At 55.9% G+C, this 69,525-nt stretch overlaps 3 protein-coding genes across 6 annotated transcripts; 2 read left to right on the forward strand and 1 right to left on the reverse strand.

Moving 5' to 3' along the window:
* Positions 1–1,532: 1,532 nt before the first annotated feature.
* LOC127037748 (B-cell receptor CD22-like) lies at positions 1,533–13,316 on the reverse strand. Of its 4 annotated transcripts, none has more exons than XM_050929769.1 (9): positions 13,213–13,316; positions 8,329–8,397; positions 7,469–7,810; positions 6,340–6,606; positions 5,727–6,002; positions 5,081–5,341; positions 3,303–3,449; positions 2,805–2,854; positions 1,533–2,201 (listed from the first exon to the last, which is right to left on the reverse strand). In XM_050929769.1, the coding sequence occupies exons 2-9, from the start codon at positions 8,366–8,368 to the stop codon at positions 2,118–2,120; spliced, it is 1,467 nt and encodes a 488-aa protein (XP_050785726.1). In that variant the 5' UTR covers positions 8,369–8,397; positions 13,213–13,316; the 3' UTR covers positions 1,533–2,117. The 4 variants fall into 4 exon arrangements, with proteins under 4 accessions (XP_050785726.1, XP_050785725.1, XP_050785729.1 ...); XM_050929768.1 differs by having other exon boundaries at positions 8,329–8,698; XM_050929772.1 differs by lacking the exon at positions 7,469–7,810.
* Positions 13,317–25,220: 11,904 nt separating this feature from the next.
* Positions 25,221–57,522, forward strand: HPN (hepsin). The gene is made up of 15 exons (XM_050930960.1): positions 25,221–25,255; positions 27,258–27,312; positions 28,595–28,712; positions 28,922–29,053; positions 43,665–43,766; positions 44,071–44,112; positions 45,450–45,579; positions 46,080–46,202; positions 47,339–47,379; positions 50,162–50,327; positions 50,631–50,821; positions 52,032–52,127; positions 56,662–56,804; positions 56,891–57,055; positions 57,324–57,522. The coding sequence occupies exons 1-15, from the start codon at positions 25,221–25,223 to the stop codon at positions 57,360–57,362; spliced, it is 1,578 nt and encodes a 525-aa protein (XP_050786917.1). The 3' UTR covers positions 57,363–57,522.
* Positions 57,523–66,142: 8,620 nt separating this feature from the next.
* Positions 66,143–68,523, forward strand: LOC127038454 (sulfotransferase 2B1-like). Its single transcript, XM_050931075.1, has 6 exons — positions 66,143–66,278; positions 66,875–67,083; positions 67,346–67,472; positions 67,787–67,881; positions 68,048–68,228; positions 68,414–68,523. The coding sequence occupies exons 1-6, from the start codon at positions 66,143–66,145 to the stop codon at positions 68,521–68,523; spliced, it is 858 nt and encodes a 285-aa protein (XP_050787032.1).
* Positions 68,524–69,525: the final 1,002 nt, after the last annotated feature.

Genomic DNA, 69,525 nt, shown 5'->3' on the forward strand with positions numbered 1-69,525 from the left:
TTACAGAGGTGCTTCTTTTACTTTTTTCTTTATAATAAAGTTCTGCTTTTAAGAACTTGATTGGTTTTTAGTGTCCTAAAAACCTAAGGGCTGGTCTGTGCCCACTTTGTTAACCTATTTGTTTGGTATATTATTCTCAAGCCTCCTCAGGAAAGGGGGTGAAGGGGCTTGGTGGGATTTTGGGGGAACAGGAACTCCAGGTGGTTCTTTCCCTTGAATCTTTGTCTAACTCACTTGGTGGTGGCAGCAGTACCCATCCAAAGACAAGGAAGGATTTGTGCCTTGGGGACGTTTTTAACCTAAGCTGGTAGAAATAAGCTTAGGGGGTCTTTCATGCAGGTCCCCACATCTGTACCCCAGAGTTCAGAGTGGGGAAGGAATCTTGACAAGAGTAAAACAAATTTATTTTGGGTTTGGATCCCATTGGGAGGTGGTGTCTGGGTGCTGGAGATAGGTAACTTGCTAAGCAGTTTTTAAAGTCTGCAGCTTTGGGGGTGTGGACCCAGACCTGGGTCTGTGTTGCCGCAGGCTTGCGTGTCTGGCTCAACAAGGCAGGATTCTGGAGTCCCAAGCTGGCAGTGAAAAACAGGCTCAGAGGTAATTCCAGCACATCAAGTGACAGTCCCAAGGGGGTCATCACAGCCCCTTCCTCCGATGCCCTTGCCCCGCCCCTTCCCCTGAGGCCACGCCCATGCACCACCCCTTTCTCTGAGGCTCCACCCTTGCCTCAGCCCTTCCCCTGAGTTCCCACCATTGTTTGCCTTCTCCTGCCTACCCTGCACCACCCCTTCCCCAGGCCCTGCCCCTGCCCTGCCTCTTCCCCCCAGACCCCGCCCTCATGCCACCCATTCACCCTGAGTCCCCGCCCTCACACTGCTTCTTTCGCCCAAGATCCCGCCCTCCCTCTTGCTCCTCTCTGCCCCTCCCCCATCGCTCCCCGTTACGGGAGGTATAAAGTGAGGGGATCCTGGCCCCCTGTCCGGCACCCCTGATGGGGGGTGACAAGCTACTTTCGATGTAAATTAGAGCCTGGTACATGAATGAGTGGGATTGTATTCTGTGATTGGCTGAATGGGGGGGTGCCAGCCTCTTCCCACAGGGGGTGGGGTGGGTAAGGGGGGCTAGACAGAAAATTGTGGGGTGCTCCTCCCCCCTCGCTACACAGCCCTGCCCCTCTCTGTGGCCCTGCCTTCTCCTCTCCGTCGCCCCAGACTCTGCCCCCTAGGGAGGCGGGAAGCCGGAGCTGGGTAGGGACCAGCTGCCAAGGCCTCCCCTAGCAAGCGTATATTGGCTTCTTTGTGTATTCAATTGCCTATTCATTTCTTTAAGTAGCACCTTCCTTCTTTGGGGGAATTGGCCAGGAGGAGCTTCTGCTGCTGCTTTTTTTTTTTTTTTTAATTCTCCCAGTTGAGGCATCTGCCAAAAAAAAAACTTTGAAAGGCTGCTTGCTGCGTCATTTTTTCCTTTAGCTTTCGAGCCTCGGAGTCCCCTGCCCTCGGCAAACCTTCCCTGTCCAGCAGCAGTCACCCAAGTTCATGGTTTTGGAAAACCACTTTATTATCCAATAACAAGAAACAAAACAAAGGCAATTCCCTGACGAAAACTGTGTTAAAGCTGAGAAAGGGGCTGGAACTGAAAGAAAACAGCAGTGGGGTCAGTAACGACACCCTGCCCGTGTCTGGTGCTTTCCGGCCAGAGATCTGCAAGTGCTACACACAGAGGACAGGATCATTACCCCTCTTGCACAGACAGGGAAACTGAGACACGGAGCAGGGCTGTGAGTTGCCCATGGGCAGGCAGACCCCAGTTCGCCTCTCTCCCAGTTCTGTTCTCTATCTCCTAGGCTGACCTGCCTCCCGAAAGCCAACACAGCCTGGAAAATCAAAGCTACAATTAAACTGCCCCAGAAATGCCCAGTTCCCGTGGCCCAAGTGGGGCCTGCCCTGGGGCTCGGCTCTGCTGCGAGGCGGAAGAAGGGCTGGGAGTTAGGATGCGTGGGTTCTCGTGGGTTTCCCCAGCTCATGGAGGAGGGTGAACACTGCCTGGGGCGTGAGCAGTGGACTCTTATCAAGATCCGGGTTGCAGTGGCGCAGAGGGGACTGTGAACGGCAGGGATCTCAGTTACAATAGTCCTTGGGGCTGTTATAATAGTCGTCATCGTCGTCCGAGGGGCAGGGAATCTCCCCGGCACATGGGATTTCCTGCCAGAGACACAGGAAGAAAGACAGATTGTGTGAAAGAGGGGACACTCCCCCAGCAGGAGACCTGTGTGTTATGTCTGCCTGTAGCTGCAGTAACAGGAGCGGGGCGGGGAAGTGGGATCCAGGACTCCTGGGTTCTCTCCCTGGCTCTGGAAGGAGAGTGGGGTCTAGTGGTTGGCGGGGAAAGCAGCTGGGTTCTATCCCCAGCTTTGAGAGAGGAATGGGATCTAGGGGTTAGAGCAGGGGGGTGGGTCTGTGAGCCCGGACTCCTGGGTTTCATGCCCACCTTTACCACCCTGCAGAGCTGTGAACTGCAGTTACCTGGCGCACTAACCACGAGCATCCCCAACTGTATTTGGGGAGAGATCTCCCAGCCTCCTGTGCCAGCGCAGGATCTGGCTATTGGATATGAAGGAAAATCTCCCCTCAGCCATTAGCGGGACGGGGTTTATGATGCATGCTCAGGTAGTGCTGATTCTGTCCAGCTGGGGGCAGGCTTTCACCCTGCTGGGCAGGGGGGCACAGGCTGCGGCTGCATACTCAACCCCAGGCAGTATGTGTGGGCAGTGGGGACCCAGGGGTTAACAGATTCCCCCAACTGACCTCATAGAGCGAGTCTCTCTGTGGGGCACTGGGGTCCTCTCTGCTGTCCCCTGGGAAAGGAGACACAATTATCCCCTTTCACTGTTTATTTTCCTTCTTTAAACATTTCCCCCCACATCGATCGTTTCCCCCTTCTGGCAACCGCCCCCCCTCACCCCCCAGAAGCAGGCCGCTTCCGCCAACCCTCACACACACAGTGCAGGGCTCAGCCCCTCCAGCAGGGGGTGGAGTGACACACACACAGTGCAGGGCTCAGACCTTCCAGCAGGGGGTGGAGTGACACACACACACAGTGCAGGGCTCAGCCCCTCCAGCAGGGGGTGGAGTGACACACACACACAGTGCAGGGCTCAGCCCCTCCAGCAGGGGGTGGAGTGACACACACACAGCAGTGGGTTGATTTTCTTCATGCATCCACACTCCAGGTTTTCCATGATGCAGCCAAAGCCCCTCCTTTTTCTGCCCCTCTCCCAATTCCCACCCCGGGGGGTCCCTTACCCTGCAGACTCCCCCCCAGTTCTTTCCGTTGGCGGATTCTCCTGGCCAGACAATAAATCCCGAGGCTGCTCAGGAGGAAGAGCAGCAGGACCCCTGCTCCGAAACCTGCCATGGAGCCAGGGCTCAGCTGGTACCAGTCACTGCCATCTGTGGGGGGGAGGGATGGAGAATAGAGTCGTTAGCTCCAGTGTCATGCAGGGTGGAGTGGGGCAGGCGCAGGGGAGATGGGGAGGTGGGACCTGGTTGAGGATGCAGCATAGTCCTAGGAGGGATAATGAAGGCAAGTCTCAGTGGAGGAGACAGGAAGGAAGCTGGTTTTTTAACCAGGAATATTTTCCTCCCAAGTGTTTATTGGACATTGGAATTTCTTCCAGGTCCATAAAACCTCCAATCTCTCCTATTACAATAGCATCTAGAAACCCCCGCTGAGATCAGGGCCCCGTTGTGCTGAGCACTGCCCAGACACAGAGACAGAGACAGTCTCTGTCCCTGCTGAGATCACAGACTCAGAGGGAGAGACAGACCCTGTCCCAAGTGAGACCAGAGGCCCCTTGTGCGGACAGCTGCATAGGCCAATGGAAGAAAAAATATGAATGATCACAAAAATGTGTGTGTTTCTGTTTTGCTGGGTCCAAAAAGTTTTGGGAATTTGGTATTTGAAACTTTTGTAAACTTTGAATCTACCCTTTTGTCAAAGATTGAGTCAAACACTTCCTCCAAATTTTCATCCATTGTTTTATCTGCATTTTGATCAAATATGCTTCTGTTCAGCCATCATAATTGTCTGTTTCCGAAAAACCTAAACAATTTTGTTTGCCAACCTCCCCCGTCCCCATTTTCTGTTTGAAAGATTATTTAACTTTAATTGATTATAATTTTCAACAATTGCCCCATGGGTGGTGGGTATCATAGGACTGGGAAGGCTGTGCCTCCCCAAACAGCCAGGCATGGCCCCACCCACTCTCCTCCCCCAGACTCCCTCCTGCCTGCTTCCAGTTCCCTTCCTGCTCTTCCATGGCTGAGAGGCTGGGGCAGGCAGGCTGGGGCCGGTGCTTGTGAAGCCTGGGGCTGGGGCTGCTGGAGCTGGGGCCATGCAACGCTGCCTGGCGCTGGGGTTGGGGGCACTCTGGCACTGGAGGGTACGGGGGGAGCCAGCAGCTGCAGGTGGCGGGCAGGGACACACCCAGACACAGAGCAGGGCTCAGCTCCTCCAGCAGGGGGCAGCAGGAACACACCCATCCATCCACCAGGGCTCTGGGCTCCTGCAGGGAAGGGAAGGGGTCATTCTTGGGCAGCGAGGGAGGGGCCAGGGGCTAGGCTCCCCCAACAGGTTGTTCACCCACCGCCCATGAATTGCCCTTTGAAAACACTATAGGTAAAAATGGAGGAGAAAAATGTAATGAAAAGTCTGGCAAAGAGCTAATTTTGAGGGGGGGCAAACGAGACATTTTTCCCGATGATTAAAAAATATTACATTTCAACTAAATGTATGTTATTTGAACGAGTGTTTCTCGGCATGATGACAGGTTGATTTGCAATGTCATTCGGCCGCTAGATGGCTCTGTGTGCTGGACAGAAATACTGGAGCCTGGTCAACAAAGTGGACCCAGCTGGAGCACGAGCTGGGAGCTTGTTTATTTTGGTTGGCCTTGCAGAAGGATGGTGTTGGGGTGGCATGGCCTTGCAGAAGGACTGTAAGGGGATCAGCTATGGTGCATGGTGGGCTCTAAGCCATTCCCTGGCTATGTAATGTGTTATCAAATGCACCCAGTACTTACACACAACAGTGATGGTGAGCGGCAGGGAGGTGGATTTCCCTAGGGTGTTGTGCACCTCACACTGATATTCTCCCCCATCAGCCACCTGGATACCCGTGAAAGCCAGTTCCACCTGTGCCCACTCCAGCCGCTCGCCATCCTTGTACCAGGAGAAGCTCAATCCGCCATAGGCGCTGGTGTCCAGCCGGCACGTCAGGGACAGAGGTTCCCCAGTGCGGCGATGAGGGCCTGGGGTGGCCACCACATGCACCACAGGGGGGGCTGCAGAGGAAGCGGAATGAGATATGAGCTAATGACGCCCCCGTGGGACTGCAGCTCGGGGCTTTGGCGCAGCATGGCATGGGGCGGAGGGGCTCCATGGCTCCGCCCCCAGTGCTCTAGCCCCACTCCCATATCCAAGTGATGGCGTAAGGAGGCCCCCTGCCCCCTCCCATTTGTGAACCTGGTTCCACTCCCATGGCTGTGTCCCTGCCCCCAACTGGAATGTCAGTGACAGAAAGACCCCTCAATTTGTGCTCTCCTGCTCCGCCCCCAGGGCTGTGGTCCTGCCCCCATTTGGAATGTAGGTGAGACAAGGACCCCTCCCAACTGCGCTCCTTGGCCCCACCCCCAGGGCTGTGGCCCCGCCCTGGCACTGACTACTCACCAAGGATGGACACATAGGTGGTGGGGGATATGGCCAGGTAGGCACGCCCTATGTCGGAGACCCACTTCATGCAGGTGTAATTGCCCCCGTGAAACAAGGTTGCCTCTTCAATCTGCAGAGAGGGGCTCCCATACAGGTCCTCGTAGTTGTGAATCCAGAAGTAGACCTGGTACAGCGACTCGCTTTCCCCCACGCATCTCAGCGTGAACGAGTCGCCCTCCCTGATCGGGCCTGGGCTGTCCGTGTCCACCAGGACCTTCAGGCGGTGGGGCCGGCCTGAAAAGGCCATTGGAGATGGGTCAGAACCAGTGTCCCCTAGAGAGGAAAGGCCTCGTGCCCCATTCCCTGCCCCTCTGGGTCAGCCAGTCCCGCACCTTGGGGCCGGATGGGAGCTGACGCCCCCTAGAGGGGAAAGGTCCCGTATCCCATTCCTCATCCCTGGCACCAGCCAGACCCCTGCTCTCGGGCCTGATTAGAGTCAGTGCCAGCTAGAGGGGAAAAGCCCCGTGCCCAATTCCCTGCCCTCCCTCCCCGCCCGCCAGCCCCTGCCCTGGGGCCTGATGGGAGCTGGCACCCGCTACAAAGGGAAGGTCCCATACATAATGCTACTCACCGGTGGCGGGGGGCTGGGAACCTTTGGGGAGGCACCTATTCCGGTAGCCCCACACCCGGCACTCCAGCACTGCCCCCCGGTGCTGCCAGATGATGCGCATGCTCAGACTACTTTTGCTTTTGCCAGTTTCCTGCGGGATCCGCGCGCCGGCTCCGTCGTACCAATACAGGCCGGAGAAGGGACAGCGCTCGGAGATGGAGCAATCCATGCTGCCACTCAGGACTCCAGGGCTCCTAGAGATGCCTTGTTGGACCCTGCAGTGATGTTCTGTACAGGGTGGGTGAGGGGGCAGCCAGTTACTGCTGGGGACATGGCCATGGGCACAGCTATCTCCAGTCACCAGCCTCTGCCCCTTCTTTGAGAGCTTCCTCAAGACCATTTGAGGGTGTAACCTGTACGAGGCTCCCCTCCCAGAGCTGGGAGAGAACCCAAGAGTCCTGGCTCCCAGCCCTCCCCAGCTGTGACCACTAGATCCCACTCCCCTCCCAGAGCTGGGAGAGAACCCAGGAGTCCTGGCTCCCAGCCCTCCCCTGCTGTGACCACTAGATCCCACTCCCCTCCCAGAGCTGGGAGAGAACCCAGGAGTCCTAGCATCCAGCCCCACTCCTGTTGTGACCACTAGGTCCCACTCCCCTTCCAGAGCTGGGAGAGAACCCAGGAGTCCTGGCTCCCAGCCCTCCCCTGCTGTGACCACTAGATCCCACTCCCCTCCCAGAGCTGGGAGAGAACCCAGGAGTCCTAGCATCGAGCCCCACCCCTGCTGTGACCACTATGTCCCACTCCCCTCCCAGAGCTGGGAGAGAACCCAGGAGTCCTGGCTCCCAGCTTCCCAGTGCTGTGACCATTAGATCCCACTCCCCACCCAGAGCTGGGAGAGAACCCAGGAGTCCTGACTCCAGATTAGGCTTTCTCTAACCACCAGACTCCAATGTTTCTTCACAGCTCTGCAGAATGTAATCATCTGATTTGAGTGAAATGTTATGAGAGGTGTACAGCAACCATCCTTGGGGATGGCACGATGGGCGCTTAGGTGCAGCCACCTCTGGGGCAGGGCAGCTGAGGGAGCAGCTGCACATAACGCTGCACGGGGCAAGGCTGGGTTGTTTCTGCAAGAGGAGCCGGGGATTACCTAACACCGTGAGGCACACAGCTCGGGGGCTTCTCCAGCTTTGGCTTTGGGTCTGGAACTCAAAGGAGTAGGTGCCTGCATCTCCGAGTGCCAGCGGGCTGAGTTGCAGGGTGCAGTCGTGCTGCAGGTCCCCCAGGAACTGGGCGCGCTTGGCCTTGTCATAGCCCTGCCCCGCTGTTGCGGTGAGTCGCACAATTCTCTCCTTGTCCCGGCTCCAGGTCACGGCTTTGACGAGCTGCCCCTCGGGGTAGGTGTAAGAGCAAGGGATTGTCAGGCGTGAGCCGCTCCATCCAGCCAGGGGGCCCGCGGGCAGGGTCACCCCCCAGTCCTGGCAGCCAGCACCTGGAGGGGAAGCAGCACCCTGCTATCTGCACCACCATGCCTCCTAGTCCTGCTCTGGGGTATCAGGGCCAACCCTGACTGCCAGAGGAGAGCCCCCACCCCGCTCTCTGCAGCACAGCGCCCCCTAGTCCTGCCCTGGGGCATCGGGGCCAGCCCTGACTGCCTGAGGAGAGCCTCCATCCCCCCCACACAGCACAGCGCCTCCTAGTGCCACGCTGGGGCATAGGGGTCAGCCCTGTCTGCTGGAGGAGAGCCCCCCCCCAGCAGCACAGTGCCCCCTAGTCCTGCCCTGGGGCATCGGGGCCAGCCCTGACTGCCGGAGGAGAGCCCCCATCCTGCTCTCTCAGCACAGCGCCCCCTTAGAGGTTGCAACCGAATCCCAGATGTTCCAGATGCCCCCTGCTGGATTCCAAGCATTGGCAGGTGGAGCCGTCGCCATGGCAGAGTCTCCCAAATTCCTGGTTCCCTGTTCATCCCCATTACTGCCTCTCAGCCCCAGCGCAACCAGAACCACTCACCGGTCAGGATGGAGAGGGCCAGCAGCAGCAGGGCCTCCATCTCCTCCCGGGTGAACACTGACGTGGGGCCTACAAGAAAAGGGAACCAGATCTCGGCCCGGGAAAGGTTCCTATGAAAAGGGTTTTAGCACAAAGGGTGTCCCAGAAAGGCTACGAGTTCCATAGCGAGGCCGGGGCTAAGGCAGGAGATCTTGGATCTAGTCACACCTGGAGCCCGATGTAGGAGTCACATATTCAATCTGTTGATTACTTCAGAATTCCCAGTGATCCTGTGGAGGTTTGACAGGTTTGTGTCCCCAGGTCAGGCCCAGGATTATGGAAATTGGGGTTCAGCTGGCAGCCCCGATGGGCACAGCTGTGACACTCGCACCTGAGGAGTTATTAGCACATTTAGCAAAGTCACAAAGGCTCCAGCCCAGCTAGGTAGATAGAGAGACGGCATCGTGTCCCTCTGAACCGTCCCATGCAGAACAACCCAGTATCTTCCTCCTCACCATCACCTTCCTCGTCGTCACCCCGGCCTTCACGCCGGCTGGTGGTCAGACAGCTGCTGATGGTCTCATGCTAAACTATTTGCAAGCTGGTGTTAGCTCATGTTCCTGGTGTCGTTGTGGACAAAGCTCCCCCTTAAACGCTCTGTTCCCACGTCCCGAAAACTTAGGGGTCACTGTTGGGCCATTTATCTGGGCCAAAGTTCATAGGCCCCAAGGCTTACGCTAACTGCTGACGCCAGCGTCTCACAGGACACAGGCCTGTAGGTGGCTTGCATTACTGCCACATTAAATAAATGCTAAAGCTAGTTCTATGGGCTACGCAATGCTGCCACAGGGCCCCATATGACCACGATCAAGCCACTCTGCTCCAGGACTCAGTTTCCCCACCTGTACAAGGTGGATACAAATCTTACTTTTGTCTCTTTAGACTTTTTGTGGCAAGGACAGTCTCTGGCTGTGTGTGGGCAGCGCCTGGCACAACAGGACCCCAATTTCAGCTGGGGCAGGGACTGTCTCTCGCTGTGTGTCTGGGCAGCACTTGGCACAAAGGGGCCCTGATCTCAGCTGGGTCATTAGATGTTACTATAACACATGTGGTAAATTGTAATAACAACCGCACAGTGTTTAGCTTTATCCAGCATTACAGTTTCCTGCCTCGCCGAGGAGAACTGAGAAGCTCCCAGCCCAGCTGCTTACTGCTGCGTTCATTGATCTGACCATCTGAATGTCAGAAGGGACTGTGGTGCTCACGCAGTCTGCCCAGCCTGGAGACCTCCCCTAAGGGATCCCAGCCTCCAGCCCAGATCTGATGGTCAAGCTAGAGTGGTGCTTTTAGAGACATCTCATCTCCAGAGAAAGACTCTGATGGCTGGAGACTCTGCCTTGTCCCTCGGGCAGTGATTCCCAGGGTCAGTTCCCCTCCCTGGGGAAAATCTGCCCCTTATTCCCAGTCTCAATTTCTCTGGCTCCATCCCCCAGTTGTTGGTTCTCGCTCTGTCCGTGTCTGTTGGGTTAATGAGCCCTCTGCTCCCTGAAACCTCCTCCCACCAGCAAGGAGATGCTGACAGACCAGGATCTAGTCCCCTCTGAGCCTTCTCCAGGTTAAACTCACTAGATTGAGCTCCTTCAGTGCTTGGCTCTCAGGCAGGTTTTCCAGCCCTCATAGACTCTAGAACTGGAAGGGACCTCGAGAGGTCATCGAGTCCAGTCCCCTGCCCTCATGGCAGGACCAAATACTGTCTAGACCATCCCTGATAGACATTTATCTAACCTACTCTTAAATATCTCCAGAGATGGAGATTCCACAACTTCCCTAGGCAATCTATTCCAGTGTTTAACTACCCTGACAGTTAGGAACTTTTTCCTAATGTCCAACCTAAATCTCCCTTGCTGCAGTTTAAGCCCATTGCTTCTTGTTCTATCATTGGAGGCTAAGGTGAACAAGTTTTCTCCCTCCTCCTGATGACACCCTTTTAGATACCTGAAAACTGCTATCATGTCCCCTCTCAGTCTTCTCTTTTCCAAACTAAACAAACCCAATTCCTTCAGCCTTCCTTCATAGGTCATGTTCTCAAGACCTTTAATCATTCTTGTTGCTCTTCTCTGGACCCTCTCCAATTTCTCCACATCTTTCTTGAAATGCGGTGCCCAGAACTGGACACAATACTCCAGTTGAGGCCTAACCAGCGCAGAATAAAGCGGAAGAATGACTTCTCGTGTCTTGTTTACAACACACCTGTTAATGCATCCCAGAATCACGTTTGCTTTTTTTGCAACAGTATCACACTGTTGACTCATATTAAGCTTGTGGTCCACTATGACCCCTAGATCTCTTTCTGCCATACTCCTTCCTAGACAGTCTCTTCCCATTCTGTATGTGTGAAACTGATTGTTCCTTCCTAAGTGGAGCACTTTGCATTTATCTTTATTGAACTTCATCCTGTTTACCTCAGACCATTTCTCCAACTTGTCCAGATCATTTTGAATTTTGACCCTGTCCTCCAAAGCAGTTGCAATCCCTCCCAGTTTGGTATCGTCCGCAAACTTAATAAGCGTACTTTCTATGCCAACATCTAAATCGTTGATGAAGATATTGAACAGAATCGGTCCCAAAACAGACCCCTGCGGAACCCCACTTGTTATACCTTTCCAGCAGGATTGGGAGCCATTAACAACTACTCTCTGAGTACGGTTATCCAGCCAGTTATGCACCCACCTTATAGTAGCCCCATCTAAATTGTACTTTCCTAGCTTATCTATAAGAATATCATGCGAGACTGTATCAAATGCCTTACTGAAGTCTAGATATATCACATCCACCGCTTCTCCCTTATCCACAAGGCTCGTTATCCTATCAAAGAACGCTATCAGATTAGTTTGACACGATTTGTTCTTTACAAATCCATGCTGGCTATTCCCTATCACCTTACCACCTTCCAAGTGTTTGCAGATGATTTCTTTGATTACCTGCTCCATTATCTTCCCTGGCACAGAAGTTAAACCTCGGATCATCCCTTTGCTCTTCTCTGACACCTCCCCCATTTCCGGACACCCTGTTTGGCATGTGGCCCCCCAGAGCTGGGCGCAGTCTCCCCAACATCACGTTGAGCGGGAATCCCAGCTCCAACTCGCTATTCCCCTGTGTCTCCATCCAGGGTCACTAGCCAGAGCATTGCCCAGGGAGCTCATGGGCCATCTGGCTCTACCAGGACATCTGGGTCCTTCCCAGAGTCACTGCTGAGCAGGATACAGCCCCCCTAGCCTGGACCTGATGGGCTCACATGGCATCCCAGGAGGCTGGCTTCCCCGCTGTGATACACAGTTCCTCTAGCTGGGGCCTTCTTTCTTTCCCCTACTGGGGCCGGAGATGTCTCAGAAGATTTGATGTGACGCAACAATTCTAAGAACAGGATCTCGTAGAGAAGGCGGAAGAGGCCAGCGATTATCTGCTGTCTGGAACTTGATAATGATGAAAGCAGGCCTCCTGGGTTCTTTATCCTGCTTTGGGAGGGGCATAGGGTCTGCAGGTTAGGGCAGCAGTGGGGGCTGGGAGCCAGGACTCCTGTGTTCTCTCCCTGGCCCTGGGAGGGGAGTGGGGTCTTGCGGTTAGAGCAGGGGGACGGCTAGTCAGGACTTTAGGTTCTATCTCTAGCTTTGGGATGAGAGTGGGGGTCCAATGGGTTAGAGCAGGGGGGACTGGGAGTCAGGACTCCTGAGTTCTAGTCTTGGCTTGGAGAGAATTGTGGGATCTAATGGTTAGATTGGGGGAGGGGGCAGGGGCTTTTCCCTTGTAGGTGCCTGGGTGGAGTGAGCTGTGAGCATCTTGTTAACCAGTCCTCTGCTGGCTGAACAGGCCATAAAGTCTGAGCTCTCCTCTGCTCCCTAGAGGGGAGGTAGGCATTAGCAGGGGACAACATGAGTATGGGGTACAGACTGGCTCAGCAAAGACCCCAGGGAGAATTCAGTCTCCATGGCCCATGAGCCGCGCCTTATCTTTGTTCTGCCAGAAGCCTCTAGGTGGCGCGATTACAATTTGTCCTGAGTGTGCAAGCAAGTGTTCAGGCTTTGGAAGACATTTATTTTTCATTCGTTTTTGCACTTCAGTTCTCTCTGGGGTGCTTGTTGGCTCAATCTCTCAGTCTATGGAGAGTTATTTGCTCCCTGGGAACCTGGCCTTGGTGGTTTCTGCTGAGAGTCCCCACAGAGAGAGTTCCCTGGAGGCTGTTTACGACCACGTCTGTCCAGGACTGATGCACGTACAGCAAAGAAACAAGTTGCACTGAGAATATACCCAGCTACCACGGTGCTAAATTTCTCCTCCTTCAGGTAACTGACCTACAAACCCCTGGATTCTGCTCCCACTTCCCAGAGGGGCAGCGGTATTCCTGTGTTTGCGCAGCTCCTAGCACACTGGGGTGCTTGCCCGGGCTTGGGGCTCAGCACTACCACAATGCAAATAATAAACCTACAAGATCTTATATTTAAAAATTCAATTACTCCTTCATTCAAACACCATATAACCCAGTTACCAGCTGCACACACATGCTGCACGGGGACAGCTCCCCTGGCACTGAGATGCAGCCTCCTCTGGGGTGGCGCAGCTGGGAATCACCGCACATAACACCAAGCAGGGACAGCTCACCCAACACTAAGATGCAGCCATCTCTGGGGTGGAGCTGGGCAACTGATGTAACTTAGATATTTTTTTCACATCTTAGCTCATAGAGCGGAAGAGCAACACCTTCCATTTCAGTTGAAGCTGCTTTGAGACTCTAAACACAGACTCAGTCCCCCCCCACTGCCCCCGGCAAACACACAGACACACAACTGCATTCCAAACACAATCATGGAAGTTCCCAGGAGTGTGAGATCTCAGGAGCACAGCACTTACCCTGGCCCTGGGGCTGCGTTAGCTTCTGGGAGCCCAGTCCGATCTCAACACAGACAGTAACCAGGGAGGCAGTGGGCTATGGCAGATAACCCACTAGCCCATGTGCTGGGCTGGCAGCAGCTGAGACTCAGGGGAGGAAAAGGAAATGTGATAAAGACTTCCTGGCTCTTAATGGCACCAGGCCTGATCTTCACATGTCAAGAAAAGCCGATGGCGAGAGGCGGAGGGTAGCGGTTGGGCAGACTTAGAACCAGGACTCCTGGGTCTATTCTCAGCTCTCAGAGCAGAGTGGGATCTAGTGGTTACAGCAGCAGGCTAGGATCCAGGATTCCTGGATTCTATCCCAGTTCTAGGAGGGGAGCGGGGTCTAGTGGTTAGTATGTGCGGGGGTGGGAGTCAGGACTTCTGGGTTCTATCCCTGGTTCTAGGAGGGGAGTGGGGTCTGGTGGTTAGAGCAGGGGGGTGGAACTAGGAGTCAGGATTCCTGGGACAAAACCTGTGGAGGCTGGTTTGGAAATGTCACAAGTGGGTGCTAGAAGCCATCCCCCGGGCAGGGTGGCAGTGGGAGTCTACAGTGAATGAGCGAGGACTAGCTGGGCGAATTACGAGTGCCTGGCACATGCTGGCTGCTCTGCTTCTCCTGCAGCCTCGCTGGCCTCCCCTCAGCCACAAATGTAAATCTTTGCCTTGCCCAGTTCACACCTAGCCCCCCTGTTCTGCCTGCTGCTTTGCAGAATGTGGTCTGGTCCTTGGGCCTCCCATTTCAGGTTTCAGCGCCGCCAGCCTAGTTGACAGCTGGCTGTGTCTCACTCCCCCTGGGAGAAGTTAAGCCCTTCATGCCCAACAGAGAGCTTTACACCCAAGTAACTGGGGAAACTGAGTCATCAAATGATTACACCCCCCCCATTTTCTACCACCCTCCTCCCTAGGAAGGAGATTTGGGGGCACAGAGGCTCTTTAACCCAGCTGATAAAGGAAGAGCGAGACTTGATGGCTGGAGGACAAATCCAGACTGGAAATAAGGAGCAGATTTTCCCCAGGGATGGAGCAGATTCTGCAGCCCTTGGAGTCTTTGCATTGAGATTGGGCGCCTGCCTCCCTGTAAAAGCTCTGCTCTAGCTCAGCTACTAGAAAGCTAGTTAACTAGGGGGGAGGCATAGCTCAGTGGTTTGAGCATTGGCCTGCTAAACCCAGAGTTGTAAGCTCAGTTCTTGAGGGGGCCATTTGGGGAACTGGGGTTAAAAATCTGGAGATTGGTCCTGCTGTGAGCAGGAGGTTAGACTAGATACCTCCTGAGGTCTTTTTCCAACCCTATGATTCTATATGGGCTTGAAATGTACAAAGGGGGCAGAATTAAGGTTGTTCTAGGTTGGCCACCAGATACGGGCTTGTGATCTATGACAGGCACAGCCTTGACAGCATACATGCAAGAGGGCAGAGTTGGGGGTGCTTTTGCTCAACCCACAGATCTGTGCTGGAGGCAGGGGGTGGTGCAGCCTGGATGCTCATAATGGTTTCTTCTGGCCTTAGAACCTGTAACTCTCTGAGTCCTGCCTTTCAGCCCACCCCCTCCTGCTTCTAACCACTGGGCTTTATCGTCTCCTAAATAGCAAGTGTCTCATTGTTGGGGAGTAGAAAATTTCTCTCAGTTCCTTTCCTTCAACTCTCCAGGGCAGGAGGCTGCAAAAACACATGAGGAGGGATTATTTTTATTGACCTTGCCCCCACTGTCTCCATGATGAGTGTCAGCGGTGGGATCAGCCCAGACAACCAGCTGCTCTCCCAGCTCTGGTGGTAGTTGAGAGCTGCTCTTAGATCTCACCTCCCGGCAGCTTTCCCTAGTCTGGGCCTACAAATGTCACATTTAGGGAACACCAGGGGCTCTTGGTATCTGCAAGGTGGATCAGAACAGCTTCAATGGGAAACAAAGTATCAGAGAGTGTTTTATGGAGCCGACTTACACATCCCACCTCAGCAGTGGAAGCACGGGCAGGAAGAGGTGGGGCAGAGCAAGGGTGGCAGTTTGGGGGAAGGGGTCAAATTGGGGCAGGGTGGGGGCGGAGCATGGGGGCTGGCTGTGGGATGGGACTGGTCACTGGAGCCAGCGCTGCATACACAGCATGCAGCTGCCTAGGGCACCACAAAATTTGGTGCCCCAAATTACATGGTGCCCTACGCAGCGGCATATTCTGCATATGCCTAAGGATGGCCCTGGGGCCCTGATCCCAGCTCAGGCCGGGTCTGTCTCTCACTGTGTGTCTGGGCAGCGCCTGGCACAACGGGGCCCTGATCCCAGCTGGGGCAGGGACTGTCTCTCGCTGTGCTTGTGCAGATTCGCCGTGCCGAAGTTTCCATGCTCACAATGCTTACCTAAAGCATTAGAGGAACTCTCAAAAAACAAGAAGCTGAGGCCCCTGCGCCGGCCTCATCTCGAAGTGGAGCACCAGGCGGTGGTGACTTTCTCTGCTCTTCCAATACTCATAGCTGAAGGCTGGCGGTCTCCTGTTGCATCTGGTGAGCTTTCTCCTCAGCCACTATACGCTCCATGTGCCTTCCATGAGCCAGCCATTCTCTCAGCAGCTTCCTTCTCTCTTTCCGCAGCCCTTTCCTTGGCTTCCTTTTCCGTATTAGCGTCTTCTGCTTTTCCAGCAATTGAAGATCTGCTCATTTCTGGTCATGCTGAAGTTGCAGTTTATTTGCTGCCTGTTGCACTGTAATTGCTTTTGCAGCTTCTGTAGTGTCAGGTGAGGGCTATGCTCCTGCCTCCTGGTCACTGGCCATTAACAGCTATCTCAGTTCTTGATTTGTACTTATCCCCTTTTCTGAACACAAATCTTCCAGGCCTTTTCTGTGAAGGCCTCATATGATCTTTGCTCACCCATTGCAACTGCTCTTTAACCAACAAAACTCTCAGTACCAAAATTCCAATTTGGATAGCTTGGGGTTCTGATCCAAAGCTTAATTGATCTGGTTCTGTGGATGCTTGAATGACTACGCCACTGTAACAAAGCAGCCTTTGGCGGGACACTGCTGAGAGTATCAATTCAGGACAAATTGCTTAGAGCAGGGCAGTTACAGCTCAAGGCTGGGGGTCCTTCACTGCTAAGGCACAGCAAACCAGCCCAGCAGAGAGGACCTTGGTTTCACTCCACTGGCTAACCAGAAGTCACACAAGCAATTCCTTCAGCCACTCCAGTATCACCACCAGCGCCACTCCTTATGGGGATGAATGGTTATGAAAACCAACACCCCAGTAAAAGAAAAAAGATTGTCCCGATCCCAAAGGACCAAGCCTCAGACCCAGGTCAATATACCAGTCAGATCTTACCCACAAATCATGCTGTTGCCGATCTTTTAGAATCTAAAATCTAAAGGTTTATTTATAAAAAGAAAAGAATATAGATACGAGTTAAAATGGGTTAAATGGGATCAATTATACAACAATTGCAAAGTTTTCAGTTCAAGCTTGATGGGATAACGGCTGATTTAAACCAATCAAGTCTCCGGAGTACAAACATCCCAGCTTGGATGGGTCATTCAGTCCTTTGTTCAGAGCTTCAGTTTTAAGCACAATTTCTCCTTTTATATTCTCTGCTATGTGGAAGGACACCCCTTTGTTCTTACTGCAGAAAATCACAGTAGAAAGATGGAGTTTGGAGTCACATAGACAAGTCACATGTCCATACATGACTCAGTTTGCAGGCAGCAGCCATTGCTCACAGGCTACTTTGAACGTTCCCAGGAAGGCTCCTCAGATGTGGATTGGAGTCTCCCAAGGTCCATTGTCAGTTAAGTGTTCCTTGATTGAGCACTTACTCAGAATAAGTCCTCTCTCAAGAAGCTGACCAAATGCTTCACCGATGCTACTTAGAATGAAACACATTGAGAGACACGTGCATAGCCAGTAGTCATAATTTCAAATACAAAAATGATACACACCTACAGACAGCGTAATCATAACCAGCAAATTACAACCTTTTCAGAGACACCTCACTCGACCCCCTTTTGTACAAAATTTGGCACAACTATAGGCCCTTGGTTGCAACAATGATCTATACAGTCAAAGTTCACGTCAGTAATGTCACACCCTCAACACTGGGCAGGGAGCTCTATCCATTGGAACCCTAATTCTAATTCCAATTGGCCTACCCAAAGGAACCCTAACTCCAAGTGCCCTACCAATAGGAACCCTAATCCTAAAATGGGGAGCCCTACTCATATGAACCATAACCCTAACTCCACGAGGCCTATCCATAGGAACCCTAACCCTAAGGCCAGGAGCCCTCCCCATAGGAACCTGCACCCTAACTCCAAATGTCCTACCCATGAGAACCCTTCACCTAAGGCGGGGAGCTGTACCCATAGGAACACAAACATTAGGGCAGGGAGCCCTAGCCATAAGAACTCCAACCCTAACTCGAAGTGGTCTACCCATAGGAACCCTAACCCTGGGTTGGGAGCCGTACCATAGGAGACACCAACACAACCCTGGCAAGTCATCCCGATGGCTAATTCCCCTGCCTGTTAGAACCAGATGCCTTATTTCCAGTCTGAATTGTCCCCTTGAACGCCCAGCCATGGGGGCCTGATAGACTTTCCTGTGCCAGCCGGGAAAGGCCAGCACTGAGCACTGGGTCCTTTAGTGGCACTGGCTGCCAGGGGAGGGGTCTATGCTGGGGATCCCTATTGGAGAATGAGGGGATCCCCAGCATCTCAGGAAGGGACCAGTGCTATAGAGACTGTCCCGGGCGCCCCAGCTTTCCAAAGGGCCAGGAGGGCTTGGGCGTGAGGCAAAACTGAGCCAGTGACATCTCACCCCCATCTCTCAGGACTTCAGCCCAGAGAGGAGGGGTGGGAGAGATCCCAGTCGGCAATAGGATGTGCCGAGAGCCTGGGGTGCAGAGCTCTGCTGGGTTCAGAGAGAAGAACTGAACGGGGTCAGATGGAGACTTTGGGGCCAGATCCATAGCTGGATACGTTGCCTTAGCTCTGCGCTGTGCCAGCCCCATCATCATGTAACCCTGCCAGGGTGAAGAGCCCCGTGGTCTGGGTTTCCCGATCTGCTCCCAGGGCTCTGGGGAGTATTGCTCAGAGCACAGAGCATCCTTTCTGCAACGGGGCAGCAAGGGGAGAGCACTCTGGGTCATGTCTGCAATGCCCAGGACTAGGGAAATGGTAAAACCTAGGTGCCTGGCTGACGGGTTGAGAAAAGTCCCAACGCTTCATCCTTGGGGCTCTCAAGTAGCCTCCAGAACAACCAGGGAGCGCCTGGCGTCTCTAAGCTCAAAGATAAGCAGGAAACAAGCCTCTTTTGGAGCAGGGGAGTTTCCGGGCAGAAAAGAAAAGCACAAAAATGGCACAACACACGTTTTTCTGTTATGGTTCCCCCCTCCAGCGAGCTCTTAGCAGCAGCAGCTCGCAAGGCCAAGGTCCCCAGCAGGCCAGTGGCAGATCCTGGTCTATCTACTAGGGAACGCTGCCTCTTTTTACAATGGGGAAGTGGGACTCCAAGCCACTCAGCAGCTGGCAGAAGCTGCCCGGTGGCCTTAGGCTTGTGAGGTTCAACCCGCCTGGGTTTCCCAGATGTAGCCGAGCTCCCGCCGGTGTCCCTTAGCCCATGGTTCCAGGAGCATCCGCGGTACATCGAGTTCAGTAGGAAGCAGAGGTTTAACCGTTGGGATCCCCACTCACTCCCGGGCCCCGGCTCACACTCTGGGCCCCGGCTGGGAGTCTGTCACCCTGCCAGCCCCACAGGTCTCCGCAGGGGCTCCCAGCTGATTTGCTAAGGGAAGAAAAGCCAAGGTAGGAAAGGAAATGATGCGCGGGCCTGCGCTGAGCCCTGCTTGCTGCTTTGCAGGAGCATCGGCCAGCCTGGCCCACGTGCCCAGCTACGTACCTGTGCACAGCGATCAGACTGATTTCCTCCCGGCCAGACAACGCAACAAGAAAAGGGCACAGGCAACTTCAATTTAGCCCGGACTTGTCACTCGCTAAGAGGCACCGTGAGCTAAGGGGTACTGCAGTAAGATGGGACTCAGGACTCCAGGGTTCAACTGTGTGACCTCAGTCAAGTTACTTCTTCCCCTCCCGCTGCTTTGTGCCTCAGTTTCCCCTCAAACCCAGCTTTTGGCTCATCTGTTCAGATTGCAAGTTCTTTAGGGGCAGGGACTGTCTCTCACTCTGTGTTTGGGCAGCATCTGGCACAACAGGGTCAGATCTCAGCTGGGGCAGGGACTGTCTCAGACTGTGTCTGAACAGCACTTGGCACAATGGGGCCCTGATCTCAGCCGGACCAGGGACTGTTTCTCACTGTGTCTGGGCATTTCAAATGAATGATGCGGGTTTACTAAACTTAAATCTCCAGGCCATATCTGCACCATATCCGCAGCAAAGGAGAAAAAAAAGAGGTCTTATGGGGACCGTATTGGTAGGCTCAGGTCTTGGCATGTCCATCTGGAGTTCAGCAGATATCAAAAATCTCAATCTGAAAATAAACATCATCGTTAATGGAGTAGGTAAGGCCATCAAAACGGGAGGAGGCATTAGCAGCCCATTGCTGGATCAACATGCAATTACCAAGGGTTCAGTTCAATTGCTCACGGGTGCAGCCACCTAAATTCTACTATCCTGTCAATTATTAACCACCTGGAGAAGAATGGGAGTTCACTGACAGCTGCCTGTGTGGGCTATGGTGATAGAGTCATTGAAATCATCAAGCAAAGCTTGTTAACCGTTAAAATTACAAGATTGGCTCTTTCAAAACAAATACAGGAGCAAGGAGTAAATACCATTGGGCCAGTGCTTTTTCAATTTGCTAAATTTGCTAAGGTTTCAAGTGTGGATCCTAATGACAGTAAAAGCCTTCGCATCATGATGGCCAGCCCAAGGTGGATGCAAGATCCAGTCAAAGTGTACTATGCCAACAGCGTGGGAACTTTGATAAGTAATACTTACGTGCAGCACTATCCCACGGTGCGCCTAATAACTGAAACTGGCTTAGAAATTAAACAGGGATAGCTAAGTGATTTGAGCATGGGCCTGCTAAACCCAGAGTTGTGAGTTCAATCCTTGAGGGGAGCAGTTAGGGATTTGGGACAAAAATCTGTCTGGGGCTTGGCCCTGCTTTGAGCAGTGGGTTGGACTAAATGACTTCCTGAGGTCCCTTCCAATCCTGATATTCTATGATAATGGATGGTGGTTGTGTGACTGCTGTGCTACAACGGGCAGCAACAATGCAAAAAGAGACTGGGCCTTACTGGTACAAAAAGAATTTGCACTGAGGTAGGACAAATACAGGATGGGGTGGGTGCTCTGGGGCTAGAACACCCATGGGGAAAAATCCTTCTTCTCCTGAGTGTGTCATGTACCTACTCCTCTGGCTGCTGCCATGTGGCAGTGTTAGTATACGGAGGGGGAGGAGAGAAGGAATGGGAAGGCCCTGCACTCAGGGGAAGGGGTTGGAATGGGGCTAGAGCAGGGCCTCATGGATGAGGGGAAGTTGGTGCCTATGCTCTGGGATATTCCAATTTTTCTATACATGGAAGCATTTGTCCTGGAATCAATACAGGATTTTGTGTGCACCAGCACAGTCCAAATCGGAACCCATGATTTTGGCCAACGCCTGCCACTGATACTATTACTCCTCCCGGCAACCTACAAAACGTATTGATTGAATTGTTTCCCCCAGTGGAGCAATTACAATTGGACATACATGAGTTGGTGGCAAGAACCAAGGAAGCCTTAATACCCACAGCGCGTTTTATCCAACAACAAACAGAAGTAGAAAGTTAGAAACACCTTAGTGGGCAATCCCAGAGGATGTTACTCTCCACCCCATAGTCCAAACGCTACGTGTAACGCTGATGGGAATACAAGCCATACCAGTAATTGCACTGATGGGAATGCGTTGCTACATGCAACGACAAATCACAAAAGCCAAATGACAACGCCTGGTTTGAAAAAAAAAAGAAAACCCCCTAGCTATCAACACTGCCATAGTAATGAATAATCATTATAAGAAATAATTAAATGCTTATTAATGTTTTAAAAGAAAATGTTTGGACTTGTTCAGTATGTAAGGGCTGTTGGACAACTGTATACTTGCATACTCTGTAGGGTGTGTTAAACCAAATGTGTCCCATAAAAATGTATAAGGTACAAACATATACATATGTGTATATTATAATCCTGACCAAAGCCCATATCATCGGCCAGCAACTAAGGCCACGTCCAGACTAGGGTATTAAAATCGATTTTAGATACGCAACTTCAGCTACGTGAATAAAGTAGCTGAAGTCGAATTTCTAAAATCGAGGTACTCACCCGTCCAGACGGCACGGCATCGATATCCTCGGCTCTCCGTGTCGATTCCGGAACTCCGTTCGAGTTGATGGAGTTCCGGAATCGATGTAAGCGCGCTCGGGGATCGATACATCGTGTCCAGACTAGACGTGATATATCGATCCCCGAGCAATCGATTTTAACCCGCCGATGCCGCGGGTTAGTCTGGACGTGGGCTAAGTGTAAAGGACTCCTCATGTCACCCACAGATTATACCCCATGCCTCAGTCATGGTCCTTGGCCTAATATTCCCAGGTACACCATAAGGGACTAAAAACAATTGAAAAATAAAATCTGTCCAGCAGTTGTATGAGGGAATGTGCAGACCAAGGGATGGATGGGGAATCTATTTCTGGATGACTGGAAAAAGGCAAATATAGTGCCTATCTTTGAAAAAGGGAAGAAGGAGAATCCGGGGAACTATGGACCGGTCAGCCTCACATCAGTCCCTGGAAAAATCATGGAACAGGTCCTCAAGGAATCCATTTTGAAGAACTTGGAGGAGAGAAAGGTGATCAGGAACAGTCAGCATGGATTCACCAAGGGCAAGTCATGCCTGAACAACCTGATTGCCTTCTATGATGAGATAACTGCCTCTGTGGATATGGGGAAAGCAGTGGATGTGATATATCAAGACTTTAGCAAAGCTTCTGATACCGTCTCCCACAGTATTCTTGGCAGCAAGTTAAAAAGTATGGATTAGATGAATGGACTATAAGGTGGATAGAAAGCTGACTAGATGGTTGGGCATAACAGGTAGTTATCAACGGGTCGATGTCTAGTTGGCAGCTGGTATCAAGCAGAGTGCCTCAGGAATCTGTCCTGGGGCCCGTTTTGTTCAACATCTTCATTAATGATCTGAAGGATGGGATGGATTGCACCCTCAGCAAGTTTGTGGATGACACTAAGCTGGCGGGGAGAGGTAGCTATGCTGGAAGGTAGGGATAGGGTCCAGAATGACTTGGAGAAATTGGAGGATTGGGCCAAAAGAAATCTGATGTGGTCCAACAAGGACAAGTGCAGCGTCTTGCACTTAGGATGGAAGAATCCCATGCACCGCTACAGGCTGAGGACCGATTGGCTTAGCAGAAGTTCTGCAGAAAAGGACCCGGAGAGCACAGTGGACGAGAAGCTGGATATGAGTCAACAGTGTGCCCTTGGAATGGGTTACCTAGGTTGGTGGTGAAATCTCCATCCTTAGAGGTTTTTAAGGCCTGGATTGACAAAGCCCTGGCTGGGATGATTTAGTTGGGGTTGGTCCTGCTTTGAGCAGGGGGTTGGACTAGATGACCTCCTGGGGTCCCTTCCAACCCTGATATTTTATGATTCTGTGAATGAGTGAATAGAAGAGTAAGGTGGCCACATAACAGTGTTTAGCCCACTGGGCAGCTTCAATCCATGCATTATGCTTTTCCAAGACGATGAGTAAACATCCTCCGCATACAATGGCAAAAAGTGGAGGAATGTCGTAGGAAGAGAACCTGAGACATAAGTCCTTGTATCAGAGCTCTGGTATGAGGCAGGACCTGCTCACAGAATCTCTCAAGAACAGGGCTGATATTGCAGAAATACACATTGCTAAGAAGTGCTAAGCAGAAAGCTTAGCAGAAAGCTAAGAAGTGCTAAGCAGAAAACACAGCCCGATATCAAGTGGTACGAGAACATACCATTATCAAGGATGGTACAAAACATTCCCCAAGGGTAACAGGAACACGCTGATGCCTCCTAACAGATAAGGTCAGGATGACAGTACGTAACAGAAATGTTTTGATCAAACCAACATGTTCAAGGTGATGGGTAATAACTAGCCACGTCAGGGGGGCAGTGACTATGTCAGAGGCAGTATGTAACTTGTTTGTGTCAGAGTATAAATATGTATCTCACAGGGAGTATCTTTGTCCAGCTGAGGGGGGAATGCCATTTACTGCCATTGTCACAGGCACACGTCTTAGTATCCTTGTAGAGTCTGCTAGGTGCTATTACCGTGCTTCGTCGACAAGAAACCTGGCCTAGTGCCTTCGTACCTTAACGGATCTTGTGGTCATTGGGCGGTTCGCACGAGGTGTCTGCTCAGAGCTGGGGCAGCACACAGGGAGAACACACACACAGCTGAACGACTAACAACAGCACCTGTGCAGCACTCAGAGCAGTGAGGGTTCTTGATCTCTTTAATGGGAAATGGGTTCCAGATTTCTGACCTGCACCGGGTGCTGAAATGCCCCTGATAAGTTGCGACGGGAAAGTGATTGGTGGGACCTTGCACTTCTCTAGCGGCCAACGTTGGTCATTTCATTCCAAACTGCTCTGGGCTCTCAGGACACCTGGGGTCTGTTCCCAGCTGTGCTGCTGGCCTGCTATGTGGCCTTGGGCCAGTCCCTCCCCCACTGTGTGCCTCAGTTTCCCCTCCCAATCTAGCCCATGCTATAATCTGCTGTGCATTAACCAGAGCAAATCCAGAGTGGCAGCAGGACTTGGGGGGCAGTAGGCTGACTCCAGGCACCTCTGGGCTCAATCCCAGCTGGAGCAGATGCTCAAGAGACCTGAGTCAGCAAACCCCTCTGGCTCTGGGAGCTGCCTGTCCCCACCATCCCTGGGTGCCTGTTCCAGGGGCTGGCTGGATGCAGGCCCAGAATGGGATTGGCCCCTTTCTGCCCATGGGAAAGGAGCTAACAGGGGGATGGCGGAAACAGGGCAAGCTGCAGTCACATGCATCAGTGTCAATATCAGGTGCCACCAGATGGTTATTCCTGATTTACACCAGTGATACCGAGAGGGGGATCCACCCTAATGAGTGAAATGGGGTCACTCCTGATTTACACCATGGTTACAAGAGGCAAACTGGCTCCAGTGACTGCAATAGGGTCACTCCTGATTTACACCAGGCTGTAAGAGGAGAAACTTTCTGGTGCAGCCTTTCCAGGGTTGCAAATTAATGTGACGTCAACATTAGCCTCAGCTAGGAGTCCACTGATGAATGTGGCCCCTTGTTAGTCGGATGTACAGCTTTGTGGTTAGTGCAGAGATTGGGAGCCGGGACTCCTGGGTTCACCGTGCCTCAGTTTCCCCTCTATACCCAGGGTTGGAGGTGCGGGAGGGGGACAGCAGAGCGTGCGCTCCTCCCCTGGGAAACGCCAGGCCTCGCAGCCAGCAGTTTGGGACCCAGCCAGAGCAGGTTTGCCATCTGCTGCCCCCGCTCCCCTCCTCCCAGCCCCTGCGCAGGCGAAGAGGAGCCCCGAGGTGCACAGGACACAATGGCCCTATTGAGCGAAGGGAGGCGGCAGCTGGAAGCGAACAGGGAGGGGGGCTGCCAGCCCCACGGATTGCGAGGGGCGGGGCTTCCTGCCGGGGCCCTCCCCCCAGAGCTGGGATGGAACCCAGGAGTCCTGGCTCCCAGAACCCCACCCCCCAACCGCTAGACCCCCTCACTCCCCTGCAGCTCCGTCTTCCCCTCCCACAGGTGCTGTGTGTAGCCTGGTCCCCCAGTCCGCCCCCCACCCCCGTGGGGGTGTGCACAGGTGTCCTGGAGCGGCCACTCCCATTGGGCAGCCCTGCCCGGCCCCTCCCCCAGCCCCGCGCTCCCCTCCCGGGCCCCCGGCTCCGTCCGCCGCAGGTGAACCATCGCCCCGCTGAGCTGCCGCCTGGGCCGGGGGACCCCGGCGCCCCTCGCCATGCCGGCCCGTGCCCAGCCCCGGCCAGCTGCACGGTGAGCCCGCAGCCAGCCGGAGCCCAGGGACGTGTCACCGGTAAGGGACCTCCCGGCCTGGGCACCCCCCCGGACACCCCCCCGGACACCCGCACCCTGGGCATCTCGCCCAAGGCACTGTGCCCCAGACACCCCCGCCCTGGACAACCCCGCCCCAGGCACTGCTCCCGGACACCCCCCGGCACCCGCACTCTGAGCATCTCGCCCAAGGCACTGTGCCCTAGACACCCCCACCCTGGACAACCCCGCCCCAGGCACTGCTCCCGGACACCCCCCGGCACCCGCACCCTGAGCATCTCGCCCAAGGCACTGTGCCCCAGACACCCCCATCCCAGACACCCCCGCCCCAGGCACTGCTCCCGGACACCCCCCGGCACCCGCACCCTGAGCATCTCGCCCAAGGCACTGTGCCCCAGACACCCCCGCCCTGGACAACCCCGCCCCAGGCACTGCTCCCGGACACCCCCCAGCACCCGCACCCTGAGCATCTCGCCCAAGGCACTGTGCCCCAGACACCCCCACCCTGGACAACCCCGCCCCAGGCACTGCTCCCGGACACCCCCCGGCACCCGCACCCTGTGCATCTCGCCCAAGGCACTGTGCCCCAGACACCCCCGCCTTGGACAACCCTGCCCCAGGCACTGCTCCCGGACACCCCCCGGCACCCGCACCCTGAGCATCTCGCCCAAGGCACTGTGCCCCAGACACCCCCGCCCTGGACAACCCCGCCCCAGGCACTGCTCCCGGACACTCCCCGGCACCCGCACCCTGAGCATCTCGCCCAAGGCACTGTGCCCCAGACACCCCCACCCTGGACAACCCCGCCCCAGGCACTGCTCCCGGACACCCCCCTGGACACCCGCACCCTGGGCATCTTGCCAAGGCACTGTGCCCCAGACACCCCCATCCCAGACACCCCCGCCCCAGGCACTGCTCCCGGACACCCCCCGGCACCCGCACCCTGGGCATCTCGCCCAAGGCACTGTGCCCCAGACACCCCCGCCCTGGACACCCCCATCAGGCACTGCTCCCGGACACTCCCCGGCACCCGCACCCTGAGCATCTCGCCCAAGGCACTGTGCCCCAGACACCCCCGCCCTGGACAACCCTTCCCCAGGCACTGCTCCCGGACACCCCCCCGGCACCCGCACCCTGTGCATCTCGCCCAAGGCACTGTGCCCCAGACACCCCCGCCCTGGACAACCCTGCCCCAGGCGCTGCTCCCAGACACCCCCCTGGACACCAGCACCCTGGGCATCTCGCCAAGGCACTGTGCCCCAGACACCTCTGCCCTGGACAATCCCGCCCCAGGCACTGCTCCCAGACACCCCCGGCACCCGCACCCTGAGCATCTCGCCCAAGGCACTGTGCCCCAGACACCCCCGCCCTGGACAACCCCGCCCCAGGCACTGCTCCCGGACACCCCCCGGCACCCGCACCCTGAGCATCTCGCCCAAGGCACTGTGCCCCAGACACCCCCACCCTGGACAACCCCACCCCAGGCACTGCTCCCGGACACCCCCCTGGACACCCGCACCCTGGGCATCTTGCCAATGCACTGTGCCCCAGATACCCCCATCCCAGACACCTCCGCCCCAGGCACTGCTCCCGGACACCCCTCAGGCACCTGCACCCTGGGCATCTCACCCAACGCACTGTGCCCCAGACACCCCCGCCCCGGACACCCTCGCCCTGGACACCCCCACCCCAGGCACAGGTCCCGGGCACCCCCAGGCACGCGCACCCTGGGCATCTCGCCCAACGCACTGTGCCCCAGATAGCCCCACCCCATTAACTGGGTCCCGGGCACTGTGCCCCGACAGCCTGCCCTGGACACTGATCCTGGACACTCTCCCCCCGGCACTGATCCCGGACACCCCCCCACCGGGGCACCCCCACCCTGGGCATCTCGCCCAAGGCACTATGCCCCAGACACCCCCGCCCCAATAGTCCCGCCCCATGAACTGCATCCTGGGCACCATGCCCTGGACACCCCCACCAGGCACAGTTCCCGGACCCCCCCCCCGGGCACCCGCACCCTGGGCATCTCGCCCAAGGTACTGTGCTCCGGAAAACCCCACCCTGGACACCTCCACCCCAGGCACTGCTCCCGGACACCCCTCCAGGCACCCCCACCCTGGGCATCTTGCTCAGGGCACTGTGCCCCAGCCACCTTCGCCCCAGACAGCTCCACCCCAGGCACTGCTCCCAGACATCCCTCCAAGCACCCCCACCTGAGGCATCTCGCCCAAGACACTGTGCCCCGGATACCCTCGCCCTAGGCACTGCTCCCAAACACCACCTGGGGGGACCCCCACCATAGATATCTCACCCAAGGCACTGTGCCCCAGACCCTGGCCCCAGGCACTGCTCCTGGACACCACTCCGGGCACCCCCACCCTGCGCATCTCGCCCAAGGCACTGTGCCCCAGACACCTCCCATCTTGGACCCCCTCGGCACCGCACCCACGTCACCCCTCCCTCAGGGCACAACACTCAGATACACACTCCCCACACTGACCCCCACTGGGCACTGTGCCCCAAATCTCCTGCCCTCCTCGGGCACCACACCCAGATCACTCCACCCTCTGGGGGATGGGTGCACAGACATCGGGGTGGGGCATGGGTGTGTGGGGTGGGTGGATGGATGGATGTGAGATGGATGGATGGATGGGGTGTGAGAGAGGATGGGGGGTGGGGTGCATGGGGTCAATCGGTGGATGGAGGAGCATGTGGGGGGATGCATGCGTGGATGGAGAGGTGTGGTGGAGGAGGATAGGTGGGAGGCAGGATGGGTGACTGGAGGAGTAAGGAGGGTGTCTGGATCTGGAATGGATGGATGGAGGGGTGCATGGGGGAGAGTGGGTGGCTGGATGGGGGATGCGTGGATGGAGAGGTACATGGTGCAATGGGTGGGTGGATGGATGGGTCATGGGTGGTTGGAGGAGTGTGAGGGGGGATGGGTGCATGTGGTGATGAAGGGGTGCATGGGGGGATGGGTAGGTGTATGGATGGGTGGATGGAGGGATGCGTGGTTGGATGGATGGGTGAGTGGAGGGGTGCGTGGGTGGATGGAGAGGGGTGCATGGGGGATGGGTGGGTGGCTGGATGGGGGATGGGTGGATGGAGGGGTGCATGGTTGGATGCATGGGTGGGTGGATGGAGAGGGGTGCGTGGGTGGATGGAGAGGGGTGCATGGGGGGATGAGTGGGTGGCTGGATGGGGGATGGGCAGATGGAAAGGCGCAAGGGGGAATGGTTTTTCCAGTGCTGCCCATTGCCAAAACAGCAGTGCAGGCTCGGCAGTGGCTGGCTGGACGCTGTGGTTGTCTCCCTCCAGGGTGGCTCCCACAGCCAGTGCCTGCCCTATGGGCTTGCAGGGGATGTGGCTCAGTACGTGGAGCTTGGACAGCACAGAATCAGGCCCTACCCCAGAGGTGGCTGCATGTCAGCACCGGGTGAGCCATCCCCATGAGGTATTAGGTGCAGCTGTTCCCCAGCTGCCCTGCCCGAGAGGTGACTACACGTCAGTGCCGAGCAAGCCATCCCCGTGTGTCCAGGCCTGTGGGGTGAAAGGCTGCAGAGGCAGGGGATTTGGGGTCTTCGGGCAGGATCTCAGAGCCCAGGAGTCCTGCGCTGGCACCAGCCAGGGCTGGGAATCCTGTAGTCACCGCCCCGCTGTGCTCTCTGTCCCCAGGGTGCAGGACTTGCCGGGTGACAGGGGAGCGGGGTCTGTCTGGCCCGGCCCACTGGCTCCAGTCAATCATTAATCGCGGCAAGGAGATGGCTGAGAAAGACGGTGAGTCGCGGGGGAGCTGGGCCGCAGGTTGTTCCTGCCCCAGTCCCACATCCCATTCCCTGCCCCAACCAGTGCCCCCGCCCAGTGCCGTGTCCCCCATGATTGGGAGATCCCTGATCCCTCCCATGCCCCTGCCCTCTCCCCAATCCCTCCTACTTTCCCTGCTCCAACACCCCCATCTCCAATCTGCCCACCACTCCCCCATTCCTGATCCCGCAACTTCTCCGGTCCCATATCCTTCCCACCCCTCCCCTAGTCCCATTTTCCACTTCATTCCCCAATCCCTGATCCCATCTCTCCCCCAGTCCCAAATCCCACACCCCATCCCTTCCCAATCCCTGATCCCACCCCTTCCCATGTCCCATATTCCACCCCCCATTCCTGATCCCACAACTCCCCCAGTCCCCTATCCTTCCCATCCCACCCCAATCCCTGATCCCACTCCTCCTCCGGCCCCATATTCCACACCCCCGCTCTTCCCAATCCCTGATCCCAGGTTCCTGCCCCTTTCCCAATCCCTCCCCCCTTCCCTGATCTAACACCCCCTTCTCCAGTCTCCCACCCTTCCCCAATCCCTGTTCCCACCCATCCCCCAGTCCCTAATCCCACACTCCCACCCCTCTCCCAATGCTATATCCTGCACCCCTCTGCCCCCTTCCCAATCCACAGTCCCCCCCACTTTTCTGATCCCACCCCCCTTCCCTGAACTGCAGCAAAAATTGATCATTAACAGTTCCAGATGGCTGGGCAGAGGACACGAGAGGGTCACGCTGCCTGAGCTGAGCTCCGTGCTGGTCCCACACTCCAGGCTGGCCCTCTCCACCGCCCCAGAGCCTGGGGCAGGCTGGGGAGAAGAGGCAGGGCCAGCGGCAGATGGGGTGGGGAGGTTTGTGGGTGGGGCTGCGGGTGAAGCCTGCAAGGGAGGGGTGGGGAGTTTGTGCATGGCTGGCATGGGTGAGGAGCTGGCCCACCTGGCAGAGGAGGGGCAGAGGTGATATTATTGCATGTCTGAAGTTAATGGCCGTTTGAGATTGTCACATAAGAGGGACAGCTGGAATTCTGTAACCAAAATTCTCAGTCGGCAATCGGCACAGCCCTGTGCACGGCACAGCAAGAACAGATCCAGCCCCACCCCGCAGCCATGTCCCTTCTCCACTGGAGCGGGTGGGATGTGCAGTTTCATCCCCCAACTAAGTTCCAAACCTTCTGTCATTATATAGACAAAGAGACCCCTCCTTGCTACAAAAACCCACCCAGAACGAGGGGTGCTGCAGGTGCAGCTCCCCCTGGCTTGAAGTGGTTTCCATCATATCCAGAGTTTACATTTTGGTTCAATGGCTCTCAGCACCCCCACTATACACATTGTTCCAGTCTCCCTGGCCCAGAACCATCTGTCCTGATGGGATTTCCTTTCAGAGGAAATCTGTACTGATCCACGTGTGAAGGCATCGTCATTTACACTGGAGACGATCAACGTTGTTCAAGATAATCTCTCTCGGGTCCTTCTTTCCCCACCATGGTCATTCTTCCCTAGTGATTCCCCCTAGGAAACATCACCCCTCATCAATCCCAGGTTTAATGCTTATATCAACATTAGATCTATATTCATCGAATCATAGGACTGGAAGGGACCTTGAGAGGTCATCTAGTCCAGTCCCCTGCACTCATGGCAGGACTAAGTATTATCTAGACCATCCCTGGCAGGTGTTTCTCCAACCTGCTCTTAAATATCTCCAGTGATAGATTCAACAACCTTTCTAGTCAATATATTCCAGTGCTTAACCACCCTGACAGGAAGTTTTCCGTAATGTCCAACCTAAACCTCCCTTGCTGCAATTTAACCCCATTGCTTCTTGTCCTATCCTCAGAGGTTAAGAAGAACAATTTTTCTCCCTCCTCCTAGTAATAACCTCTTATGTACTTGAAAACTGTTATCATGTCCCCTCTCAGCCTTCTCTTCTCCAGACTAAACAAACCTAGTTGCTTTGATCTTCCTTCATAGGTCATGTTTTCTAGACCTTTTTGCTGCTCTTCTCTGGACCCTCTCCAACTTCTCCACATCTTTCTTGAAATGTAGTGCCCAGTACTGGACACAATAGTCCAGTGAGGCCTAATCAGCGCAGACTAAAGTGGAAGAATTACTTCACGTGTCTTGCTTACAACACTCCTGCTAATACATCCCAGAATGATGTTTGCTTTTTTTGCAACAGTATTACACTGTGGACCCATATTTAGCTTGTGATCCACTATGAGCAACAGATCTCTTTCCGCAGTGCTCCTCCCTGGACAGTCATTTCCCATTTTGTATGAGTGCAAAGGATTGTACCTTCCTAAGTGGAGCACTTTGCATTTGTCTTTATTGAATTTCATCCTATTTACCTCTGACCATTTCTTCAGTTTGTCCAGATCATTTTGAATTTTAATCCTATCCTTCAAAGCACTTGCAACCCCTCCCAGCTGGGTATCCTCCACAGCCTTTATAAGTATACTCTCTCTACCATTATAGAAATCATTGATGAAGGTATTGAACATAATTGGACCTAGAATTGATCCCTTGAGGGACCCCACTTGTTATGCCCTTCCAGCATGACTGTGAACCACTGATAACTGTTCTCTGGAAACGGTTTTCCAGCCAGTTATGAACCCACCTTCTAATAGCTCCATCTAGGTTGCATTTCCCAGTTTGTTTATGAGAAAGTCATGTGAGACGGTATAAAAAGCTTTACTAAAATCAAGATATACCATATCTACTGCTTCCCTCCTACCCACAAGTTTGTTACTCTGTCAAAGAAAGCTATCAGGTTGATTTGACAAGTTTTGTTTTTGACAAACATGCTGACTCTTACTTATCACCTTATTATCTTCTAGATGTTTGCACATCGATTGTTTAATTATTTGCTTCATTATCTTTCTGGGTACAGAAGTTAAGCTGACTGGTCTGTAATTCTTTGAGTTATCCTTATTTCCCTTTTTATAGATGGGCACTAGATATGCCCTTTTCCAGTCTTCTGAAATTTCTCCTGTCTTCCATGACTTTTCAAAGATAATTGCTAATGGCCCAGATATCTCCTCAGTCAGCTCCTTGAATATTCTAGGATACATTTCATCAGGTGACTTGAAGACATCTAACTTGTCTAAGTAATTTTTGACTTGTTCTTTCCCTATTTTAGCCTCTAATTAAGGCACTCAAGGGTATCTGGTGTTCTATAGGCATGGAGATGCCACAGATTATTAGATTAAAGCCTAATAGATAAAATACGTGACTAGAGTTACTTATAGGACAAGACCCAGAATTCAAACATCTTCTTTGTTAATGTCATACAGATTCTAAAGCATAGTTGATATATAAATGGACAGGGCCGGCGCTTGCATTTAGGCGGCCTAGGCAATCGCCTCGGGCGCCAGGATTATTGGTGGGCGGCATTTTGCTGGAGGGGCGGCAGGCGGCTCTGGTGGAGCTGCCGCAGGCACGACTGCGACAGCTCCACCGGAGCCGCGGGAACAGCCGACCGTCCGCATGCAGGGCAGTGGTAGCTCCACCGGAGCCGTGGGACCAGTGCGCAGGGCAGCGAAATTGCCGTGCGCCTAGGGCGCTCTAACCCCTAGCGCCAGTCCTGTAAATGGATCAAATATATGGAAAGTAAAGGACTAAAAGGGTGAATATTTACTAACAAATAGTAACAATACTGTCAGATGGCAGCTGCAGGGGTGTTACAGGCATTATCGACTTAGGGTTTCTTCATGGATCTGATAGCTTCCTTCCATCTCCACACACATCTCATCCATCTATCTATCCATGTATCCATCTATCCAATCCCACACATACCTCTCCATCCAGCCAGTTCCACATGTATCCATACATCCATCTCCATACATGACTCTCAGTCCATCCATCCATCTATCTTCACACAAATCCATGCATCCACCCCCACATGTATCTATCCATCCATTCCCACACATATCCATCCGTCCATCCATCCATTCCCACATATACCTCTCCATCCATCCGTCCATCTGTCCATCCATCTCCACATGTACCCCTCCATCTATCCTCACATCTATCCCTTCATTCTTCTATCTGTCTATCTGTACATACATACATCTTCACATGTATCCATCCATCCACACATGTACCCCGCCATCCATCTAGCTCCACATGCATCCATCCATTCCCACACATGCCCCTCCATCCATCCATCCATCCATCCATCCATCCCCACGTGTATCCATCTATACTCTATCTCCACACACACACTCCTCCATCCTTCCGGCCAGCCCACATAGAATCATAGAAGTGTAGGACTGAAAGGAACCATGAGAGGTCATCTAGTCCAGTGTCCTGCACTCATGGCAGGACTAAGTATTATCTAGACCATCCCTGACAGGTGTTTGTCCAATCTGCTCTTAAAAATCTCCAATGATGGAGATTCAACACCCTTCCTAGGCAATTTATTCCAGTGCTTCACCACTCTGACAGGAAGTTTTTTGTAATGTCCAACCTAAACCTCCCTTGCTGCAATTTAACGCCATCGCTTCTTGTCCTACGCTCAGAGGTTAAGAACAACAATTTTTCTCCTTCCTCCTAGTAACAACCTTTTATCTATTTGAAAACTGTTATCATGTCCCCTCTCAGCCTTCTCTTCTCCAGACTAAACAAATGCAATGTTTTTAATCTTCTCTCATAGGCCATGTTTTCTAGACCTGTAATCATTTTTGTTCCTCTTCTCTGGACTTTCTCCAATTTCTCCACATCTTTGCTGAAATGTGGCACCCAGAAGTGGACACAATACTCCAGCTGAGGCCTAATCAGTGTGGAGTAGAGTGGAAGAATTACTTCACGTGTCTTCTTGCTTACAACACTGCTGTTAATACATCTCAGAATGATGTTCGCTTTTTTTGCAGCAGTGTTACACTGTTGACTCATATTTAGCTTGTGATCCACTATGACCCCCAGATCCCTTTCCGCAGTACTCCTTCCTAGGCAGTCATTTCCCATTTTGTATATGTGCAACTGATTGTTCCTTCCTAAGTGGAGCACTTAGCATTTGTCCTTATCGAATTTCATCCTATTTACTTCAGACCATTTCTCTAGTCTGTCCAGATCATTTTGAATTTTAATCCTGTCCTCCAAAGCACTTGCAACGCCTCCCAGGTTGGTATCCACAAACTTTATAAGTGTACTCTCTATGCCATTATCTAAATCATTGATGAAGATATTGAACAGAATTGGACCAGAACTGATTGCTGCAGGGCCCCACTTGATATACCCTTCCAGCTTGACTGTGAACCACTGATAACTACTTTCTGGGAACAGTTTGCCAGCCAGTTATGCACCCGCCTTATAGTAGCTCAATCTAGGTTGCATTTCCCCAGTTTGTCTATGAGAAGGTCATGCAAGACAGTATCAAAAGCTTTACTGAAGTCAAGATATACCACAAATACCACTTCCCCCCATCGACAAGTCTTGTTACGCTGTCAAAGGAAGCTATCGGGTTGGTCTGACACAATTTGTTCTTGACAAATCCATACTGATTGTTATTTATCACCGTATTATCTTCTAGGTGTTTGCAAATTGATTGCTTGATTATTTGCTCCATTATCTTTCTTGGTACAGAAGTTAAGCTGACTGGTCTGTAATTCCCCGGGTTGTCCTTATTTCCCTTTTTATAGATGAACACTAGATTTGCCCTTTTCTAGTCTTCTGGAATCTCTCCCATCTTCCATGACTTTTCAAAGATAATCGCTAATGGCTCAGATATCTCCTCAGTCAGCTCCTTGAGTATTCTGGGATGCATTTCATCAGGCCCTGGTGACTTGAAGACATCTAACGTGTCTGAGTCATTTTTAACTTGTTCTTTCCCTATTTTAGCCTCCGATCCTACCTCATTTTCACTGGCACTCACTATGTTAGATGTCCAATCTCTACTAACCTTTTTGGAGAAAACCGAAACAACAAAGTCGTTCATCACTTCTGCCATTTCCACATTTTCTGTTACTGTTTCCCCCTCTCCCCCTATTGAGTGAAGGACCTACCCTGCCTTGGTCTTCCTGTTGTTTCTCATGTATTTGTAGAATGTTTTCTTGCTACCCTTTATGTCTCTAGCTAGTTTGATCTCGTTTTGTGCCTTGGCCTTTCTAATTTTGTCCCTACAGACTTGTGTTAGTTGTTTATATTCATCCTTTTGTAGTTTGACCTAGTTTCCAATTTTTGTAGGACTCTTTTTTTTTTTGAGTTTCAGATCATTGAAGATCTCCTGGGTAAGACAGGGTGGTCTGTTGCCATACTTCCTGTCTTTCCTTTGAAGTGGGATAGTTTGCTCTTGTTCCCTTAATTACATCTCTAAGAAAAACTGCCAACTGTCTCAAACTCTTTCCCCCCTTATACTTCCTTCCCATGAGATCTTACCTACCAACTCCCTGAGTTTGCTAAAGTGCCTTCTTTTATCTTTATTGTGCTGTTTTCCCTCCTACCAATTCCTTAGAGTCACAAACTCATCATGATCAGTTCATGATCACTTTCACCTAAGCTGCCTTCCACTTTCAAATGCAACCAGTTCCTCCCTATTTGTTAAAATCAAATCTAGAACAGCCTCTCCCCAGTAGCTTTCTCCACCGTCTGAAATAAAAAAAATTTCTCCAATACATTCCAAGAACTTCTTGGATAATCTTTGCCCTGCTGTATTATTTACATATACCACTCCCTCCCTCGCTCCCTCCCTCCCTCCCTCTCCATATGTACCCCTCCTTCCCTCCATCCATTCATCTCCACATGTACTCGTCCTTCCATCCATCCATCCATCCATTCATCTCCACATGTACCCCTCCTTTCCTCCATCCATCCTTCCATCCTTCTCTACGTGTACCCCTCCTTCCCTCCATCCATCCATTCATCTCCACATGTACCCATCCTTCCCTCCATCCATCCATTCATCCATCTCCACATGTACCCCTCCTTTCCTCCATCCATCCTTCCATCCTTCTCCACGTGTACCCCTCCTTCCCTCCATCCATCCATTCATCTCCACATGTACCCATCCTTCCCTCCATCCATCCATTCATCCATCTCCACATGTACCCCTCCTTCCCTCCATCCATCCATTCATCCATTCATCTCCACATGCACCCGTCCTTCCCTCCCTCCCTCCATCCATTCATCCATCTCCACATGTACCCCTCCTTCCCTCCATTCATTCATTCATCCATTCATCTCCACATGTACCCATCCTTCCATCCATCCATTTATCCATCTCCACATGTACCCCTCATTTCCTGACTCCATCCGTCCACTCATCCATGCCACGTCTGTCCATTTCCATTGCTTTTAGTCCCCGCTTTATCCCAACAGTAGAGCTGTACTTTGGCCTGGCTGATTTCGGGGGCCTGTGCTGGGCGGCAGTGGGTCGGTCGGAGGTGACGGTGGGAATGGTTCCCCTGAGCTGCTTGGTGAGATCCCAGTGCAGAGATTGCTCCAGCAAGACTGGAAGGTCATTGCTGTGTGTGTGCTGTGTGTGCCAGCGAGGGGCACTGGGGTCCTGTCCCTCTTCCCTCCCCTGCCTAGCTTGGAGGGGTGTTTCCCCAGCACCGATCGGGCTGGCCTGTGGCTTCTACAAGGCCTGGTGCTTTCTTAGCAGTTCCTCATGGTAACAGTTTGTGGCCTGGGAGAGTCACAAGGAATCTGACCCGTCAGGGTGGGGCAGGTGCACCTTAGGGCTGGGATGTTCAACAAGGACAAGTGAAGAGTCCTGCATTGAGGACAGAAGAATCCCATGCACTGCTACAGGCTGGGGACCGACTGGTCTCAGGACCAGAGCCTGAGAAGGAGCCAGAATTTGCCAATGTACATTGCCAAAGAGCCACAGTAATATGTCAGTAGCCATAGGTGCGGACTTCGTGGGTGCTCTGGGGCTGGAGCACCCACAGGGAAAAATTAGTGGGTGCTCTGCACCCACCGGCAGCCAAGCTCCCCTTACCCCTGGTCCCACCTCCTCCTCCCCTGAGCGTGCCGTGTCCCCGCTCCTCCACCTACCTCCCAGTGCTTGCTGCCACCAAACAGCTGTTTGGTGACGTAGCAGGCTCTGGGAGGACCGGCGGAGGAGCGGGAACATGTCACACTCGGGAGGAGGCGCGGAAGAGGCAAGGCCGGGGCGCGGATTTGGGGAAGAAGTCGGAATAGGGGCAGGGAGGGGGTGGAGTTGGGGCAGGGACTTTGGGGAAGGGGATGGAAGGGGGGGAGGGCAGGAGTCGAGTCGGGGTGGGGCCAGGTGCAGAGGCGGCTCAGGCACCCACCGGCTCGAGTAGAAGTCGGCGCCTATGTCAGTAGCCCCCCCATCAGCCTTCCCCAGCTCCCAGAGCCTCCCACCCGCCAGCAGCTCCACCGATCAGTGCCTCCCTGCCCTCCCCGATCAGCTGTTTCGTGGCGTGCAGGAGGCTCTGGGTCGGGGGGTGGGAGAAGCGAGAGCACTGCAGGCTCAGGGGAGGGGGTGGGAAGGGGTGGAGTGGGGGCAGGGCCTGTGACAGAGCCAGGGGTTGAGCAGTGAGCCCCCACCCCCCAGCACATTGGAAAGTTGGCGCCTGTAGCTCCAGCCCCAGAGTCGGTGCCTATACAAGGAGCCGCATATTAACTTCTGAAGAGCCACATGTGGCTCTGAAGCTACAGACTGGCCACCCCTGGGCTAAGCAGAAGCTCTGCAGAAAAGGGCCTGGGGATTACAGTGGACGAGAAGCTGGATATGAGTCAGCAGTGTGCCCTTGTTGCCAAGAAGGGCATTTTGGGCTGTATCAGTAAGGGCATTGCCAGCAGATCGAGGGATGTGATCATTCCCCTCTATTCGGCACTGGAGAGGCCACATCTGGAGTACTGTGTCCAGTTTTGGGCCCCACACTACAGAAAGGATGTGGACAAATTGGAGAGAGTCCAGGGGAGGGCAACACAAATGATCAGGGGAATGGAGCACATGACTTATGAAGAGAGGCTGAGGGAACTGGGATTGTTTAATCTGCAGAAGAGAAGAATGAGAGGGGATTTGATAGCTGCCTTCAGCCACCTGAAAGGAGGTTCCAAAAAGGATGGATCTAGACTGTTCTCAATGGTACCTGATGACAGCACAAGGAGCAATGGTCTCAAGTTGCAGTGTGGGAGGTCTAGGTTGGATATTAGGAAACACTATTTCCCTAGGAGGGTGGTGAAGCACTGGAATGGGTTCCCTAGGAAGGTGGTGGAATCTCCTTCCTTAGAGGTTTTTAAGGTCCGGCTTGACAAAGCCCTGGCTGGGATGATTTAATTGGGGTTGGTCCTGCTTTGAGCAGGGGGTTGGACTAGAACATTTTGAGGTCCCTTCCAGCCCTGAGATTCGATGCTGCACGAGAGGGGGAGCCCGGAGGGGGGCGGGGGGGTTGTGCCACGGGAAGAAGCCAGCTTGGGTTAGTGGCTGCAGTGGCTTTTTTGGTGACACCACTGCCCCAGCTGCTCACGTGGCCCTGCAGCTGGGGGGTGACCCCTGTCTCTAGGGCGGCTGCTCACGTGGCTCTGCTGCTGGGGGGGTGACCCCGTCCCTGGGGCGGCTGCTCACGCGAGTGGGGCTCACCTGTGCCTGGGGCGGCTGCTTACGCAGCCTCGCACCTGGAGTGGAGCTGACCCGGCTGCGACTCTTTTTCTGATGGAAAATTAGGTTCTCAGGAAAACAAACGTTTTGACAGAAGAGGGAGGGGGATGTGGTGGGGGAGGCTGGGAGCCAGGACACTCGGGTTCTCTCCCCAGCTTTGGGAGGGGAGTGGGATCTAGTGGTTAGAGCAGGCCGGGCTGGGAGCCAGGACTCCTGGGTTCTATCTCCGAGAACTTTCTGATTTTCCCTTGGGAGAAAAAAATGAAACATGGAGACTGAAAACTGATGGGGGAGGGGGCATATTTGGTGTTTTGACAAAAAGTGGGAATTTTCCTGAGGGAGTGGGGCTCAGGGAGCCTGCAAAGGGCTTTCCAGGGGCCTTGGGGCTCTACCGAAGCGGCTTTCTGGGAGTTCCCTTCAGCTTATTTGCCGTAAGCCTTTTGCAGCTTCCCCACTGGCTCGGCTGGCCATTAGCTACCCTCTGGCACCCCCCCCCCCCCGGCCTTGTGCCAGACGCTGCACAGCCCATGAGAGCCAGGCTCTGTCCCAGAGACTATCGGTCTCATTGCCCCGGCACTGGCTGGGGCTGTACGTGTCTGACCAGGTCTGACTCTGCCCAGGGAGCCCCAGAGAGCTGGGCTCCCGGAGGGCTCCTGCTAGTGGTACTGCCCATCGCTGGCCCTGCTGTGCCACCCCGTGACGACTGTCCACCCACCCACCCACCCACACAGCCCAGTTGTGTGACCCTAGGGCAACTGTACACACACACCCACACACACACAGACACACACACCAGTTGTGTGACCCTAGGGCAACTGTACACACACACATACACACACACACACACACACACCAGTTGTGTGACCCTACGGCAACTGTACACACACACACACACACACACACACACACACACCAGTTGTGTGACCCCAGGGCAACTGTACACACACATACAACCCCGCTATGCTCCCCAGGTGAATGTACACACACACAACCCCATTGTGTGACACTACGGTGACTGTACACACATATAGAGCCCCACTGTGCTCCCCTGTGTGACTGTACACACACACAGAGCCCCATTGTGTGACCCTAGGGCAACTGTACACACACACACACACACAGCCCCTTGTGTAACACCCGCCCAGAGCAACTGTACCCACACATACAGCCCCAGTGTGTCCCCCCGATCCCTCAGGGTGACCTTGCACACACACAGGTTGGTTGTGTGACACTAGGACTGTTGAATAAGTGTGTTGCCATGGTATTATTGCAGTGCAGCTGAAGATATAAATGCCTTCGTGTTGTCTCCTTACATTGTGTAGTGGGTGGTTGGGAGCCATGACTCTGGGTTCTATCCCCAGCTCTGATTGCCCCCTCTGTGCCTCAGTTTCCCCATCTGTACATTTCAGAGTAGCACTTGTCCTGTGGTGGAGCAGCTGTGAGGCTGAGCCAGGCCCTGGACCGACCTCCCCTCCCTCACCACTGGTTCCGCTTCCCCAGGTGTAGGCTAGCAGCTCCCTTCCCCCAGCTGGGCTGGGCTGCAGGTGGGGGGTGGGTGTAGGAGCCGATCCTCCCAGGCCAGGTGTGAGGAGATCAAAAAACCCATCCTGCACCCCTTCCCTGTCCCAGCACAGCATCCGCAGCCCCAGCCCAGATGGCCCCCTGGCTACGAGGTACTGGGCTCGGGGCAGAGCCCTTCAGCCCTGCACTGCACGTGGGCCAGATTCAGCCGCACACCCATGTCCCCACAGAGCCCCCTCCCACCCCTAGGACTCCTGGGTTCTATCCCAGCTCGGCGTATGTGTGTGTGTATGTGTGTGTGTGTGTGTGGGGGGGGGTTAGTGGTCAGAGCAGGGGAGCTGGGAATCAGTCAACTAAATGATGGTGCTGCCAGGAACACAGCGACCTCCAGAGCCGTGCTGGGGCTTTGGGGCAAACGCTGAGTATGAGAACAAAACAAGCCCTCCTCAGCCCCTGCCCTGCTCCCTACAACATGGAGCCCGCTCCCCCACAGCATGGAGCCCCCTGCAAAGCCTGACACCCACCCCCTGCAGTGCCCCCCGCCCAGTGCCCTGCAGCATGGCACCCCCGGGTGCTGGGGGACCTTACTGTAGGGGCACACAGGGAACTCAGTGTCCAGGGGTGGATGCGCTGGCCCTAGACAGGGCAAGTGAGCGGTGGGGGCTCCCAGTGAGTGGCACCATGGGGCCAGTTCCCTCCCCTGTGACCCTGCTGTGCCTGAGGGGGTGGGGGTGGGGGCAGCATCCCCAGCAGGAGCCCCAGGAATGGGAACAGCCCTGCCAGGCGCTTTCTGGCGCTGCGTCTCTGTGGGTCACTGCACCCTGCCCGAGGGCAAAGTCCCCCTGGACCAACCCCCACCCCGCCACGCTCGGTCTGTGGGCATGGAATTCATTAACTCTTCGCTCTGGGGCTGGGAGCCAGGACTCCTGGGTTCTGTGCCCAGCTCTGGGAGGAGAGTGGGGTCTGGTGGGTTAAAGCAGGCGGGGGCTGGGAGCCAGGACTCCTGGGTTCTGTGCCCAGCTCTGGGAGGAGAGTGGGGTCTGGTGGGTTAAAGCAGGCGGGGGCTGGGAGCCAGGACTCCTGGGTTCTGTGCCCAGCTCTGGGAGGGGAGTGGGGTCTGGTGGGTTAAAGCAGGCGGGGGCTGGGAGCCAGGACTCCTGGGTTCTGTGCCCAGCTCTGGGAGGAGAGTGGGATCTGGTGGGTTAAAGCAGGCGGGGGCTGGGAGCCAGGACTCCTGGGTTCTGTGCCCAGCTCTGGAAGGGGAGTGGGGTCTGGTGGGTTAAAGCAGGCGGGGGCTGGGAGCCAGGACTCCTGGGTTCTGTGCCCAGCTCTGGGAGGGGAGTGGGGTCTGGTGGGTTAAAGCAGGCGGGGGCTGGGAGCCAGGATTCCTGGGTTCTGTGCCCAGCTCTGGGAGGGGAGTGGCGTCTGGTGGATTAAAGCAGGCGGGGGCTGGAAGCCAGGACTCCTGGGTTCTGTGCCCAGCTCTGGGAGGGGAGTGGGGTCTGGTGGGTTAAAGCAGGCGGGGGCTGGGAGCCAGGACTCCTGGGTTCTGTGCCCAGCTCTGGGAGGGGAGTGGGGTCTGGTGGGTTAAAGCAGGCGGGGGCTGGGAGCCAGGACTCCTGGGTTCCATTCCTGGTACAAGGAGGGGGAGTTCAGGTGGTTACAGGGGCAGAGGCTTGGAGCCTCCCCATGGGTCTTCAGGCCCCTATTTCATCCCCAGGCCTACTTTCCCCTTCCTCCATCCCTCTGGTACCACAGCAACCCCGGGCGGGATGGTGATCGGAGCAGGGCCGGCATTAGGCCGATTCACCTGATTCCTGGGAATCGGGCCCCGCGGTTTAGGCGCCATTTAAATTTTTTTACTTACCCCGGCTGCTGCGGTCTGCTCCGGGGTCTTCCATGGCCCCGCTCCCCTGACCAAAGCGCCGGCGGGAGCGCGGCTGCCCCACAGCCCCGCTCTCTCAGCTGGAGCTCCGGTCAGAGCGCGACAAGCCCCGCGGCCCCGGCTGGAGCTCCGGCCGCAGAGCCACAAACCCCGCGGCCCCACTCTCTCGGCTGGAGCTCCGGTCGGAGCGCGACAAGCCCCGCGGCCCTGGCTGGAGCTCCGGCCGCAGAGGTGCAAACCCCGCGGCCCCACTCTCTCGGCTGGAGCTCTGGCCAGAACGCGACAAGCCCCGTGCCCCTAGCTGGAGCTCCGGGCCCTTTAAATAGCCCCTAGAGCCCTGGGGTAGCGGGGAGGGGGCTCTGGGGGCTATTTAAAAGACCAGGGCTCCAGCTGCCTCTGCCACCCTGGTCCTTTAAATAGCCGCCGGAGCCCCGCCGCCCCCATGCATTCCCCAGGGCTCCCATGGCTATTTAAAAGGTCCAGGGCGGGGTAGAAGCAGGGGAGCCCCGGGCCCTTTAAATAGCCCCCAGAGCCCTGGGATAGCAGGGGGCTTGGGGGCTATTTAAAGGGCCAGGACTCCAGCTGCTTCTGCTGCACTCCCTGCCCTACCCGCACCAGCCCTGCCCCCCACTGCCTGTAGCCAGCTCTGCACCCCCTGCCCAGAGCCAGCCCCTACCAAACCCCCTGCCCTGTCTCCAACCAACCCCTGCCACACACCCCTGCCCGCTCCAGCCCTGCACTGCCCGCCCTACCCTGTCTCCAGCCAACCCCTACTGCACCCCCCCGCCTGAAGCCAGCCAGTCCCATACTCCTGTCTCCAGCCCTGCCAACCCCTGCTGCACCCCCCTATGGCCCTGCCTGAAGCCAGCCAGCCCACCCCACACTCCCCTGTCTCCAGCCAGCCCCGCACCCCTTGCCCTGCCTGCAGCCAGAACCTACCTCCAGTCAGCCCCTGCCCTGCCTCCAACCAGCCCCATGTCCACTGCTGCCCTGCAGTTCCCAGGCCAGTAACCTGCACACCTGCTTCAATGAGGGGGGCAGGAAGCAGCGGGGACTCAAACATGTGCACACCCCCAAGGAGTGGCGGGGACCCACACGTGAAACAGCAGTCATTAATAACCAATCAACAGCATATATGATGCAATGTACATAATATACAATTTTATTATTTATATAGTAATGGAAAGTAAACAATACATGGAAGAAATGGAAGGCTTTTTTTTACACTTTTTTCTTTTTAAGTCATCCCTGCCAGGGCCCCGCCGAAAGTGTTCGAATCGGGCCCCGCAATTCCTAAAGCCGGTCCTGGACCGGAGCCCACAGGGCTGGCTGAATGGAGAGGAGTGGGGCGGGGGGGTCGACAGCAGGAGGGTGGGGCAGGGGGGCAGGCAGGTTCCCAGGCTGGGTGCTGCGGTCCTGTGACTCCTCTAGGGTGAGATATGGGGCTGCTGAGCGGGGGCAGGATGCCAGGGTCAGCCCCAGGGCCGTGTGCTGGGGTGAGGGGGTCCCAGGCAGCCGTGGGGAGTCAGTGCGACAGCCTGTGCTGAGAAGCAGGAAAGGGGGGGGTCCTACCCAGCCCCAGTAACCCCCCCTCCTGTTCCAGGGGGCCCCAAGGTGCCGTGCTGGTCGCTGCCCAAGGTTGTGGCTGTTGTGACTGGTGGTTTCCTGCTCTTAGCCGGCATCGGAGCCAGCGTGTGGGCCATTGGTAAGAACCTGCCCCCCAGGACCCCTCACTCCCAATATGCATCCCCCTGTTATCCCAGCCCTGGGATCCCCCCACCCAGCCCTGCCCGGGCCCCTCACTCCCCACCTGAAGCCCCTGCTAGCCCCCTACTACCCCTCCCCAACCGGCAAATGCCTCTAGCCCCTGCCAGCGCCCCCCCCAAGCTCACATTCCCTGATGCCATAGCCTCATCCCTCATAATCACAGCCATGGGTGCACCTGGCGCTGCCCCCTGCTGGGCATGGTGGGCTCTGCACGTGCTCTAAGGGTCTCTCGTCTCTTGCAGTGACGTCTGTGCTGGGGAGCGACAGGGAAGGACTGTATGGTGGTAAGTGGGGGAGCCCCCTGCTCAGGGCCCTATGACTGGGAACTGCTGCCCCCCTCAATATGGGAGTCTGACACCCTCCCCCGTGTGCACACCAGGGCAGGGCCCAAATCCCCCTCCGCTAACTCACTCCTCTCCCAGAGCTGGGGATAGAACCCAGGAGTCCTGGCTCCTAGCTCCTCCTGCTGTGCGCATCAGACCCCACTCCCCTCCCAGAGCTGGGGATAGAACCCAGGAGTCCTGGCTCCTAGCTCCTCCTCCTGTGCCCATCAGACCCCACTCTCCTCCCAGAGCTGGGGATAGAACCCAGGAGTCCTGGCTCCCAGCCACTCCTCCTGTGCCCATCAGACCCCACTCCCCTCCCAGAGCTGGAGACAGAACCCAGGGGTCCTGGTTCAAAGCCCCCCTGCCAACCCAACCCAACCCCCCACTCTCCTCCCAGAACCAGGCATAGATCCCAGGGGTCCTGACTCCCAGTGGAGGCCTCTCATCCACTGGATTCCAGCTGCCACTCTGTGGGTGTTAGTAGGAAATTGGCTGGTCTGTGAACAGCCCAGAACCCTGCCCTGATCCACCCTCCCTGTTGCTAAGTGTCCGGGGGTAACTGTGTTAGGCCACGTCCACACTACAGAGTAAAATCGAAATTAATAAATCGATTTTATAAAACAGATTTTATAAAATCGATTTTACGCGTCCACACTAGGGCACATTACTTCGGTGGTGTGCGTCCATGGTCCCAGGCTACCATCGATTTCCGGAGCGGTGCACTCTGGGTAGCTCAGTAAAAGAATGGGACCAATAACTTCGATTTCCGTCCACACTAACCCTAAATCGATTTAGTAATATCGAATTTAGGGTTACTCCTTTCGTTTAGCTGGAGTACAGAAATCGATTTTAAGACCCCTTAAAATCGATTTTAAGTGCCTTGTAGTGTGGACGGGTACAGCGTTAAATCGATTTAACGCTGTTTAAATCGATTTAACGCTGTAGTGTGGACCTGGCCTTAGTCTGTATCCACAAAAACAACAAGGAGTCTGGTGGCACCTTAAGGACTAACAGATTTATTTGAGCATAAGCTTTTGTGGTAAAAAACACTTCTTGGGTAAAACAACATTGAAGAAGTGGTTTTTTAACAACGAAAGCTTATGTCCAAATAAATCTGTTAGTCTTTAAGCTGCCACTGGCCTCCTCCCTGTTGCCGGGACGTCTGTTGAATGGCCACTGGAGGAGACATGGACACAGGCTGACCCAGGGTGCTCATGCAGGGCTGGAGGGGAGGTGGAGGGTGACACATGAAGTTCTTAGACCATTGCTCAGCGCTGCCCCCTCCAACTCCACAGTCCAGGTCAGTTCGGCTGACCTCCGGCTCACACTGTACGATGAGAGTGAGAGCAAATGGCGCCTCATCTGCTCCACCTCCTCCAATGCCCTGGTGGCTGCGCTGAGCTGTGCAGAGATGGGCTTCGTCAGGTACCAGCCTGGGATAGCAGGGGGCTGTGGGTCGGGAGTGAGGGGCGCTGACAGAGCTGGGGGGACCCAAGGCTGTGATAGGGGCTGCGGGTCGGGATTTGAGGGGCGCTGACAGAGCTGGGGGTGGGGATCCAAAGCTGGAGCAGCAGGGGCTGTGGGTCGGGAGTGAGGGGCGCTGACAGAGCCGGTGAGGGACCCAAGGTTGTGATAGCAGGGGGCTGCGGGTCGGGAGTGAGGGGCACTGACAGAGCTGGGGAGTGGGGACCCAAGGCTGGGGTAGCAGGGTCTGCGGGTCGGGAGTGAGGTGTGCTGACGGAGCTGGGGGGGAACCAGGGCTGGGCTGGCAGGGGGCTGCAGGTCGGGAGTGAGGGGTGCTGGCATAACTGGGTTCAGGGGAGCCCAAGGCTGGGATAGCAGGGGCTGCGGGTCGGGAGTGAGGGTGGTGGGGCAGATCTCTGACAGCGGTTGGCTGCCTGTGGGTGATGCTGTCCCCTCCCCAGGTCTCTCTGGCACTCGGAGCTGGATGTGGAGCACGCGGGCACCAATGGGACATCGGGATATTTCTGTGTGGACGAGTCTCGCCTGCCCCTGGCCCATAGACTCAGTGAGGTCGTCTCCATCTGGTGCGTGGGGTGGGGCGGGGGGCTCAGCTGCGGGTGCCGTGCTGCTAGGAGGGGGCAGGGGAACTCTGTGGGCAGCACTTACCCCACGCCTGGGCTGCTGGATCCCTGGGAATTGGTTACTCTTATATTGGCATTTTGTTGGATCAGTGTGTGTGTGTGTGTGTGTGTGTGTGTGTGTATGTGTGTGTCCCGCTACCCACTGCTGGAGGGATTTAGCCCTGCTCTGTGTGTGTGTGTCCCTGTCACCCTTGCAGGAGAGGGATGGTTCCTGCTAAATTTTCCCTGTAGGAAGCTCATTTTCCCCACTCTGGGAGCTCTCCTTTATCTGGTGATTCTGACCACACCTAACACTCTGTGTGTGTATGAAGGCGTCCACCCTCTTTGTCCTTACTTGTATTGTGACCCCCAAGAATATCGGGGTACCCTGTTTTCCATAGGTTGATTATAGTTCCTTTTAGTCGCATTAGCACGACGTAAACCCTGCGGTTAGGGCACAATGTGTCCTGTAGTCAAAATTACTCGTACTGTATTTCTCCCAATACCATCCATTGCAACAGCTTTTCCAGTAATCTTGTAGTTTTGGGCCAATTTTTGGTCACTTATGTCCAGCATTTCTTAAGCCTATGGCCTAGTATGACTAAGCTGATATATTACAGGCCTCAGCCTATAGGCCAGGTCTTCCAGCCCTGTTTATCCGTATCCCTTCGGACTACCGATCGATCGTATATTTCTGTAGTCCTACAACTTACATCTATTTAGCACATAATGTTTCTATATGATGTTAGTTAATCATAACATCACAAAATAAATTAATGATAATGAACCGTGTGAGTGTGTGTTTGTGTGTGTGTGTGTGTGTGTGTGTGTGTGTGTCTGTCCCTGCTGCCCCCTGCTGGAGGGGATGAGCCCTGCTGTGTGTGTCTGTGCCCATGTGTCCCAGCTCACACCTACTTTCTGTCCTTTACTGTCGAGCCCTGTCTCTGGCAGTGAACGTACGTGGGTCTGAGGTGTGCAAACATGTCCGTGTCTGTTGGAGTGGCACATTCCCCAGATGCTCAGTGGGGGGTGAACATGCACCTCACACACATCCCCTCCTACCCACCCTCACACTGATCCCTCACATTTCTGTCTTACAGCGACTGCCCGACGGGCCAGTTCCTTGCGACTCTCTGTCAAGGTATGGAGCCCTCAGCCCTGGGCATAGCCCCATCCAACACCCTGTCCTTCCATCCCTCCACCCACCTCCATACCCACATAGCCAGCCAGCCATCTACTGACTCATCCATCTCAGCTCTGACACGCCCCCATCCATCTCCACATCCATTATCCATCCCTCCAGCCATCTCCATATCCACCCAGACAGCCATCTACCGACCCATGCATCTCCACACCTACACCCCTCCATCCATCTCTATATCCACTATCCAACCCTTCATCCATCTCCATATCCACCCAGCCAGCCATCTACTGACCCGTCCATCTCAGTACTGACACCCCTGCATCCATCTCCACATCCATTATCCATCCCTCCAGCCATCTCCATATCCACCCAGACAGCCATCTACCGACCCATCCATCTCCACACCTACACCCCTCCATCCATCTCTATATCCACTATCCAACCCTTCATCCATCTCCATATCCACCCAGCCAGCCATCTACTGACCCATCCATCTCAGTACTGACACCCCTGCATCCATCTCCACATCCATTATCCATCCCTCCAGCCATCTCCATATCCACCCAGACAGCCATCTACCGACCCATCCATCTCCACACCTACACCCCCCATCCATCTCCATATCCACTATCCAACCCTTCATCGATCTCCATATCCACTCAGCCAGCCATCTACTGACCCATCCATCTCAGCACAACGCACCCCATCCATCTCCACACCTACACACCCTCTATCCATCTCCACATCCACTATCCATCCCTCCATCCATCTCCATTCCACACCCCATCCACCATCCATCTCCATACCCACCCTGACAGACAGCCATCTACCCACCCATCCATCTCCGCAACTACACACCCCCTATCTGTCCATTCATCTCCACACCAACTATTCATCCATCCCCATTCCGCACCCCATCCATCCATCCCTCCATCCATCTCCATTCCACACACACCCCTCCATCCATCCACACACCCTGTATTCATCCACCCAGCCAGCCACCCACCTCCATACCTACACAGCCACCCACCCATCCACTATCCATCTACCTATCCACCTCCACACCACACAGCCAGCCCTCCATCCATTCCACATACCTCATCCATCCATCCATCTCCACACCACACAGCCAGCCCTTCATCCATCTCCACATTCTGTATCCAGACATCCACCTCCATACCCACCCTGACAGACAGCCATCTACCCACCCATCCATCTCTGCAACTACACATCTGTCCATTCATCTCCACACCCACTATCCATCCATCCATCCATCCCCATTCCGCACCCTATCCATCCCTCCATCCATCTCCATTCCACACACACCCCTCCACCCATCCATCCCTCCATCCACACACCCTGTATTCATCCAGCCAGCCACCCACCCACCTCCATACCTACACAGCCACCCACCCATCCACTATCCATCTACCCATCCACCTCCACAACACACAGCCAGCCCTCCATCCATTCCACACACCCCATCCATCCATCCATCTCCACACCACACAGCCATCCCCTCATCTCTCCATCCATTCCACACACCCCATCCATCCATCTCCACACCACACAGCCAGCCCTCCATCCCTCCGTACATTCCACACATCCCATCCATCCATCCATCTCCACACCACACAGCCAGCCCTCCATCCATCTCCACACCCTGTATCCATCCATCCACCTCCATATGCAGCCATCCAGTCATCTACCCAACCATCCACTTCCATACCTACATACTCCATCGATCCATCCATCCACTTCCATACCCACACACCCCTGTCCCTCCATTCACCCGTGTCCACACCTACATCCATCCTTCTCTCCAGCCACCCCCCTGTTCATCTCCCCTGCACACACCTGTCTGCATGTCCATCCCCATGCACACCACTCTCTCTCTCTCTCTCTCTCTCTCTCTCTCTAGTCAGTGCCCATCACAATCAGCCCTAATTGGAGCTGGCTGAAATATTTATTTTTTATTTCCAAGGAAAACAAACATTTTTCAGGGAAGTTTCAGACTGCAGATGACTTGGATTCTGAAGTGTGGCTGCGGTGCTTGTGGGCAGCATAGCTCAGTTACCTCATGTCCCTGTTATCGTCTGTGGGCTGAGATACCCTGATGCACCAGAGCCAGGCACTCCCAGGATGCACTTGGGTCTCTCCTCCTGGACAGGAACGTTGGGTTTTCAACCAGAGCAGAGGCCTTTCCTGAGGAATTTCATTTTGTCAAAAACCCAATTTTCCATTGAGTCCAATGGAGCTACAGCCGATTGACACGGGCTGGGGGTCTGGCCCCATTGACTCCAGTGGAGCAACGGCCGATTGACACGAGCTGGGGGTCTGGCCCCATTGACTGCAATGGAGCTACAGCCGATTGACCCAAGCTGGGATCTGGCCCCATTGACTCCAATGGAGCTACGGCCAATAGACCCCAGCTGGGATCTGGCCCATTGACTCCAATGGAGCTACGGCCCATTGACCCCAGCTGGGATCAGGGCCTCATTGTGCCAGATCCTGCACAGGCACTTCCTGGCCCTGCAATTTCCAGCTGAAACAGACAAGAGCCAGTGTGGAAGAAGCTACAGGATAAAATGCAGCCTCCAGAGTAACCCAGGAAACCGCCCTTGGTGTCGGGATGTCGGGGGAGTCGCCCTGGGGCTGCCTCATTGGTTACCCCTGGGACCATACTGGGGGAGTGGCCAAGGCCCCCGGGGTGGGTTGGTTGTCTCCCCCAGTGGTTGCGGCAGAGAGTGGCTAGCACTGACTGGCGTGTCCCCTGCAGACTGTGGACGCAGGAAGTTGTCTGTTGACCGGATCGTGGGGGGCCAGGACGCCAGTCTGGGCAAGTGGCCATGGCAGATCAGCCTGCGCTACGACGGCACCCACCTGTGCGGTGGCTCCATCATCTCCAGCGAGTGGGTTGTCACTGCTGCACACTGCTTCCCTGAGTGAGTGCCCAGCACCAAGCGTGGATGGAACCCAGGAGTCCTGCCTTCAGCCCTGCCCCCCTGCTCTAACCACAAGACCCCACTTCCCTCCCAGAGCTGGGGATTGATCCCAGGAGTCTTGGCTCCCAGCCCCCCCATGCTGTAACCACTAGACCCCACACTCCTGTCAGAGCCAGAGAGAGAACACAGGAGTCCTGGCTCCCAGCCCCCTGCTTTCAGCAGCAGCCCCATCCCTGGTGGGGGAGGGGGTGGCAGCCCCACCTGGCCCCCTGATGCACTGTGTCCATCTGTCCATCCCTGCAGGAGAAACCGGGTGGTGAGCCGCTGGCGGGTTTTCTCAGGCGCCATCTCTCAAGTGCCCAGCAGGGGGCAGCAGGTGGGGGTGACGGGCGTGGTGTACCACGCGGGCTACCTGCCCTTCCTGGACCCCAACAGCGAGGAGAACAGCAATGACATCGCACTGGTGCACCTGGCCACGCCTCTCAGCTTCACCGGTGCGTGTGGGAGAGCGGTGACGCCTGGGAGTGTTGGGCGCCCGGCGCGGGGCCTGGGGGTTGCCCCACGCACTGCGGGGAGGCACCCATGGGGTTGTGTGTGGGTTGCAGTGTGAGAATGCGAGCCTGTTAGTGGGTGTGTGGAGCAGTTGTGTGTGGGTGAGGGGTGTCTGTAGTGTGTGTGCATTGTGCATTTATTTACCAGTGTGTGGTGTCTGTGGGTTTTGTGTGTGTGTCTGTTGTGCATTTGGTGTGTGGTGTATTTATCTGCGTGCACAGTGTGATGTGTCCGAGTAGTATGTGTGTTGTGTGTATGGTGTGCGGGGTGTGTGTTGTGCATGTATCTGTGTGGGCGTGTGGCTATGTGGGCGTGTGTAGCTGTGTTGGGCATGTGGCTGTGTTGGGCGTGTGGCTGTGTGTGGGTGCACGGGCGTATGGGCGTGTGGCTGTGTGTAGCTGTATGTGGGTGTGTGTAGGCATATGGCTGTGTGGGCATGTGTAGGCATATGGCTGTGTGGGCTTGTGGCTGTGTGTGGGTACTTGTGGCTGTGTGTGGCTGTGCAGGCGTGTGGGTGTGTGTAGCTGTGTGGGTATGTGGGTGTGTGGGAGCGTGTGTGTGCAGCTATGTGGCCGTGTGTGTGGGCGTGCAGCTGTGTGTGGCCATGTGGCTGTGTGGGTGTGTGGCTGTGTGGGCGTGTGACTGTGTGTGGCTGTGTAGCTGTGTGGGTGTGTGGCTGTGTGGGCTTGTGGCTGTGTGTGGGTATTTGTGGCTGTGTGTGGCTGTGCAGGTGTGTGGGTGTGTGTAGCTGTGTGGGTATGTGGGTGTGTGGGAGTGTGTGTGTGTAGCTATGTGGCCGTGTGTGTGCGGGCGTGTGGCTGTGTGTGGCCGTGTGGCTGTGTGGGTGTGTGGCTATGTGGCCGTGTGGGTGAGTGTGGGTGTGTGGGCATGTGACTGTGTGGGCGTGTGGCTGCGTGGGCATGTGGATGTTTGGCTGTGTGGCAGCATGTGGCTGTGTGAGTGTGCGGTTGTGTGGGTGTGTGTATCTGTGTGGTTGTGTAGCTGTGTGTGGGCGTGTGTGTGTGGGTGTTTGGCTGTGTGGCAGCATGTGGCTGTGTGAGTGTGTGTGTGTGTGTGTGTGTGTGTGCGTGTGTGTGTGTGTGTGTCACGCACCCCTTATCAGTGCCTCATGCCCAGGCTCTGTCTCCCCAGAGGATGTCCAGCCCGTCTGCCTCCCGGCGCTGGGGCAGCCCCTCCTGGACGGCAAGGTCTGCACCGTGACCGGCTGGGGCAATACCCAGTACTACGGTGAGTGTGCAACTGCCCCCTCACCCCGTACAGCCCCACCCCTAGACACGGCCCCGCCCAGGGACACAGTACAAGGCCGCGCCCTTCCCTGTGGGAGACCAGGAGGAGGGGCCCTCATCGGGGTCACATAGCTGGGGGTCTGGGGATGGAGGAAGATGGGCCATTCAGCGACAGAGACCTGTTCTAGAGGCTGCGCTGGGGTCGCCAACTTTCTGATTCCTGGTAACCAGACCCCCAAGGCCCCATCCCCTGCTTCGCCACTCCCCCCCAGGCCCCGCCCTGCCCCACCCTCATCGCCCCTTCTCCACCCCTGCCCCCCGATTACTCACTGGATCCTCTCAAGGGGACTGGGGTGAGGGCTCCAGCTGGGGGTGCAGGCTCTGGGGTGGGGCTGGGGATGAGGGGCTGGGGCAGGGGGTTGGGGTGCGGGAAGGGTGAGGGCTCCAGCTGGGGTGCAGGCTCTGGGGTGGGGCTGGGGACAAGGGGCTGGGGCAGGGGGTCGGGGTGTGTGAGGGGATGAGGGCTCCAGCTGGGGGTGCAGGCTCTGGGGTGGGGTTGGGGACGAGGGGCTGGGGCAGGGGGTCGGGATGTGTGGGGGGGTGAGGGATCCAGCTGGGGGTGCAGGCTCTGGGGTGGGGCTGGGGACGAGGGGCTGGAGCAGGGGGTTGGGGTGCGGGAGGGGGTGCAGTGAGGCTAAGGCAGGCTCTCTGCCTGCCCTGGCTCCACGCTGCTCCCGGAAGCGGCTGGCATGTCCCTGCAGGCCCTAGGCAGAGGGGTCAGGGGGCTCTGCACGCTGCGTGCCCCCAGCAGGGGTGGCTCTAGGCATTTCGCCGTCCCAAGCACGGCAGGCAGGCTGCGTTCGACGGCTCGCCTAGAGGAGGGCCGCCAAAGGCGCGGGACCAGCAGACCCTCCGCAGGCAAGCCACTGAAGGCAGCCTGCCTGCTGTCCCCGCAGTGACCGGCAGAGCACCCCCCGTGGCTTGCCGCCCCAAGCACACGCTTGGCGTGCTGGGGCCTGGAGCCGCCCCTGGCCCCCAGGCATTGCCCTCGCAGCTCCCCTTGGCCATGGTTCCCAGCCAATGGGATCTGCAGGGGTAATGCCTGCGGGTCCCTGATTGCCCCAGTGCCTAGGAGCCGCAGGGACATGCCGTCTGCTTCTGGGAGCAGCGCAGAGCCAGGGCAGGCAGGGAGCCTGTCTTAACCCTGCTCTGCCGAATGGACTTCTAACGCCCGGTTAGTGGTGCTGACCAGAGCTGCCAGGTCCCTTTTCCACTGGGGATTCTGCTTGAAAACTGGATGCTTAGCAACCCTAGCCTGCCCCCAGCCCACAGTAACCAGGCTTTTGGTTCAGATGCCATTTAGGGTTGTCAGGTCCCCAAAACCCAGGCACCTGGCACCTGGACACAGAAAACAAAACCTGGGTAAAACTGGATGGGTAGCAATGCTAGGCCAAGCCCACGAGGAGGGGCTTCCCATGATGCCACCCAGAGCAACCCATAGTATTCCGACCCCAAGAACCAACTTCAGGAAAGCTCGCCCCATGGGGGCACAAGACCCCGGAGGTCCCTCCTCTATAGGGACGGGGGCCAGTGTTCAGATGCCGGTGTGGATGCCAGGCAGGTGAGGTGCCAGTGTTCAGGTGGAGGCACGTAGTGGGCAGGTGGGGGGGGTCACAGATCAAGTGCCAGGGCAGGTGCCGGGGGAATGGGCAGCGTATTCCAGGCAGATTTGGGGCCGGAGTTTGGGAATGGGGGCTCTTGGAAGTTGGTTGCAGAACCAGACCCAAAGTCCTCAGTCTTCAGGGTCTGTTTTTATAGGGATCCATCCTCATGTAAGTCTATGGGGTTGGCCTCGTCATGCAGGTCTCATGTTTGACATGATAGTCAATCACACAGATGGCACAGCAAGGATGGAATGACAATAGGTTGTTATCTTGTTCTTCGGCCTTCCTGTCCTTGGGGCAATTGTGGGTGGATTCTGGTATGCCCTCAAGGTTATCGGGTTATCTCAGCCACTGCATTCTTCAGCCAAACGGTCTTATTTTAAGGCTGGGACCTCAACCTTTAATCTTTCATTTCTTATTCAATCACACATACAATCACACTCACACACCACGGTGTAGCCTCTCACATCTGCATTGCATCACCTACCCATCCTTTAACATAACCAGTCTCAAATCAGTGGGGCATGGCAGACTTCAATAAGTCTATTCATTTATTCACAGTAAGTCTATTCACATCTAAAAGGAAACAAACAAGATAAATATGCAAGTCTGGGGAGGGTTCACAAATATTACTCAACGAAGTTGGACCAGCCATAAAGGCCAGCTGTTATCGCGTTAGTTTTAGAACAAACTCTGCCTCTGGATGTGCTTCTACAATTAACAGTGACCTTGTAAAGCTGACAGGCAACTTCAGTTAACACAGATCAGCAGCGTGGCTGAGAAACATTAAGGCCAAATTCTGGGTTTGCTGGAGTCACTCTGCCTTACATTGCCTATATCAGAAATATACCAGTCACAGAGTCATAGAATCTCAGGGTTGGAAGGGACCTAGTCATCTATTCCAACCCCCTGCTCAAAGCAGGACCAATCCCCAACTAAATCATCCCAGCCAGGGCTTTGTCAAGCCGGACCTTAAAAACTTCTAAGGATGGAGATTCCACCACCTCCCTAGGGAACCCATTCCAGTGCTTCACCACCTTCCTAGAGAAATAGTTTTTCCTAATATCCAACCTAAACCTCCCCCACTGCAACTTGAGACCATTACTCCTTGTTCTGACATCAGGTACCACTAAGAACAGCCAAGCTCCATCCTCTTTGGAACCCCCTTTCAGGTAGTTGAAAGCGGCTATCAAATCCCCCCTCATTCTTCTCTTCTGCAGACTAAACAATCCCAGTTCCCTCAACCTCTCCTTATAAGTCATGTTCTCCAGACCGCTAATCATTTTTATTGGCCTCCACTGGACTCCCTCCAATTTTTCCACATCCTTCTTGTAGTGTGGGGCCCCAAACTGGACACAGTACTCCAGATGAGGCCTCACCAGTGTTGCATAGAGGGAATGAACACGTCCCTCGATCTGCTGGCAATGCTCCTACTTAAACAGCCCAAACTGCTGTTAGCCTTCTTGGCAACAAGGGCACACTGTTGACTCATATCCAGCTTCTCGTCCACCGTAACCCCTAAGTCCTTTTCTGCAGAACTGCTGCCTAGCCATTCGGTCCCTAGTCTGTAACAGTACATGGGATTCTTCTATCCTAAGTGCAGGACTCTGCACTTGTCCTTGTTGAACCTCATCAGATTTCTTTTGGCCCAATCTTCTAATTTGTCTAGGTCCCTCTGTATCCTATCCCTACCCTCCAACGTATCTACTACTCCTCCCAGTTTAGTGTCATCTGCAAACTTGCTGAGGGTGCAGGCCATGTCATTTTCCAGATCATTAATGAAGATATTGAACAAAACTGGCCCCAGGACCGACCCTTGTGGCACTCCACTTGATACCGGCTGCCAACTAGACATGGAGTCATTGATCAGTACCTGTTGAGCCCGACGATCTACCCAGCTTTTTATCCACCTTATAGTCCATTCATCCAGCCCATACTTCTTTAACTTGATGCAAGAATACTGTGGGAGACCGTATCAAAAGCTTTGCTGAAGTCAAAGAATAACACGTCCACTGTTTTCCCCTCATCCACAGAACCAGTTATCTCCTCATAGAAGGCAATTAGGTTAGTCAGGCATGACTTGCCCTTGGTGAATCCATACTGACTGTTCCTGATCACTTTCCTCTCCTCTAAGTGCTTCAAAATTGATTCCTTGAGGATCTGCTCCATTATTTTTCCAGGGACTGAGGTGAGGCTGACTGGCCTGTAGTTCCCCGGATCCTCTTCCTTCCTTTTTTATCAATCCAGTCCAAGAGAAATATACCAATTATCAATGGAGTCCAACAATGGATGCTGGGTGGGAGGAGTAGGGGGGAGTATGCCAGGTGGGCAGTGGCTGGGTTCAGGTGGGGGGCAGAAGCCTGGCAGGCCTGGGCCGAGTTCAGATGGGGGGTGAAAGCTAGGTGGGCAGGAGCTGGGTTCAGGGGAGGGGCAGATGCCGGGCAGGCAGGGGCCAAGTTCAAATGTGGGGTGGAAACTAGGTGGGCTGGAGCTGGGTTTGGGATGTGGGGGGGGGCACATGCCAGGCAGGCAGGGGCCAGGTTCAGATGGTGGGTGGAAGCTAGATGGGTGGGAGCTGGGTTCAGGGTAGGGAGCAGATGCTGGGTAGACGGGGCCTGGGTGCAGGGGTGGGTGGACGCTGTGTTCTGGGTGGGGGAAGAAGCAAGGTGGGCAGGGACTGGGTGTGGGCATGTGGATGCCAGGTGGGCAGGTAGGGAGCAGATGTGGGGCAAGTAGTGGCTGGAATTGGGGAGGGGAATGCTGGATGAGTGGGTTATTTCCTGGGTGGGTGGGAATCAGGTTTAGGGGGGTGGATGCAGGGCAGGTGGGGGCAGGGGACCCTATGCCCACTCTCCCCTGCATCTCCCCCAGGGCAGCAGTCTGGCATCCTGCAGGAGGCCTCCGTGCCTATCATCAGCACCGCTCTGTGCAACTCGCCTGAATACTACAGCAACCAGATCCGCCCCCGCATGTTCTGCGCTGGCTACGCTGAGGGTGGCACCGACGCCTGCCAGGTGGGGCCAGGCGGGGCGGGCGGGGCGGGCGGGCAGTGGAGGCCAGTGCTAGGGCACTGACCCCTTCCCTGTCTCCCTCCTGGCAGGGTGATAGCGGGGGTCCCTTTGTGTGTGAGGACGGCATCTCCCGCACCCTACGCTGGCGGCTGTGCGGCGTGGTCAGCTGGGGCACCGGCTGCGCCCTGCCCCAAAAACCGGGGGTCTACACCAGGGTCGGCGCCTTCCACGACTGGATCCACCAGGCCATGAAGGTGTGTGGGGCAGGGATGGTCCCTTCAGTTATCATCCCCTTTGTTCTATTTCCCCCTGAGGTGGGATCGAGGTGGGTTCCCCTCCCAGGTGAGATCCCCCCAGTCTGCCCCCCCTTCCCTCCTACTCTGCCCCTCCCGCGCCAAGGCAGGAGGGATCATCACTCCAGTGTATTCACGGAGGGGTGGGATTGCCACCCCCCCGCCTCGTTCCCCCAGGTCTGTCCTGCCCAGCTGTGCCAGCCCCTGATGCCCGTCTCTCTCTCTGCAGACTCACTCCCTGGCCAGCGGGATCGTTTCCCAGCACTGACCCCTGCTGCCAGGTTCCCGTGCAATGGAGTTATGCCACCCGCCGGCACCAGCCCTCCCCTTGCCCCCCACGCCAGACAGACGTCGCCCCCTCCAGTCCAGCCACCAGGGGCAGATGTTCCTGTATGACCCACTGGACTTGGCGACCTGACAACCTTCGACCTCTGACCCCACAGCGCCTTGTCTGCGTTACTGGAATGAAAGTGTGGGTGGGGGCTGGGGAGGAATGGGTCAGATCCACCTATCACAATGCAGCGTGGCCCTTTAAACCTCCACCCACCAATGGTGGACTTGTAGATGCACCTATCATAATACAGATCCGGCCCCTTAAGATCCCCCCTACCAATGGGGGGATTTGCAGCCCCAGCCCTTTAAGTCTGCACCCACCAATGGGTTCTTCTGCTAGAGCCCAGCTACCAATAGGGCTGCTCCATGGCCTGCTAGAGTTCTTCATCGTGTGGCAAGGGGGCGGGGTGCTGGAGAAGAGCTTCTCTGTGATTGGTTAACAGTGGTGGGAGTGACTGCATAGGCCACACCCTCTGCTGTGCCTCAGCCAACCAGAGTGGAGCTACCTGACTTTAACCCCTGCAGTTCTGGGGAAGAGCAGCCCCATCAGCCTGGGGTGCCCCAGTGCCAGCCGCTCAGCCCTGTGGTTGGCGGGATTAGATCCTGACCCACAGCCTGGGAGGAATCAGGGCACAGCCCGGGGGGGGGGGGCTGAGACAAAGCCCTGCATGGGGTGGAGTGGACCCTGACCCACAGCCCGGGAGGAATCCCAATACACAGCCCTGGGGGCTGCTGGACAGCTGGGGCCAGAGCTGATGCCCCAAACCAGGACAGAGCCTCCCCCTGCCCCAGCAGGGCCCTGCAGGGAGGGGCTGCTCACCCCTCCCGGGCTGCCCCTTTCCCAGGGGGTGCACACACCTCCAAGGGCTGGGAGTCTCCCTCCCAGCACCTAGTCCAGGGTTGCCAACAGCAACCCCCCCAACCCCATAGCGCCCCCATGGGCAGCACTGCTCCCACCTCCTGTGATCACCTGCCCCAGCAATGGGTCCCGGAGGGCTGGGAAGGGACCAGGGCTGCCCTTGCATCTATGGGGGGCCCCAGGCTGAGCCCCCTGCATCCCAGTGTATTGGGGGCAGTGTATGGAGGGTCATATTGCAGCGAGCACCAGGTTGGCTGGCACACAGCCTGCTCGGCCGGTCTGGGCATTGGTCAAAGGAGTGGACGTGGGCTGGGAGCCCCATAGCAGGGATGGGGGGCGGCAGGGGGAGCAGCTTGGCTTAGAGAGGTGAATGTGCACATAGACAAGGGCCCATCCCCTCCAGCAGGAGGCAACAGGGACGGGGACACATACCCCTCCTGCATCCCTGCTACCAAATTCTCACAGCTCCCCCCACACCCCCTGATCTGACGCTAATCCCCAGCCCTGCCCAGCGGGTGACACCTGCATGTTGTGGGTCAGGTGGCAGAGCCCGAGCTGTAATTTTGCACCCGGCTGCTCCCTGCACAATCCACCGGGGGTGGGGGCTGCCTGTACATAGCGTAATGCATTAGCTTCTCTCCCCCATGCCTTGGGGACGAGTCTTTCCTGTTGTATATGTTTGCACAGTGATCGCTGCAATGAGAAATAAACACTGTTTTGATTAGAGACATGTATGGGACTCCGTAACCTCCCCTGGCCCTCGCCCCCGCCCCCGCTCCCGCTCCAGACAGGGCGGCTCCAGGCCCCAGCACGCCAAGCGTGTGCTTGGGGTGGCACGCTGTGGGGTGGGGGGTGCTCTGCCAGTCGCTGGGAGGGCGGCAGGCAGGGCTCCAGTGGATCTCCTGCAGGTGTGCCTGCGGAGGGTCTGCTGGTCCTGCGGCTTCGGTGGACCGGCGACCGGCAGAGTACCCCCCGCAGCATGCCGCCGTGCTTGGGGTGGTGAAATGTCTAGAACCGCCCCTGGCTCCAGAGCACATTTGGTTAGGAGATCACCAACCAGGGCTGCCTGGGGTGGGGAGGGGAGGGCAAGTGGGGAAATTTGCCCTAGGCCCTGGGCCCCACAGGGGCCCCCATGAGAGTTTTTCAGGGCCCCTGGATTGGTGTCCTTCACTTGCTCTGGGGGCCCCAGAAAACTCTTGTGGGGCCCGGGCCCCTGGAGCTTCTGCTCTCGGTCTTCGGTGGCAATTCGGCGGTGCGGGGGTCCTTCTGCTCCGGGACCTGCTGCCGAAGTGCCCCTAAGACCCGCGGTGGGGGGTCCTTCTGCCCCGTGACCCGCTGCTGAAGTGCCGGATCTTCAGCGGCAATTCAGCGACGGGGAAGACCCCAGGCCCCCTGAATCCTCTGGCTGGCCCTGTGACCAACCCTGGTAGCAAAGGCCTTGGATGCCAGGGTGCCCAGGGGTTCGTCGCTGTGGCCTGGGGATGGAGGTGGGCAGCTGTCCCAAGTTCCCACCTGTCAGGCAGTCGGGCACTGAGATAGCTTTGCCATGGCACCAACTGCCCTGCACTTCGCTCAGCCCGTCTCCACGGCTCTGCTGTAATACAGGGCTAGCCTGGCTCACCTCATCTGCCTTCATAGAGTGGAAGGCCAGCAGGGCCCGATGGGATCAGCTAGTGCGACCCCCTGGCCTCGCACAGGCCACAGAACCTTCCCACAGTCATTCCTAGAGCCGTGGTTAGAAAACCACCACCCTGTCTGGACTGAATTCCCCCTGCAGACGCCCCCACTGATCAGAGTCACAGGCCCATTGCTCTGGAGCTGCTCTGTATGAAGCCAGCCAGGACTCTGGGGTGGCGACTCCCTTCAGGGGACGCTACCCAGGGCAAAAAGTCTCACGATCACAGACTATCAAGTTTGGAAGGAATCTCAGGAGGTTTGTAATCCAACTTGCTGCTCAAAGCAGGCCTAATCCCCAGACAGATTTTTACCCCAGTTCCCTAAACAGCCCACTGAAGGATTGAACACCCAACCCTGGGTTTAGGAGGCCAACGCTCAAACCACTGAGCTATCCCTCCCTTCCTTGGCTTTGGTCTTCCTGGTCGGACCTCAGAGCATCCAGCAACCCTGTACACTTCCCCCGGCTGGGTCCACCTGGGGAAGCCAGAGGGCCCTGCACCCACACTCCGCAGCCAGCTGTGACCCCCAGCCAGCGTAACACAGAAGGTTTATTACTTGACAGGAACACAGTGTAGGACAGAGCTTGTTAGCACAGAAATCAGTGACTTAGCAAAGTCCATTTTGGTGGGGACCCTGGGCTGGGTGCCCTGGACTCCCCACTGTGAGTCCCCAATAACAGACTACTCAGCTTCCAGGGACCCAGCCTCCGACCCACCCATTGTTCCTCCTCCTGGTCTTTGTCTCGCTTCCCTGGCAAAGTGTCACCTGCTCACATCCCCCTCCTGGGTCTCAGGTTACGAAAGGCATCAGCCATCACTTATGTGCAGGCAGCTGGAGCCTCTTCATGTGTCCCGAGGGCTTCAGCAAAAGTCAGGCACCATTATTGCCACCACCTAGGCACTGATGCAATACAGGGGGGAAACTGAGGCACACACAGGATTCATACAAAACAGTAAGACTCACAGGCTCACATACAACATAACAAGGGAAAGCCCCCCCCCCCCCCCCCGCCCCTCACTGTCACACTTTCACATAGGCTGGGGGAGGGACCCTGGGTGAGCTTGGCCGAGTTACAGCTTTGCCCTGTGCCTCAGTTTTCCTATCAGTGACAAGAAGTGCTGTGGACAAGCTCCGTGTGTGGCTTAGGCCCTGGGCATGGCAGTGCCTGGGCCACAAGCCTCCGTGGTCATTAAAATCACAGAACAAACCTCGACACCCAACCCACAACTCACAGGCCGTGCTCCTCTCTCAGCTCATTGCTGCCCAGCCCTCCCACCCCGGCCCTGCTCCTGACACAAGGCTGAGATGAAATGAGGCACCCAGCATCTCCCATGCACCTCTTTCCATCATTACACACCTGAGGGGAGCCCCAAGCCAGCGCAGAGACAATCCCTCCCCCAGCCAATCTAGACCCCCAACACCACACCAGCAGCTATGTGGCCCACCTGCACCCTCCCACAGTCCTGCTTGGCAGAACCTTAACTCTTCAGCACCTGCTCTCCAGCTGCCTGGGTGTCATCTCAGCTTGTTGTCAGGGCATTGTATAATTCTTCGGCCTCTTACTCACACTGTGTGGTGGTCACCTGGTGCAGGGTCATCCTCGCTCTCCAGGCCTTCTATGCAGCAGCCCCGTTGCAGAGAGGGGGCCCCTAAGAGACAGAGAGGTGAAGTAACGTGCACAAACTCACAGGGAGGCTTGAGCAGAGGTCAGGCTAGAATCCAGGAGTCCTAGCTCCCAGCCCCTCACTCTAAGCCCTAAACCTCACTCCGTGTCCAGAATGGGGGATACAACCCAGGAATCCTGGGTCCCACTCCTGGGCTCTCTGGGCTGCACCATGCTGCTCCTGCCTCTATAACTCCATGTGTCCATCCTGTACAGCACAGAGCACATCGGGCCAAGACTGGGCTGGGATCCAGGCAGCGGTGCTGGAACAATTTGTATCATGGGGGTGCTGAGAGCCATTGAACTAAACTGTGAACCCTGGATATGATGGAAACCACTTCAAGCCGGGGGTGGCAGGGCTGGGAGGAAAGGGTGGCAGCACCCCTGCACTGCTAGTTCCAGCACCTATGGATCCAGGGCAGAGTTAAGGGGATTTCAGGCAGCACCTTCACTCTGCATTGCCAGGAGACTCAGCGCCCAGCCCTGTGACTGGATCTCAGCTCGGCTTGACCCTTGTCTGGGGATTCATGGGGCTCTGGGGGCAATGCCCAGTCTAGTACTTGGCGTAGGAGCCATTTCCCCAGCACAGGGAACCCAGAGGGTCTGATTCCACCCAGCCAAGTGGGAGCTGGGGTGGGTCTGGCCCTGCTTTAACCCTTTGAGTTCTCAGCACAGCGTTTGTGGGGAGGGGGAGGGTCCTCAGTCCTGGGGATGGATGGGCCCAGCCATGGGCAGAAGAATGTAGGTGGGGGCAGAGAGGGTGAGCTAAGAGTCGGGATGACGAGAGAGGGATCGACTCCAGTGACTTCAATGGAGTTACTCCTGATTTACACCAGGGCACTAACCTGCCAAGGCCCTGAGAACACACTTGTTGCACCAGCTGTTCTAAGCTGCACCTGTCTTTGTTTTTGAGCACAGGAAGCGGGAGAACAGCTGGAATCTGATTAGGGAGTAGTGGGGGGTGAGCTGTGGGGGAGAGGCTGGAAGTTGGGTAGGGAGAAGGGGGCTGGGCTGTGATTAAGGGGCTGAAAGCAGGGTAGGGAGGAGGAGGGGCCTGAGCTGTGATTTTGGGGCTGGAAGCAGGGGGAGCGGTGGAGGGGATTGTGAGCTGGGACAGGGAGGAGGGGCCTGGGCCATGGTTGTGGGTATCACAGCAGCAGGAGGGGGCTGGGAGCCAGAGGAGGGGGTCAGAGCTGGGATGGGGCACTGCCACGTCCTGGTATTTCCTGGGTTAAGAAAATCCATACATGGGCTTCCTACTAAACAGAGACGTCCCCATTCCACCCCCAGTGCAGCCCCCGTGGCCCTCCCCAGGCCCACGCTGCCCCTTCCCCGGACCCTGCCTAGATCCCCTTCCCCCACCTTTTCTGCCCCCCACCTCCTGGGCAGTGGAACTACCACACACCTGGGGGCCAGGTGGTGGAGGTGTGAGGGAGGGAAGAAAGCAACAGAAATCCTGGGTGCCGAGAGCGTGGTGCGGGAGGACAGAGCTGTAGCAGGTTGGGCACAGAAGGGTTAATGCTGGTGCCAGGGTGGGGAGGCAGGAGGCTGGGCCGGAGCCTGGGACAGAGGCAACCCAGACCAGACCTGCGGGAGCTGGGGTGAGTACCTGAGCCCCATGCCTGGGAATTCCCAGCTCCTCAGGGGTCCCCAGCCCAGAGCCCCCTGCTCCCCCAAGGAGATCCTGGCCCCTTCCCAGCATCCAGAGTCACTGCCCAAGCTGGGGGCAAATCCAGAGCCACCCCAAGGGGCTGTGGTGGGGGGAGCTCTAGTGAGTGCAATGGGCTTACTTCTGATTTATACCGGGGCAGCGAGAGGGGGATTGGCCTGTGACTGCAATGGGATCACTCCTGATCTACACCAGGTGTAGTAGGCAGTGACCTCGCTGTGGCCCTGAAAGATTAAAGCCGGACCTTGGAAAGGGCTGGGGCTGAGAGCCAAGAACAGGCCAGTTGGGGGAAGCAGCCACAGCTGGGGCCATGCCCAATTAGGAGACAACTGGCCCTATAAAAGGGCTGTGAGCCAGGAACTGGGTCAGTCTCACTCTAGCTCTTGGGAGAGAAGGACCTGGCAGCTGGCACGGCACGGCACGGCACGGCACGGCACGGCACGGCACGGCACGGCACGGCACATCCCCAGGCTGAGGTCTTGCTAAGGCCAAAACAGGTACTGGGGTTGCAGAGGTGCAGCCTGGGGTTAGACAGAGGCAGCTGGTCCACCCCCATCCCGCCCCCGGCAGTGATGAGTGGTTTACAGACTGCAATCTGCCCCAGTGAGCAGGGTTAGATAATGACTGGCAGTCATCACTGAGGCAAGGTGGGGCTAGAGGGTTGGGGGTTCCCCTGGGACGGGAGACCCAGAGTGGGGGTACTGCAGGGGCCTGAGGTAAAGGGCACTGGGGTACGGGTGGGACATGGGGCCTGAGGCAGGTGAGCCACCAGCCTGCAGTGGGTGCTCTAGGCTGAAACTGAGCTAATTCCCAGGATAACCAGCAAGAGGTGCTGCTGTGCTGAACTGGTGAGGCTTGCCTGTTACACCAGGGCAGCAAGAAGGGGATTGGCCTGTGAGTTTGGGTGGGGCACAAGAATCCATTCAAATCTGGATGTCAGAGCTTAGTAGGGTGGAGGAAGGGAAAAGTGGACTCTGGTGGCTGGGTGTGAGGCACGGGGAGAAGCAGTTTTTTTAACGACTCAAAACCCAGCAGGCTGGTTCAGTCCCTGAGGAGCAGGAAGCCTGGTGGCCAGTTGGGGGGGACTAGCTGACTAATGGGGGTGTGGGAGGGGTTGGAACAAACTGATAGATTGATGTGCCCCTGGCCTGGCCCAGAGGGACCCCTGGGAGCTGGGAAGGAAGGAGCCCAGCTAGGAATTGGCAGCACTGCAGAATGAGAGGGCTAGGAGCTAAGACAGCAAATTGCTTAATTCGGCTCCAGATGCGCCCCCACCGGGAACACTGTAGCGCTGGCTGCCCTGTCTCAGAGCGGGTATAGGGGGCTGCAAAAGGGGCAGAAAGGGGAACAAAAATGCTGAGGGGGTGGCAGAGCTTCTGTCGGAGGGGAGGTTCTAGCCTGGGGTGGCTCAGCTTGGAGGAGAGATGGCTGTGCGGGGATGACAGGTGTCTCTGACACCTGCCTGGGGTGGAGACCGTGACTAGGGACACAGAACACAAGGACCAGGGGTTGCCAGACAAAGCTAAGGAATTGCCCCCCTTCGCCCAGCACACTGCCAACCTGTGCCCCTCGCTGGCTGGGCTGTTGTAACAGGTTCAAGGGCACACAAGGTGACCGCTTGAAGGACAGGACCTTTACTGGCCACTAGCCAGGATGGGCAGGATGTTTCCCCATGCTCTGGGGATCCCTAAACCTCTCACCAGCAGAAGCTGGCAGGATCACACTGTGACTGCAGCTTGGGGAGTATTGTCAGACAGGATCCAAGGCTGGATGGACCCTGGGCTGACCCATCAGGGCCCTTCTTAAATCCCCTCCCTGCTCCTGCCCTATCCACACAGGTACAGGGTCCCCAGCCTGACCCTTTTTCCCCACCCAAGGGTGTGTTCCCTCAGGATGCCCCAGCTCTGATCCAGCCGCAGGGCAGGGTCTGGCTGGTTTGATGGGCTGGGGAATGGGACATGGGGCCTTTCTCCTCCAGAGGGTGCCAGCCAGCTGGGATCTGGTCTCAGGGCAGGGCTTGGCAGGCTCAGGCAGACAGTGCAGGGATTCACTGTATCCCCAGAGTGGAGACATCTGCAGACCCACAACAGGCACTAATCAGCGCCCCCAGGGAGATGCTGAATGGGCCATGGAGCCTGAACTCCCACCTCCCCATGGAGGGGCTGATGTGGAGCAGGGATGGGGGGTGACTCAGGCGGGCCAATGATGTGCTGCCATGAAAGCAACCCCTCCATGGGAGGGAATGACAGGATCTGCCACACACCTGCTCACTCCACTTCTACACCAGACCCTGGGCACCCGACACAGCTGGGAAGGGGCACAGGGACCTGCCTGGCACAGGGAGCCACCCCAGATGACAGGCCCTGGGGGATTAAAGGCACCAGCTCTTCCGAGGTCCAAAGGTCACTGCTAGCCAGGGCGTGCCCAACAGGGCCTCCAAAGGCTGAATGGCACCAGCGCTGCCTGGGTCCAAGCCTAGCTGGGGAGGACACGGGGAGAGCAGAGTGCCTGGGCCTATTACACAGCCTAAGAATGGGCTCCCACCACAGGCACAGGGCTGCTCTCCCAGCCGCAGCCACCAGCACAGGCCCTAGAGTCATTCCGGGAACACGCCAAGGAATTGGTTCAACCAGTGCTGAGATGCAACTGGCTCTGGGGTGGGACAGCCAAGTAACAGCCTCACCCTGCTCCCTGGAGCATGGTGCCCCCTGCTGAGCTTCTGCCCCCTCCTTGCACCACAGTGCCCCTACTAAGCCCCCCGCCCTGCCCCCTGCAGCACAATGTCCCCTAGTTTCACACAGGGGATAGCACTGACGCTGGGAGGTCTGTCTCTGTTCCAGCCTTGCCATGGCAGATAAGTACTTCACCTACAAGGGGATACTGTTCCCACACCTGGTTTACTCCCTTGAGGCACTGAGCTACGTGGAGAATGAATTCCAGGTGCAGGATGACGATGTCTTCAACATCACCTACCCCAAGTCAGGTAGGGGGTGTGTGTGTGATATCATCATCCTGACATTAGATGGAAACGCCAAAGCTGGAAGGTTGCAACATCACACGACCTGATTTCCTAGGTGTCAGAGCCCGGGCTCACATGGCCCCAGCCCAGAGTGAGACAAAACAGGCTGCTCCCTGGGGGTCCAACTTGCTCACCTGGTGCTAAGCTGGCTCGCTGCAGACACACTATAACCGCAGGCTTTCTCCAGAGCCACTGGCAGGGTCAGGAGACCTCTGGCACAGGGGTTTTTAAGGCCCGGCTTGACAAAGCCCTGGCTGGGATGATTTAGCTGGGAATTGGTCCTGCTCTGAGCAGGGGGTTGGACTAGAACCTCCTGAGGTCCCTTCCAGCCCTGAGATTCTATGAAAACAAGAGTTGATTTTAGAATCTCAGTGACTGTGGTGTGGGGGCTGGGATCTAGCACTGCTGGGTCCGATCCCCAGATCTGGGAAGGGGAGTCTGGTGGGTTAAAGCAGAAGGTCTGGGGGCAGGACTCTGGGTTCTCTCCCCGGCTCTGGGAGCGGAGGGGGACCTGGTGAGTAGACGGATTATTTCAGGCCCATTAACCCTTTCATCCCTAGGCACTAACTGGATACTGGAGATTCTGAGTCTGATCTGTTCTGATGGGGACCCCGGCTGGGTGCGCCGCGTGGTGAACTGGGACCGGGCGCCCTGGGTGGAGCTCCAGACAGGGCTGGAGGCTGCCCTGAAATACCCCCCGCCCCGGCTGCTCTGCTCCCACCTCCCCATCCAGCTCTTCCCCAAGTCCCTGCAGCGCTCCAAGGCCAAGGTGAGAGGCGGGAGAGCAGGGGCTGCAAGTCAGGATTCAGGGGCACTGACAGGACTGTGCATTGGGAGTGGGGTGAATCCAGGGCTGCTGCTGGGTGTGAGTTACAGCAATGTGGGTGTGTGAAAGAACAGGCAGCAGGGTGCAGCGAATCCTTCTCCCCGCAGAGGGTGGGGAGGTGATGGATCAGGGTGGGTGGCTAATTGCTGGGTTCACTTGGCATCCCCCTCTCCTGATTCGTGGTGAGCTCCCCTCCTCCCCTCAGATCATCTACACCCTGCGCTGCCCCAAGGACATCCTGGTCTCGCTGTACCACTTCTCCAAGCTCCTGCACCTCTTCAAGGACCCTGGTTCACTGGACTCCTTCCTCGAGGACTTCCTGAGCGGGAACGGTGAGCAGCACTCAGGGGGGCCACTCTGGCGCTGGATGCCTGGGTTCCAAACAAGTCACAATTGCTTCGAGTATTGTGCATCCCCAGCCAGCTCTGAGCAGCCCTTTGCCCAGGGCACAGCTCAGAGCCCGCCTCCCCGAACAGCTGCAGCACAACCAGGGGTCTGCAAACACTGCTGACCTCCAACCCCACCTCTCCTCCCAGTACCAGGATAGAACCTAGGTGTCCCAGGCCCCTGCAGTCCCCAGCAGACCAGGGTGGAGGGGCCAGGTGGTGCCAGCTCTGGGGTCACCATGGTGCTCTCCCCTGCACAGTGCCCTACGGCTCCTGGTTCGACCACGTCACCGGCTGGATGGGGCTGAAGGGCAACGAGAACTTCTTCTCCATCACCTATGAGGAGCTGCAGCAGGTAAGGATAATCCTGCCTCCTGGGGGCCACGCTCACACTTAACCCCACCCCAGGCAGCCGACGTAGCTTGTGGCCAGGGCCCTCAGAGGTATCAGTTTGTCTGGACCCGGTGAGGAAACTGAGGAACCTCAGATCCCACCCTTCATGGCAGGGAGTGTCTCTCCAGGACCCGTGGGGCAGCGTGCGGAGAATCTGTCACTTCCTGGGGAAGGAGCTGAGTGAGGAGCAAGTGGCCGCAGTGGTGGAGAACGCCTCCTTCCAGAGCATGAAGGGGAACAAAATGTCCAACTTCTCCCAGATGCCAGCCGAGTACATGGACCACCAGAAGGGAGAGCTTCTGAGGAAAGGTGAATCCAGGCCTGGGCTAGCAGGGGGCTGTAATTTGGGGCTGAGGGGCACTAGCAGAGCTGCATAAGGCAGGGCCAGGAAAGTAGGGGGCTTTAGGTTAGGCATGAGGGGTGTGGGTAGAGCTTGCAGGGGCTGTGGGTTGGGAGTGAGGAGCACCCTAGACTATGTTCCCTGTGGTCCGCAGGGATCTGTGGTGACTGGAGGAACCATCTCTCGGAGGCACAGAGCCAGCGATTCGACACCATTTACCAGAAGCGGATGCAGGGTCTGGGCGTGACCTTCCCCTGGGACTGACGGCCTCACACCTGCCATATCTGCACCTGCAATACGCCAGTCCTGTGCCACCCACGTGCTGCTGCTCTTACTGTGCCCGGGAAATACTTTCCCTTTATAGCTATGACAGCGTAACAGCCCTCTTGTGTACAATACTATAAAATCCCGACTGGCCAGAGACACCAAAATCCTTTTACCTGTAAAGGGTTAAGAAGCTCAGGTAACCTGGCTGACACTTGACCCAAAGGATCAATAAGGGGACAAGATACTTTCAAATCTTGGTGGGGAGAAGGCTTTGTTTGTGTGCTCCTTGTTTTGGGGGTTGTTCACTCTTGGGACCAATGCTCTCCAAATCTTTCTGAACCTGTCTCTCATATTTCAAACTTGTAAGTAACAGCCAGGCAAGGCGTGTTAGTTTTATCTTTATTTTCTCAATTTGTAAACGCTCCTTTTGCTAAAGAGTTTACCTCTGTTTGCTGTAACTTTGAACCTAAGGCTAGAGGGGGTTCTTCTGGGCTCTATGAATCTGATTACCCTGTAAAGTTATTTTCCATCCTGATTTCTACAGAGATGATTTTTACCTTTCTTTAACTAAAGCCTTCTTTTTAAGAACCTGACTTTTTTTTTTTTCTTGTTTTAAGATCCAAGGATTTGGATCGGTATTCCCCAGGGAATTGGTGGAGTCTCTCAAGGCTACCCAGGGAAGGGTTATATTCTGGGGGGAGGTAGACAGAGTTTCCCAAATGACTGATTACCAATTTGGGTGGTGGCAGCAACCAGATCTAAGTTGGTAATTAAGCTTAGGGCTTAACATGCAGGTCCCCACATCTGTTCCCTAAAGTTCAGAGGTGGGGAAGGAACCTTGACATGGTGTCAGAGCAGTGGGATCATTTGGGATCATTTTAAACCAAAAGTCATAAGATTTTTTTTTTCTTTTTAGCTGCTTAGAAAGCAGAGCTGAAGGCAGAGATGTTAAGTTTTTTTTTAACAAGGGTTTTTGTTAAAGAAGGTTTCAAGCTGTGA

This window comes from Gopherus flavomarginatus, chromosome 20 (assembly GCF_025201925.1).
Source record: "Gopherus flavomarginatus isolate rGopFla2 chromosome 20, rGopFla2.mat.asm, whole genome shotgun sequence".
Taxonomy (NCBI): Eukaryota; Metazoa; Chordata; order Testudines; family Testudinidae; genus Gopherus; species Gopherus flavomarginatus.

Coding starts and splice junctions, on each gene's coding strand:
- LOC127037748 (XM_050929769.1), bottom strand. CDS start 8,368: ATGGAGGCCCTGCTGCTGCTGGCCCTCTCCATCCTGACCG. Junction 7,811..8,328: donor GGCCCTCTCCATCCTGACCG/GTGAGTGGTTCT, acceptor CTTCCCCTCCAG/GTGCTGGCTGCCAGGACTGG. Junction 2,202..2,804: donor AGAGAGACTCGCTCTATGAG/GTCAGTTGGGGG, acceptor TGTCTCTGGCAG/GAAATCCCATGTGCCGGGGA.
- HPN (XM_050930960.1), top strand. CDS start 25,221: ATGCCGGCCCGTGCCCAGCCCCGGCCAGCTGCACG. Junction 25,256..27,257: donor CAGCCCCGGCCAGCTGCACG/GTGAGCCCGCAG, acceptor CACCCCCACCAG/GCACAGTTCCCGGACCCCCC. Junction 50,822..52,031: donor CACGCCTCTCAGCTTCACCG/GTGCGTGTGGGA, acceptor CTGTCTCCCCAG/AGGATGTCCAGCCCGTCTGC.
- LOC127038454 (XM_050931075.1), top strand. CDS start 66,143: ATGGCAGATAAGTACTTCACCTACAAGGGGATACTGTTCCCACACCTG. Junction 67,084..67,345: donor TGCAGCGCTCCAAGGCCAAG/GTGAGAGGCGGG, acceptor TCCTCCCCTCAG/ATCATCTACACCCTGCGCTG. Junction 67,473..67,786: donor GGACTTCCTGAGCGGGAACG/GTGAGCAGCACT, acceptor TCCCCTGCACAG/TGCCCTACGGCTCCTGGTTC.